We start from the raw sequence: 72089 nt of genomic DNA on the forward strand, positions 1-72089 counted from the left end.
TTCCACATCTCGCATCGGCGCCGCATCTTTGGCACCACCGCACCCCGGCCCCTATGGGGAAAGGACAAAAGACATTACTGGGGAATTATAAAGACATTTAGAGGGGTTGCCCTCATAACTAACTCACCTGATTTTACCACCGGCAATTTAACCCCTCAACGCATCGCCTTTGTTCTGCACCTGAAATAAAGGACAGAACAAACAACATAAAAGGAGGCTCACACTTGAACTTTTGCATCTTCATACTTACGGTGTATCGCTCAGAAAAGTCAAGTGGATGTGCCAGCGCCATTCTGAAAACCAGTGAAGTAACTGGACGAACACGCGCCCCTGCACCAGAAGCAGGATGGAGAGTTCATCCTCCCAAACCATAAGGTGAGCTTAAACTGGGAGTTTTGGAGGAAGTCAGAGAAGAACGAAGGGGGAAAGGGGGGAGCAAGCACGCTATTCAGCAGACAGTTAATCCCCTTTCTCATCTGCAGAAGGATATTCCTACGGGCCAGACAAGCAAGATTTGGGGGTCCTCTTCAATCGGTGGTCCGAATTCAGCGCATCACGCTTGAAGAGGCCACAGCAACCCAGACCAGACCAGCGCCTCCGTGGGAGCCAGGTGAGCGTTACAATCTCCCACCCTCGTCCTCCAGATTCGGATGATGTTTCCTCAAACAATTTGATGCAATTTTTGTATTTCCTTCTTGTTCCCCCCCGCCAGCGCCTCCTCTGCCATTTTCCTCATTCTTGTTTCCACTTCCCCAGTTCCCATAGTCCCTCGTCGAACTTGGTAATTTCCCTATCTTCCTGAGGCGAAGCCTGTCTGAACCTTGCCATCTGTGAACGACAAAGGGCATCAGCTGTTGTTTAGTGGATGCCTGGCACATGTCTGGCCCTCAGATCTGTGTTTCACTGGAGCCCCACCCGCACTGTGTTTCACCAAGCCTAACGTATCTGTGCTGATTGATTATTGATTGCATGGACCACAGCCATGTTATCGGACCAAACCGTAATCCTTTTACAAGTCAGTTTATCCGACCAGGGGAGTAATGCGACCAGTACTGGGAATAATTCCAAAACACATATTCTTGCACCACCTCTTTCTCACCCACTTGTTCGGCCAAAATGCCCTACACCATGCCCGCCTTAAGTTTGCTCAGAAACCGTGACTGCCTGCTGCATCAGTAAATCATTTTTCTTGTTCGCAAGGAACCCAGGGCTCCTGCCACATTCGCACCCCATTGAAATTCTTCATAATATCTCCCCACATCCTTAAGTCTTCTTCTTTTACTCCTACCTTGAGCCGAATCATGTGCCTCCCTTCCGTTACCCCACTTGTGGCTGCCTCTAGACAGTGTGCAAAGGCCCTTCCCACCAGTATTACTCTGGCTGCAAAGTTCAACCTCCCCAGCAATGTCTGTATCTCCTTCAAGCTTGCTTTCTCCTTGCTTACCACAGCCATAATGCTCTCGTAGAATGTGGTGACTTTCTCCGGTGGAAGTCTGGTCACCCCTTTCACTGTATCTATTTACATACCAGGTATGTCAGTTGTGTGCAGGAGCCCTCTGTTTTTATCCCCTGCCAGTGGCTCTCCAGTTTCACGCACAATTCGGAGAAGCCCACCAGGAGCCTATTGCATGCATTCAACCCAGCTTCGCCTACGAATAGGAAGTCATTCAAGTAATGCATTCTTCCCCCCTCTTGTATCAACTGCGACAGTATCCATTCGACCATTCCAAGCAAGAGCTAAATGCCTCAAAGTAGGTGCATGAGATTGCGCAGCCCATGGGCATGCATCTATCAATAAAGATTTCCTCCCCATGCTGGAATCCCAATCAGTGAAAGCTTTCGGGATGAACCGGGAGGAGTCGGAATGCCGCTTCTGTCTACTTTTGCCAGCAGCACTCCCCCAGTCCTTTGTGCTAAATTGACTGCCTCATTGAAAAAGGCATAATGGACCAAGCAACCCTCTCCTTTCAACCAGTCTGTTAGAAGAACTCCTAGAAGCCTATGGAGACACTGGAAGTTACATCAACCACGATATACTCAGTGGAATCCAAGATGGCGGCTCCTTGATAACATCTCTATCCACTAACAATATAGGTCTAGTCTTTTTCTTTCACTTTGTCCGTCCTCTTTCTACCAGTTGTTCGTACTTATTCCCTGCGAACAAACTGGTAACTGCGTTGCTACTCTGTTGTCATTGCTCCCTTGTTGTTGCTCGCTCGTATCTTTTGGTACCGGCTCCCACTCAGACCTCCTTCTGAGTCCTCCCCCTTCCTCCTCCTTTTTCCCTTCCTTCGTTTTTTACTGTTTCTTCGTTTTTTTCCAATTTCCTTTCCTCCCGCTCCCGACTATCCCGCTCGGAGCTTGTCGCTTATTAGCCGTGCTCGGCATCCTTTCCCTCTGTTTCCTTTTTCGCCGTCGCTTGTGGCCTCTGTTTTTTCCAGCCGTTCGCGGCTATTTCTAGCGCTTACCTTTCCTGCCGCCCTCAGCATTTCTTTTCCTCAGCTTCGGTAGCCTCCGCTTGCAGCTTCTGTTTTCAGCCGCTCGTGGCTTTTTTCTGCACTTACCTTTCCTCTATCTCCGCTTTGACTTACCTAAACATTCTTCTTCATGACTCCAGCTGTCCTTCTCTCTCTCCTTTCATTTTTCTGTCTTTCCTCTGTCTCTTTATTCTGCTGCCTCATTCCTTTCCTTCTTGCTACAGCCGTCTAAGTGTTCTACTGCATTCAAGAATCTTCAGTCATTTTGCACCAATTGGATTGGAATCTTCATCCTTCTACCTGACACTACGGACATTGTGCATCTGATCCTCCTCTACATCTGCACAGTCTGGGTTTTCTTCCCCGCGAGGGTTTCCCGGGGGGCGGCCCCCTGGGGAGCACAGAGCACAGATTATCTGGCCTCTGGACCTCCGGTGGGACGCTTCTTACCTCTTCACGTCAGATCTTGGATTCCGAAGAGCCGTGAGTACCCCGTCTGAGTACCAAAGTTGTAAGAGGTTGTAAGACAGTCATTCACTGAGTTCCCCTTTGGAAAAGATAGGTTATGTATCAGGCAGAACTTCCTTAACTCTTTTTTAGGTACAACCCCAAGTGGTGAGATTGTTTTTTAGTGGAGGCTCTCTGAATGGGCCCGCCACCCTCCCCTTGACCAGTTGGTTCCTAGTGAGTTTTTCAAATGCAATATGTTCAAAATGCCATTTTGTCAACAAAAAAAAAATTCAAATGTTTTTTTTTTAAATGGGGCTTCCCCCTCAAACCCCCTTTTTTATATAAACACTTTTTTCTATACTTGCGAAACCCCCAAAAATTTTAAATTAAAAAATCATTCCAATTTTTTATTTTTTTATTTTATTTTTTCAGCAATTTGTTTTCGACAAAATGACATGTCGAAAATATTTTTGGGATAATTTAACTGGATACCGCCCAGTTCTTTCTTGATCTTCTAAGTCACAAGTGCTGTGTGTTTGTACTCTGACCTTAAGTTTCTTGCCCGTAATTCTTGCAGCGGCCCGCTGTACGGTATCTTAAAACCTTTTAGGAATTCTAATGACAACACGTCCCTCTCAGACACTCGGGGTTACTTAGCCAACCACCCTAGTAACTTTATCACCTAATAGAGGATGGGGCTTTGACAAACAGGTCAGATTGTGACAGACAGGCCATATTGTTCTCAATTCGCTCCTCCCTCGCCCCCTTGAATTTGCTACAAGTAATTTTACCATGCCCGTAGTTTGTCATCCCACCACTGATGCAGTGGTGGATGACTCAATGCAGCTGTCCTTCCAGCTAGCTATCCCCCCTAATGAAGGAAGAAAAATCTGTTCATCCACTGTTTATTTGTGGTGACATATTATGGATACAACCATTTTTTTTTATTTTTTATTGTTTATGGTTTAAAACAAACCTTTACAAAATCAAAACAAATTGCATATAAAAAATAATATAAAAAGTTTCAATAATTATAAATCGATTTTCAAATCACTTTCGAATTTACAAGTTCAAATACATCTAAAATTTCCCCTCACCCATCCCTCAAAAGGCATAACAATATCGCACACACAGAATACCATATAATACAATAACCTTATCAGATTAAAACTTCAGTGTCTCGAGATGGGCTAAACCGTAGTTTCTGTAAATAGTTTATACTGTGCCATTAAAATTGAATCCAAAGATCCTAGAAATCTTGTCAAACATAAGGTCAGCCGTTGACTGGAACCTTCCATACACCTTCTCCACAAGGATTCTTTCCATGTATCAGAATAATTGTACATATACAACCCAAAGGATAGATTTCTTTGGGAGTTGAAAAATGGACAAAACATGGTAAGGTGTTTCAAGGTTTCAAGCACTCTCCCTTGTTCACAAAAGTGACAGTAACCCATAGATTTACTGCAACTGGATTGATCCCACAGAAACAACCTTTCATTCGTGATAAATTGATTCAGTTTAAACCTCATATACAACTTTCTAGCAATGTTACACGGGAAAATGGCCAAGTAATGCGCACGGTCTCCAAGTTTTCTGGTGAATTTGGCATATTCATAATACATTTTGCTTTTACCAATTTGATCCACCATAACACACCAGAAGTATTTTTGAAATTTCTTTTTACATGCTGGAATTCCCATTATTAAGTCAGCCTTATCAATCATGGTTTCATTTAACATTTTGTCCATTTTATCTTTGTATTTTTCCATTGAAGGTACATTCTCTTCATTGAGTAATTGTGCTAAGTCCTCATAGAGGGATTTTTTTGGTGGAGCCAGTAGTTTGACATAGTTATTAAGTCGTCGCCAATGCCATTTAACAGATATGGGTAGAATCCCAACTTCGTGGCAAATCATCGTGTTCGGTATTGACATAGCCATCCCCAGCACTTGCTTCCATAATTTCCCCTGTATGCAATCCAAGAAAAACTCTATCTCAGATATGCAAATGTCCAGACTATACAAGAGTATTGGTTCAACCTTTAATAAGTAAAACTGTATCAAAGGGTCCAAGGAAAATTTACAATATCTGTAATATATGATTTTCATTTGGGAAGTAAGAGGTTTTACTTTATTCTTAATCATCTCTTTCCACATTCCTAGAGAATAGGAATCGGAAAGCTGATAGCCAAGATAGCGCATCATCCTAACTTTAGGAATCATACACTCATTGAGTGACCAGGTAAATTTTGTAATTTTCTTTTTCCCATCAGATATCACAATAATAAACGATTTCAGTGTGTTCACTTGAAGGTTGTTTTTATCAGCATACGTTTGAAAGGCTGTCAATTTGGCCTGTAGGCCAAACGGGGTGCGATCCATAAACAAAAGATCGTCCGCAAATGCAAGCCAGTTGATTGCCAGACTACCCAATTTCACTGGAAATGACACAACATCAGCCCAGGCTGTGTCAAGGTCAGCCAAATATAGGTTAAATAACACCGCAGCCAAATTACATCCCTGTTTAAGACCGATTTCTGTGGGTATTTTATCAGTTAGAGCTCCTTCTTTAGTTAGTCTTATTCGATAAGTGGTATTTTGGTGGAGAAGGGCTAATATGGCCACCAAGGACATCGGGAAGCCATAAGCGGCCATTTTTTCCCAAAGAACTGCGCGGATGATTGAATCAAACGCCGCCGTTAGATCCAAGGCTGCCATATAAATCGGACCAGTGTGTTTCCCCTTGGTTTGGGCGTATAGATGTGCTAGTATAAAGGCATTGAGCGAGCACCCCATTCGTTTGCGAAAGCCCACCTGATATTTAGGCAAGATGTCTAACCGATCTATAATCTGTAAAATGGATTCCAGCAGTAAGTAAGTAAAAATCTTCGCTGATGCATCCATAAGTGCAATGGGTCTAAAATTGTTCGGGTCATCCCAACTCCCTTTTTTATAAATGGGGATGATATTCGCCGAGCACCACGAAGGTGGAATACAAGCTGTCAAATAGACACTATCAAATTTGTTCTCAAGAATTTTTGCCCAAAACAGGGGGTCTTTCTTTATCAGACATGGTGGAATGCCATCAGGGCCAGGGGCCCGAGAGGGCTTGATCTTACCAATCGCTCGAATAATATCATCCAGAACCCAGGGGGATTTTTTTAGAATCATGGTATGATAGTTCATGGTGTCAGTATCAGCAAAGCGTGGTGGAAGGGCAAATTTAGCTTGTACATATGCAACCCAGGTAGTGGCAGTTACGGCTGCTTCTTTCACTGACGAAGAAACTCCTGTCAGCTGTCGTAAAGCAGACCAAACTTGCCGAGAATCATGTCTTAGGAGGCAGGATAGGATATTCTGATTGTCAGCTATCAACAACTCATATTTCATAATTTTAAGCCTATTACGATATCTCTGATTGATTTTCGCTTTTAGCTTCGCATAATTGTCCCCCATCAAATAAGGAGGGCCAAGGCTACGTATGTCCTTACGTTTCTCTTTGCGAAGATTAATTATTGCTGAATTAAATGTATGATGGTGAGATAATGAATGAGTATTTTGATTTATTGATGTTAAGTACTGAACATGAGTATGAATTCTCAGTCCATTATTCCTTTCGACAATGGGACAGTCACTACCAGCTCTAACCTCTGGGACATATATAGTAGTGTCTTGTTTCAGTCGGTCCATCATTCTCGAGCATAATCTGCCGTTCCAACGTAAACTGATTTTTGGCCGATCTAAAGCAATTGTAGTTAAAACCAGATCTTTATCATATTGTCGGGGCAAAGATTTCAAATTAAGGAGTAAAGCCATATGGTCACCCAAAAATGGGTCACATATGTCTAGTGAAGCAACATCAGACATGAGACAGGTAGAAACAAAGAAATAATCGATCATTGATGATGCCTTACCCCGAGCCCAGGTGTAACTGTAATGATCAAGGTTGGGGGTTACCAATTGAATGTCCCATGCAAGAAAATAATCAACCCACTGCTTCCCCATCTGCATAGAAATAGTCGAGGAACGAGAATGTATACAATTGGATGGTATAAAACACGAGGCATTGAAGTCCCCCCCAACTATAATTGGAATACCTGGATCATTGGATATAATGTCAACAAGGATTTTGTCTAAGACCTCCTGTAGATCGGACTGTGCTATGTGGACATAATTCCAATACAAACAAATAACCACCAATGTACCAGTACCACAACCTGTACCTCTTACTTTTAGTGCTATTATAGAGTAGTCAGCAAAAATCAATTCGGAGGAGATTCTGTAGGCCTTGTCAATAAGAACGGCAAGGCCACCAGATGGACGTCCCAATGGGCCCTTGATGGCGGGTTGAATGTGGGTACAATACCCTGGAACATCGAAGTGGGATAAATGCATAGATTCTTGAATCAGGATGATCATAGGGCGGGCTTCAGGTTCCACTCGGGATGCCCAGAGCCTAAAATTTTTCAGGCCGCAGGCATTCCAGGACATTAATGTAAGTCCCTTCTCCTTATTCTATTTATTGACTAGATTCCGAAAGGACGAGAACTGGTCTGAATGATCATTTGACTTAATACCAGAACAGGCCATCGCTAAAGTCATAAATTGCTTAAAGAGTTCTTCATTTAATGGGGCAGGGAATAGTCCCTCATTAGGCCCCATTTGCGTTATCTGCTTAGGGACTGTTTTATCAACAAAGAGTTTCGCTAAGTCTTCATTTTGAAATATCGATGGAGTTAAACCTATCAATTCGAAGTCAGATCTTTGAGCCCAAATCATCCTCATGATGATATGCGAGTGGTAGCCACAGATCATCCTATTGTTATTATTGGAAGACAGCCTGACCCAATCAATATCAGACGATCTGATAGTTCTCAATGCTGGTATATCCTGAAAAGCTTTGAGGATAGCAGATCGATTTAAGCACATTTTCTCATTAGATATTTCATTAGGTTCCCACCCCATAATAGATGGCATCTCTGGAGACAGCTGTAGATCAACCTCATCAGGGAGTACATTAATGGGGACACCAGCCCCGGTGATATCTCCACCATGATCTTCCAGGATCGGAGGGTCAGTTAAACCATTCACGTGCAAAGGAGCCCGAGGACCTTCCTGAGGTTCTTTAATGTCGATCTTAGTTACGTGTTTTTGAGCTGATTTTCTGTGCTCTTTCAACACTCTAGGACCATTACCTCCCTTCATTATGTGCGATGCTTTCTTAATTCTCATGTTTGGGAAGAATTTCAGCAGATTTGATTGCTTAAAATTAGTTGGTTCCAAATTAGTATTTTGTTGTGCAGCTTCTATTGCGTCACCTGGGATACCTGATTCCAAATTAGCGTGCATATTGCTATTATTAGCACGCAAGCTCTTAGTGTTTACACCGGAAGAGTCACGGGACCCAGGTAAGTTCAATAGTTCCTTGGATTCTGGATTAAGTTGCTCCAAGTCAATGACCTGGTCTTCAGATATCATAAGAGAACACGGCTTCTTGGTCGCCTCAATAAGGGCATATGTTGTCATGAGGTCATTTTTTGTTTTTTTGTTGGCAGCTTTAATATTTTTTTCTTGATGGAATTTCCTTTTTTGGGCTCTTGCAGCCATTTTTCTCTGCTTCCTGGTCATGACTTCGCGAATCGGGACTTGAGAAACTGAGGGGGGAGATAGGATAGCTATGGGTGGATCTTTGGGATATAGTTCGTCCCCAAGATCAATTAGATTGGTAAGATCAGACAGATTACTGGGGAGTACACTCCCCTCAATATGTAGCCCTTCCTCTGTTACCCCCGTTTCTCGAATGGTACGATCTGCAAAAGGCAGGTCACGCGGGAAATCACTAAAACGATTTGTCAGCTGCTGTATAGCTAGCACATTGGCTGAAATGGCCAATGACAGCTTCTGAATCATTGATTCTGTCCCATCTTTGGGATCGATTTTGGGGACAGCTGTTATAGCAGCAAAGGATGGTTTGCTGTCCCCTGCCATCCTTGGATCTACCAAGGTTTGCGAGGCCTGATGGATGCCCTCATTACGAGGTTGAGTTGCCTCTGATTTCAGTTCTTGGTGTATCAATTGGTTGGCAGACGAGTAAGCCACCTTTTTTATGTCCTTACTCGTAGCACCCACATCACAGGCAAATAGATAACCTTCTATCCTACTAATCTTTGACAAAACGTCAACTAGAACAGCTTTTAGGATACCCATTTCGCCATGCGTTTGTTCATGGCCTTTATCTAACAGGTTTAATAATCTTGTCATTACCGGAAAATCAGTACCCATAGACCCATTACATGATTTCTGTTGCTCCATTACATTAAGAGTACCAAAGTGTCTAACATCTGGATTCTGTGAGGCAGAGAACATCGCAATTTCATGTTCCGACAGAGAGAGTACATCTATAGGGTCATTATTGATTTTAGTATCGGTGGGGGAACTGGATTTAACTTTATTGTAGTCCCTTCCCATCAATATGTGAGGGCCCATAATGGCTGTCCCACTCATGCTTTGGGATGGAGCAACAACGTTATTAAATAAATGGACGTTTTCAATACCAAATCTTGCTTGAGTAACAGGTGTGGAGGGAGCCTTTGAGAACCTCATACGATTCCCCAATGCAGCCTCGATACCAGGTGGTATTATAGAAACATCCGCTAATTTGTTGTTACTTGACATAGCTCCAGCAAAAGCCGGAGCACCCATATTAATAGAAGACTTCGGAGACGTCGAGGGAGATTGGTTATACGCTATCTCCTCACATTCATTAAGATCATTAATTTTAAAGGTAGCAACATTCTCAGAAGGGTCAGTAGGACCCATATCACCAACTCCAGTCAAATGATGGATAGAGGGGGCGTTCTCTAACATACGCATCTTGGTCGTAACTCTGGGGCATGAATTGAGCATAGGACCAACACACAGAGAGACATCAGTCAAGGATAGCCCCATATTTGCAGTGGCAGATAGGGAAACCCCCTTAATGGACTCGTTAATGATATTACCTGAATCATTACTGAATTCAGGTTGGGTGTCACAGATTTTCCGCCCACTGCGTAGGCCATTGACCATGTTTTTAAATTTCCTATACTCTCGTGTAAGCGGTAGACGGGACCTTCCAACCTTCTAACTCACACGTCTAAGAAATTCTATGAATCAAATCGCTATATATCACCTCTAACCAGCCCAGCCCGTGTCCCGTCGAACAGTCCAACAGTCGGTGCACTTACGAATGCACTTCCGGGATGCGCGCGCGGATGCGCGTGCACTCGGGAAATAAGGGCTGCGGGAAACACGTTGGTGGGCGTGGGCTGGGAGGAACCAATAGGAGCACCTAAAACAAAAAGAAGAAGCCCTTTCACAATAGTGAAGAAGAGAACGAAGCAGACACAGTAGCTCCTGACCAAGACCAAGCACAACACAACACAACACCACACAGAGACACAGAGACTATGCACACGTCTCGTATAATTACTTGTGTGCGTGCAAGGCACCACGTCACAGCAGCAGCAGTCCAACGAGGCGTGTTTCGTGGCACATGAAAATTCCTCTTGCCGACGAGCACCTCGAAACAGTCCAGCAGGCTCAAGAAACCAAGGAGCACTCAGAAAAGGGCAGCCAGTCCAACAGTCGGTGCACTTACGAATGCACTTCCGGGATGCGCGCGCGGATGCGCGTGCACTCGGGGAAATAAGGGCTGCGGGAAACACGTTGGTGGGCGTGGGCTGGGAGGAACCAATAGGAGCACTTGTGTGCGTGCAAGGCACCACGTCACAGCAGCAGCAGTCCAACGAGGCGTGTTTCGTGGCACATGAAAATTCCTCTTGCCGACGAGCACCTCGAAACAGTCCAGCAGGCTCGAGAAACCAAGGAGCACTCAGAAAAGGGCAGCCAGTCCAACAGTCGGTGCACTTACGAATGCACTTCCGGGATGCGCGCGCGGATGCGCGTGCACTCGGGAAATAAGGGCTGCGGGAAACACGTTGGTGGGCGTGGGCTGGGAGGAACCAATAGGAGCACTTGTGTGCGTGCAAGGCACCACGTCACAGCAGCAGCAGTCCAACGAGGCGTGTTTCGTGGCACATGAAAATTCCTCTTGCCGACGAGCACCTCGAAACAGTCCAGCAGGCTCGAGAAACCAAGGAGCACTCAGAAAAGGGCAGCCAGTCCAACAGTCGGTGCACTTACGAATGCACTTCCGGGATGCGCGCGCGGATGCGCGTGCACTCGGGAAATAAGGGCTGCGGGAAACACGTTGGTGGGCGTGGGCTGGGAGGAACCAATAGGAGCACTTGTGTGCGTGCAAGGCACCACGTCACAGCAGCAGCAGTCCAACGAGGCGTGTTTCGTGGCACATGAAAATTCCTCTTGCCGACGAGCACCTCTAAACAGTCCAGCAGGCTCGAGAAACCAAGGAGCACTCAGAAAAGGGCAGCCAGTCCAACAGTCGGTGCACTTACGAATGCACTTCCGGGATGCAACTTACAATTTTTTGTTACTTTAATAAAAATAAAAAATTGTTTGGCTAATAAAATCAAACTTTCAAATTTACGTAGAAATCATAAAATCAAATCAATTCATTTTAAAACAGCAAGATATTTTGCATACATAGTATTCAAATTTGAATAATGACCTTTAAAATCATTAGTACATTCAGATTCAATGTGTGCATTCCGTTTTCATCACTTTGTAGCTTCAAATATTGACCATGTTTGCAACTATTACTTTTCACATGATCTAGATATTCATACCCAGTTGTAATGGATAGTTCTATCTTTTTTAAAGTCCATTTGAATTTTCTGGCTTGTGTTCTACTTGAACCTAAGTACCTGAGTATTTGTGTTTTCTCTATGTTGATTATTAAGTTGTTGTTTTGCACATATCTCTCCAAGCTCTATAACAAATTCTGCAAACCAGAAGGTGTTTTGGAAAAAAAAATGAGATCGTCAGCGTATAGCAACCAGGCCACACACTGGCCATTCAATTTAGGAGCGTTGTTCAAAACCGACATAAATGATTCCCCCATGTCTAACATGAATAAACTGAATAGAATTGAGGCTAATATGCAGCCTTTTTTCTTAAGCCTCGCCTTGTGGAAAATGAGGTGGAAAGTAAACCCTTCATTGTGAGACTCCCTTGCATTGATGTATTTGTATGCAGATGTTTTATTAAGGCTATTAACAAAGCTGGACAACCGTATCGTGAGAGTTTGTCATACAATAACCTTGGGTCAATGGAGTCAAAGGCCATCCGGAAATCCATAAAGGCCATATATAGTGGCTGTTTCCGGATGGCACTTTCTGACTTCAGCATATTCAAAATAATGATGTTGGGTATTGTACCTATACCTGCTACGAACCCAGATTGAAACGGGTCTCTTTTATGCATTGCCAAGGACCAGTCATTCAATTGTTTCAAGATGATGCAGGTAAATATTTTGCCTGTAGCTTCCTGAAGTGTTATTGGTCTATAGCTTGATGGCTTACAGCGGTCACCTTTTTTTATAGAGGGGTGTTACTATGGATTTCTTACATGATTGAGGAATAATCTGCGTTTGATTAATGTTTTCAAACATATTCCATAGAATATCAGCCCAGACCTGGGGGTGTTTTCTAAGTATTAGGTTGGATAGTCCATCTGGGCCGGCTGCTCTTGACCTGCTGATTTTGTTGATATAATACATTATGTCCTCTTTGTCAATTTTTAGATGGAAATGATCAATAGTATCATTGATCTGGGGGTCATTATAATCCACACCTAATGAATATATGTTTGAGTAGTATTCAATCCATTCCCTTTCTTTAATAGCATTTCATTGACCTGTTGTCCACTGTTAATTGATTGATTACTTTCCATATTTGAGAGGTGTTCTTATTATGTAGTTCTCTCAACATATGAATACATTATTATGCTATAGTGTTGATTTTTGCTGTCTACGCCAGTTCCTGTACCTGGTCTTGAGCCTGACTAATGTAGATGCTCTTTGTACCAGGGGTAGTCTCATCGCCTGTCGCTTTGAGGCTCGTACCATTGTCTTCATGGAATGTACATCATGACTATAGCAATGCAGTTTTGGTATTTGCTTTTTCCAATAAGTGTTGGATGCTACTTGAAAGCGTTGCATCAGTTCGGGTATACCAAGGTTCCTCCCTTACTGTCAACATTCTTTTCGCCTTATTTCTTTTACAAATTGTTCTTTAAATTTCAATAGTGTTGTATCAGACCAGTGTACCCTATTACCACAGGGGTTAACTGTGATTGTGCTACTGTGTCAAATGTTTCTTGATTAGCCATTGATTTTTCCATTTCCCATTGCATTATTAACATTGTGGTCGCTTAACGTGTTCTGTTTAACGTGAAAACCAGTTACTTGGGTCAATAGTACAATATCAACGTAGATGTAATCAATGATTGCAACACTATTTTGTCTATGCCAAGTAAACGCCGGTGGAGCATTTGTAGCAAAGGAGCCATTTAGTACATACAAGTTTCGAGTTGTAGCCATATGTAACCAACTAGCTAGTCGGCCGTGTTGCGGAGACTGTTTTTGGTCCAGACAATGTAAATTAAAGTCACCAGCTACTATTGTATATTGGATATTTGGATCTCCAGCAATTGCATCCAGTAAACAACCCATGCTGCTTATAAACCTTTTATTGGATAACCCTTCTGGGTTCCAGTACAGGTTAATTAGAACGTATGTTTTTTTGGTATCATATATTTTGATCAGTTGCATATATGGATTTGGGGAAAGCCAACTTTCTGATCATAGTGTAGAGCTTTGTTTAATTGGTATTAATAGGCCTGAGATGGGTCGTCCACGTGTTGCCTTACTTGCTGGGACCAAATGTATGTCATAATTATCCCACGTTGAGACAGCAGTTAACCACGTTTCAGGTAATACAACATCAAATGTTTCTAGACCCATGTTCCACTCTCTAGTTAGTTTTGCTTATGATCCTGATAGCATTGACATCCACTGTTTGGTGTCCTGTTATTGACTATTGGTTCAGACAATTTACACATGGTTCGCACTGTACTTTCAGTTGTTGCATCTGTTATTTCTGTAAATATATTGAAACCCAGTTCATATAGTTGAGACTAGGCTGCCGATAGTGCGTTTAAAACTACTTGCGAATTGATCCATAGATTTGCTGATGTTTTCTCTCTATTATGATCAAATTCAACCATTTCTATATCCAAAGAGGATATATCGTCTAAACCGGGAATCCCGGCAACTATGGTCAATACCGACTTACGATTCAGATTATATTGAATCGCTGGGGATGGACGACATGATGTAATCCGAGAATGCACAGCCGGTCGTTTTTTTGTTTTACATTAGACTGTGCTTTCACACTCGGGACTTGCAGTGGTGCTTTAATTGGAAGTCGAAATTCCTGATGTCTCAACTCTACCGCTTGATTTACAGCCGTGTTTATGATTCCTATGATGTCAGTGCTCAGAGGCATCTTTAAGTTGGGGCTACTTGGATTGACCGGTCCCATTCTAGTTTCCAATACCAATTTTGGTGGAGGTAGAATGTTCTGGTCCCCCAATAATGTGGTATCTTTATTGGCATTGCATTCATTGAAATCTGGTTAGAGCTTTCTCCAACTACTGATGTGGCTCTTGCTCCCAATTGAATTTCTGGGGTTTGGAGGCTCAGGGAGGGTTGTTTTAGTACAGATTGAGCAGCCATGTACTCATCAACTGCACGTCTAATTTCCTTCCAATGGGCATCTCTCATTTTTTGTTCTGTAACGTCCCAACTTAACAATGGTCTTTCAGAAACATTTCCTCTCAGTATTTTGTCATTGTCGTTGTTTAGTTGGTTTCTTACCATGGTCACCACTTCCACTAAATCATCCAACGGTTTATAGGCTTGAGCTACAGGATTTATTTTAAGAACTATTCTTTTTCTTATTCAAAGCTTGTTGGAAGTATTTTTTGGAAATTGCCTTAGAAGCCTGTAAAGTTTATGTACTTGTTCATTGCAATGTCTTTATAAATTGTTTTGTTTGTGAAGAAGAAACCCTTTACATTTTTTTTACATTTTTGTTTTTTTTTACTTTGTCATTTGTGATCGTTTGGGCTAACCTATTAGTCTTATCCATGTTTGCACCTGCAAATATGTATATACTGGATTTACTACTTCCTTACATGAGCTTACTGGAGGAGAAATATCACTCATCCCCATTCCCAAAGCTTCAGTCTGTGGATGCTGCTCAAATATCCCTTTATGAATGGTATTGGTGGAGAGAACTCTTCAATCACTTGAGTGACCACATCAATATACATTGTTTCCATATTTAAGTTTGGTACTTTCTGAGTTGCACACAAGACCATATTCCTTGGAGGTTTTTCAGGCACAGCACATTGATTTGATGTGGTGTGTCCGCCAAAGCTCCCATCTTTTTGACTAATAGTCTCAATAATACTAGTTTGCCATTTCAATACTTGGTCAATTTGGCATGTCTGTGTGTTCATTTTGGCATCAAGTGTCCCAAAGAGCCTGGCCATAGTTTGCATGGTAAGGTTCATTGAGCTTAGTGCTATTTCCAATAATGTATTGACAGGTTCCACACCATTAGAAATGTCAGCTTGACGACATATTGAAAGCTGTCTTCGTGGTGCTACGTAAGAGACATTTAATTCTGAAATTGCCCGTCTATGATCTGGGTAGAGGTCTGGCGAGCCTGATAGATTGTCAGATAGGTCATGTATGGAAAAACATGAGTCATTCAGGTTTATATCAATGACTACAGGTTCTGATGTTACATTGGGTGCAGACTTTAAATCATCAGAGGCAGAGGACCAGTTGGAGCATTGCACAATAAAACGCTGTCAGACAAGGATATGTTATTTACAGATGCAGCTTGTTTATCAATATTCAGATTTGACTCTCGTTTACCAGCCACTGGCAGTAACGAATCTTTGACCTTGTCCAAGGATGCCAAAGAAATACCTTGTGTAGCTGACACTTTTTCTGCAGTGGCGTCGGTGATCAAGGCCCTAGACATATGCAGGGGTACACACTACAGGCGTTCTAACACTTGACACTGGTGTCCCTGCATTGTTAGTTTCTTTGCAAAATGAACAGATGTTTCCATGTTTGGATGCAATAGAATTGTCCACCATCCTGCGTTTATTGCTTATGTTCGGCGTTGAGCAAGTCTGTTGTTTATTCTTATCCATATCGTATCCCTATCCAGGATGAACATTCCTCGTTGCAATTGATGGAAAACAATGTAAGTAAAATGAGAGAATGCTAAAAGCACGCCTTATTCTCAAGCTAACTATGTGAAAGAAAGGGGCAAGTACCAAGAAGCACCAGCCCGCTGCACGCTGCCGCATCAAACGTGGCAATGCGGTACTTGTTGGTACTTGCCTTGGTACGCGCACGCGCGGTCGCAATTTATGGTAATGCCTTCAAAGAGGGGCGTTTGGCTCAACGCGAACTTTGTAATTTAGCCTCCTGGATGCGGTAGTCCACAAAAATTATGATCCTTCAGTACTGTTTAGAAAGACCAAAGAGTCCAGCGACAAAGCAGTACTTGTTGGTACTTGCCTTTGTGTGCAATTCTTCGTTACTACCCTCCCTATATGTGATATATGATATGGCATTTATAACGCGACTATACACAAGTGTTTCAAGACACGACAATGCAAGTTTTGAGGATGTTTGTGTGCTTCCTTACACTATTTGCGACATGCCCTGTTCCCTCACTTGTGCTGCCTCGGTCCATTATTGGGAGGCCGCCCTCAGTTCCTAGAACCGCCTGGCATCTGCTCCTTTTTATCATTGCCAACACCTCTGCCACACAGTTTCCTATTGTGTCCTTCATCTCCACAATTGGCACATACGTGCATGAAGCGGCAAGAATACCAAAATGTTAATTGGCCATGATAGAAATGTCCAAACCAATTCGTAGACCTCCAGTTTCCCTGCGCTCCTCTCCCCTCTGATCCCAACTTTACTACTCAGCCCCCCCCAACTTGTGCACTCCCTGCCACTGGTATACCATATCCTGCCGTTCCTCCCATAACCCAACTGCCTTGCCCCGTGGAGCCTTGCCTCATGTGACCTCCCTGTGTTTGAGGAAGCAGAGGACTGTTACCCCAGAACTTACCTGTTATGCCCTCTCCCTTCCATCATGCTTTCGCCCTTCTTGGCCGTCCTCTCGCTTCCCCCTGGTGTTATTCTTCGGCTCTATACCCACTGTTCCTACCCTTGAGTTGACCCACTCCTCCACTAGCTTGTGTTCCCACTGGAGGCTAGTCTCACTGGCCATGCACATCCTGAATCACTGGTCCCTTAATAGCAACCTGAGACCCCAAACACGCTGTACTCCTATAAGATATAGTTCCTGTACCCATAGAGAGCTGGCCCTTGTTTCGGAAATATTTCGATCATGATGTGCGCTAGTATCTTGAATGCCTCTAACCAGTTCCCTATGCTCTCTGTGGGTCTGACCCGTTTTCTCGCTTTTACCACCTCGCTCCCTCTGCTTGTCTGTAAGTGTTGCACCGTTTCGTCTCGTGTTCCAGTAGCGAAAATATGTCAATAAATTACCTGTTCCAGATCTGTTCTTTCGCCACCAAGGGTATATGCCACCCACGAAGTTGGTATCAGCCTAGGACGGCGGCAGTCCCACCTGATCCCCCTCGCCCCCAGCTAATGGCCTGGTGGTCTCTTTTGTCCCATTGAACTGTCCCACAGTGCTAGTGCCCCCTCTTGTGTTGCTGTTCCTCCCATCCACTTTTTTCGGTACCTCAATGTGACCTTGGACAGCTCCCACCTTCAGGCCCTCCATTCCCACTGTGTTGCCACTTGCCGGTGGAGAAGCTTTTCTCTCCTGACTAGAGTCTTTATTTCCTGCCTGGCCCCAATCTAGTACTAAATTTAGCCTTTCTTTCAAGCCCGGCACGCACTCACCCAATAACTCTTTGCTCAGTAACAACTTGTGGCCTTGGATGCAGTACTGGCTCCCCCGTGAGTAGCGTATGATTCGTTTCTGCTTGTCCCAGGAAGAACCTCACTTGAAGTAGATGTGTGGCTCTAAAATTCTGCACGACCAATGTCCGCTGTTGCTACAGTGCGTTCCTTCTCCAAGTCTTTCTTAGTTTTCCACCCTTTCTGGCCATTGTTAGTTTTGCACAGCCTTTTCTTAGAGCCCTGTGACTCCTTGCTGCCCACCGATTCCTGCGATCCTGTGCTCAAACTTGATCTATCCCTTTTTAGATCGCTGAGCGGCCCCTGTAGCATTTTCCCCCGCCCCATCTGGGACATCGCCGCCTCCCATCCCTTAATTATGGGACATCGCCGCCTCCCATCCCTTAATTATGGGACATCGCCGCCTCCCATCCCTTAATTATGGCAAATGCTGAATATTTCTGCCAAAACATTTTATCCTGCCCCATGGGCGATGCACTCGTTGATGGTTCAATTGATACATCCTCTATTTGGGTCTCCTCGATAATTTCCATTTGTGGACTTCCTTCATCATGCATATCAGCCATAATTGCTCCCTTGCCCTTAATCCCGTCTCTGCTTTGGTATTCTGAAATAAAATGTGTACAGTTTAGTTATGCCCTCCTCAAGATATAACCATCCCCTCCTCTCTGCATCCTAACTTCAGGTTCTCTGCCCCCATTTTTGTGAACCGTATCTTTCTGCGCCTTGAAACTCCTTTGTCCTGCCTGCCACCCTTATGCTGCTAACCCAACACTTTGCCACACGTTGCTCTTCATGTGCGATTCAAATCTGTAATACACAACTCATATGTTAACACCCTAACAGTATTTCCCATTCCCGTCCCCCGGATAGTAGCCCCCCGGGTGAGCTACTGCATGCTGGTACCAGATTTATTTCCACTTGTTGCCATGCGTGGACGGGGGCTCCGGGTTCCACCTGCAGCTCCATCTGTTTATTTCTGCGACCACCTAACGTGGTCTGTACCCATTATTTTTTTTTCCTTTACCCCTTCCCCTTGTGGTGAAAAAGGGGCAAGGGTACCATGAAATATTTGCCAGCTGCTTAGCTGGCCCTCCTCCCTTTTTCACTCCTTGACCAGGTGTGTGATCCTGGGCAAAATATTTAACCTCAGTGACCTATTGCTAATCTTAAAACATTGTGTGACTGAGGCACATTATTCCTTACAGGTGTTTTCCTAGTGTCCCTGTCAGTTATCAATTCCTGCCCGCCATTTTTAATCCCTTGTGTTAAGAGCTGCTGTAAATTAAACCGTGCCCGTTTGCTTACTGTATAGCTGCTATCCACAATAAAGCAATTGTGCCATCAGTGCATTTCGCTCCTCAAAGTTAATTTCCTCGCACTCATGGTAACTTGTAGGTCACTTCCTTTTGGTCTTGAATTAGCAACAATTGGCAGGCTGAAGCAAGCTCAAAACAAGAGGTGATGGCTGGAAGGTTGAGAATTAATCTTAACCTCTGGCATCGCTCTGGGCAACCCTCCAGACCATCGTTCTTCGCCTGCCAAGCCATTACAGAAGGGGAAAGACCATATGCAAATCAGACTTGGTCCCACCCCAAACTGCTAAATCACATCCCTTCTGCACGAGACCACAAGCATCTCCAGACATGTTTCAGCCTTGTTGGGCGTCATCAGTGAGGAGTAGCTTGGGTCTCTATGCCTAGCAGGCACGGGACCCACGTCTGGGCATACCCGTCCCACTCGGGGTGACAATAGCAAAACAAAAGAGGTGAAGCAAGCTACTGCCCATCTGATAATAGCCATTGCATTTTTGCATTATTTTGCTGATTCCACTTGTTTTGCTAATTGCCCGCGCATGTGCGTATTCTCAGGGTCTGGTGTTCCAAGAATATTCCATCAGATATCCAACGGACCACCACTCACCGGCTCAATGCCGACTGAGGCGAGTCATTACGTGATCTATATAGCACGGTTGCATTTGGGGGTAACACCTAACTTGCTACTTCTATGATTGTCTTGAAAGGGATCCGCTAATGTTACGATACTTTTTGACGGTATGCTTTCTTAATTGTAGTGCATGACCCTGTAACAGATATCCCCCCCACCCCCAATTCACTTCCTACAGGGGGGGTTGTATTGCTACCCCAATTACGCAAGACGAAAATTGACACACAAGCGAAACCGAGCGAGGATATTTTCTTGTAATAGTGCCTTTTGAAAGAGCGTTAAAGGTGTGCATGTTTAACTCCAGGACCAATACAGCTGATTCACTGTGACTTGTAGTACTGGACCGAGACAGTTCACCCTGAATTTGTTATCTTAAATCTGGTTATATCGAGCTGTGGTGAAGTGTCAGATTGTGTGGGCGACCGTGGCCAGGTTTTGCTATGGCACCCGGGGTGGGGTTATGGGGGGGTAAGGTTCAAGGGCCGTTTCAGGGGGCGGGGGCATTCATGCTCAGTGAATGCATCGTTGGGTGTGACATGCCATATCATAACCTCATTTTTCCTAATCCTGTGGAGCAACTCGTGATTCTACAACTCTGTCCACTTTCCTCATGCCTGCCATACCTCCTGCTGCCCCCACTGCCTACTGTCGTATTTAGGCAGTACATCCCCCTGCCCCGGTGAAGTGTAAATACGATCAACATCCGCTAAGCCACCCTGCTGGAACCAGGGTTCACGGACGCACCGACCCCTTTAATAATGCAGAGGGAGGCACCTGCTGAGGATAAGGATCTCCCACCAAATCTCTGCTTGGAGAACTGTCTCACTCTCAGAAGGTTGGAGGTAGAGGAGCGGAGGGCTCGTGAGGGACAGTATTTAGGTAGGCAGAGTTCCAAGCAGGTAAGTCCCAAGGTAGTGTGTACGATAAACTGCGGGGAGTGCTTGGTGAGAAAGTGCAGGGAGTGTGTGTCAAAAGGGCCAAGTGTGTAGCAAGAGAGAATAGAGGAAAGCTGCAATGAGTTTTGACATATGCATCCCCTTGCATCGTAGCACACACCCACAGTTCTGCAATTGATGCCTGTATTTTAGTTTTCACGTTTTACTTGTTTAAAGCTGAAACATACTTGCAAATTTAATGACATCTGGGAATCAAAAGAAACGTGGTCCATATGCAAATGACAACTGTTAGGCATATGATTTCTTTTCTGCTTGGTTTACTTACATCAGCTTAAGAAACGTAAATTATTTAAGAGTACCATGCATAGTTTTTATTTTTTGGGGGTATAGACAGTAGGCTATTCAGGCATGGTTTGCTGCCAATGATCCGAATGTCACAAGGCCTAGCCGGACTGTTACCTTTCTCCCTTGTCCCCCTGCCCACCTTTAATTTGTCTTGAGGTGCCTGAAACACCATTGGTTGTGTAGAGGACTTACAAAGTATCCAATAAATATAATAAAGAAATAAAATTGTAATTGCGGGTACATTTTTTGCAATTACATTTTTAATATTGCCGGAGGTGTGCAAGCATTGGACAGTTGTGGACTGAGGAAGAGGGTGATTTGGTTGATGCTGTGCCAATGAGTGCCATAACTAATGCCTGCAACCCGGAGCAAGTAGAGAGTGACACATATATCATTGCACCGTCAAATCGATGTGACCGAGATTAAGAAGCAGTGTCTTCTTTTAATTGGCTAAGGAAAGTCACACTGCTTGCAAAGACAAAGTGTGGTCTCCATCATTTCAATCTTCATTCCCCTACTGACAGCTTTTTAAATTAAAGTGGGGAGTCAAAAAACAGCTTTAAGAAGAACTATTCTATTAATGGATGATAAGTAAAAGAAATGTTAACTTCTGCCAAATATGGTTTATGAAAGGAAAATTCCAAATATTAAATAAAAAGAACTGTACCTGTTATGAGATTTGTATAGTCGTCTTTTTTAAAATAAAACATCCTCTCAAATGTAATGCATACCAATTTTGTTTGAAAAGAATGCAGTCCGACTACATCTTATTTGATTATTATTGAATTTATTAAGGGTGGACCGAGCATTGAGAAACAGCAGAGGGCTTTACAGAGGTATACAGCAACACAGATGCATAAAGGAGCACTTTTCAGAGGTAACAGAACAGATAGGAAGCCGGGGTGGTATACAGAAGGGCACATAGGAGGAGTACAGCTGTACTGGGTGGCGGGCAGGAGACGGGCGGGCACCGTCCAGCAAGACAGGTGGCGTGATGGGAGTTGGGGTGGACCAGGTGTTAGCCATTTCTTCTACCCATTGCTGCAAATTGATATACCCTGAACGTTAGCGACTAGGCATCATTTACTGGAGAAATTTGTTAAGTTTAGTTGGACAATTTGCACCAATAAGTTGCAAAATAAATAAAACCAAAACTCTTGCGAAATGTTTTACCACATTAAAATGCTAAATAACTTCAACGTCGAAACTAGTTTGACATTATTTTTCTAACATTTAAATGCAGTAGAAATGTGTGCCCAGTGTTACTGGATTGTTTTTACCGTGAGACAAGTTGGCAGAAATCCAAAATAAATGCAGTAAAAATGTGTGGTGTTGCTGGATTGGGTTTACTAATAAAGAAGTTGAAGAAAAAATCCTCCACTTGCAGACCAAACAATCCAAAATAAATCCTGTAAACATGTGTGCCTGCCAATTTGTGCTAGTAGATTGTTTTTACTGAGAAACAAGTCGATAAAAATCCAAAATAAATCCTCCAACCCAAGACAAATAAATCCTTGCTTGGAAAAAATCCCCCAAAAATACAAAATAAATGCAAAAAAAAATCTGCAGCTTGAAAAGACAGAAGCAATCCCTAAACAATTCAAAAAAGTTGATTTATTTTTTACTAAGGGATCATCAGTTCTGTTCCACCATTCAGCTCCTTCCCGCTGGAATACAATACCCCTTTTACTACTGAAGCCCTAATGCTTGCATCTCTGTTCCACATTCCCTGCACTACTGTACCCACCCATCACATCCCCACACGCATGCCACCAAGCCAACCCTTGTGTTTTTCAACATGCGCCTATGGAGTGGAGCGCTGCACTGCCGGCTCCCCCCGCTTGCCCCCCAGCGCTACGCCTCAGCAATAAACCCTTGCATCTGGAATTTGATGCTCTGGTCAGAATTTTTGTTCAAAAGGTGGTAACTGAATGTACAAATATTAGCTGGGTAGTGTTGGTGAGGAGTGGGGCTGTGAGGGGGAAAGGTGGGGAGAATGCCGGCCATGAGAGAAGGGGGAGGCTGGGCATATGGGGCCCAACCTGTTGGGCGTTAAGGCCATTGCACGTACATGTGGAGAGGTGCCAAAAGCTGGGAAAAGTTGTTAACCTTTACCATAGGAATTTAACAATCCTAAAATGAATGCATGTGTAATTGCCACTCGTCTTATGCTGCATGAAATGCCTGCACTCCCTTATTTGTTAGAGCAAATACATGTCTTATCACTCGTAACATCTCTTCCCCCTCCCCCAACACGAGCAACGAAGCCCATTCCATAGCCTTCAGAAAGTTGATCTGGCAGGGATACAATGCCGTGGCCTGGGTTGCACACAGACCTAGGTAGCATGTGCACAACCCACTGAGATCACCACACACCGGCTATTTTAGTTTTTTTCATTTTTTAAGTGCTATTGGGACACCGACTTCTCCTGTGAAACTTCCCTGAAGAGCGAGCGACTCGGAGAGTCTAATCTGCGCCAGTCTAGCGGTTGCCCGAAAACAATGGGTTAACAGGAATGCGCGCTGGGCAATCAGTGGTGTTTTGCTTGGGAGACAGCTGCAGTGACTGACTCAGCTGGAAGCAAGGTACGTTGGAGATGGTTACTGGCCTTTCACTGCAGTGACTGACTAACTCACTTTCATGCATACATTTAACCAAAAGATAAGATCACGATATTTATATAGCGCTTGATGCTGGGTTCTGCATATTTCCAAGTGCTTTAAAATAGATCTTACCCAACAAATACAGCTGTGCATGGTGCCAATATGCCCTGTGATGCTGCAACATTTGAAGATCTGGAAGTGACCACGGTCTGCGCTTGCTGAATTTGTGTGTTTAAATTCACACGCAGTAAAGTCACTATCACATAGCAAAGCCCAAATGTGCAGTATGCAGAGGGAGGGTGGTTGTTAAACAGAGGGGGCCTTATGAGCCAACACTACAGCCTTTGCCCTACGATGGACAAACTACCGTCCCACTTTCAACCCCCCCCCCCCACCGGTCAAATGCACCATGGAAGCCAGCAGCATTAGCTGAGGCACACCTCAATAAACCTCCAGAGTGACCAAGCCACCCACACCAGACAAAGCATGCTGCACCCGAACTACATTAAAGCATACGGGACGTATACCTTAGAACACGTCTGTGGACACAGCCCGCATGCACAGCCAAACATCCATGCATCGTAGTGTACAGCTATGTCTATGCCAATCCAGTCTAGTAGTGCACATAACCGTCCTCACTGAAACAACTTATGTACCTCAACAACTCTGCGACAAGCATACAGCGACTACCAACAAAAAGAAATTTGGTATAGCTGGGCACACAACGAAGCTTCAACAATAGCACTCTATCCCAACCCACCAACAGCGCCTGACCTTGGGCTGCTTAGTGCAGCCTAGCCAGCCACCTAAGTCTTATGCCAGTGAAAATGCACACACCCATCTCTTAAACTAAACGCTTAGAACCTCCACCACATTGATTGTGGTGACCGAGGGCATTCCAACCACAAATCTCATTGAGGCCGTACACATGGGGGAAAGTACACTATATAAATAACCAAATAAAATTTGATTGGGATGCCCCACCACCAGTTCTGAAAATGGCGTCCAAAATAAGGCATTAACCACACAGGGGAGACTACGAGGTTGGCCAGAGGCGGGGCCGGTTACGCACCCGCCACCCTGCCCAGAGCCCTCTCCTTATCAATTTTCTCCCTTAACACTTCAGGAAAGGCCTTGGCCGATTTCAGGTTCTCCGCTGTTCGCGGGGCAAGGGGATCTTTATATGGTATTACAAAACCCATGGTGAAGCCCTCCAATATCGTCCCTCGTGTGCTAGGGGGTCTTGTGCCAAACATGGCAGCAGCTTCTGAATCTTGATGGGGATGGTCCCTTGGCGGTGATCCCCCCCCCACACTCCCAGACCTGATCCCTCATCCTGTGCCAAAACTGCCCATGCTGTCCCCGGGGGGGAGGGGCTTTCCCCCACCCCATGGGCCCAACCTCCCCCCTCTCAGCCCCCTTGCCCCTCCCCGTTAAACCTTCTTTACCATTCTGCTGTGTGCCAATTGGCTTGTAGGTTAGGTACGCCTTCTGCCTTCTCGCGTTTACCCATGAACTGTGCCACCTTGAAGAAAGACAAAACTTAATTAGGACCGACAATGTCAAGTAATTACAATGGATATTACATCTTCATTCTTCTCCATCAGATTTTCAAATGTTTGGTTTTTCTCCCTCCCTCAGGGGGCCATGGGTTGCCCCCCCCCCCTGCAAAACTTTGCTTGGTGCACTGAGTTCCCACAGAGTGAACATGCATGACGATAGCGGCAATTGGGCCACCAATGGCAGTGCCCCTCATTAAAATGTCTGCATGAGAAGTGTTAGGCAGAATTATATGCAGTACCCTTTGGGAACACTACACAGAATTAGGACTAAAAGTGGCAGCATGAATTCACCTTTGGTACAAGCCCGTACTACACAGTAAAGTGGTAGCGATGGCTGAGCAGCCAGGCCTATCTCAAGAGCAAGTGGGCAGTATCAAATAGTTAAACAAAGGACAGCAGTTACTATGATTCAAGCAAACACTGACTCAAGGTTTTCAAGTAAAAGAATAAACTTTTATTTACTCTTCAGTTGTATAACATCTCACTAAAGTAAAGCACTCCCAATAGCTTCCAGCCAAGTTAAGCTCACAAAATGAAATGGGAGCAAAATGGCACTCTGTTACTTAAAAAGGGAGGGAAAGACAAAGTTTAGGCAGAAATGAAGCAGCACCAACAGGTAGGTAAGCAAGGCAATATAGAAAAAGTAACGTCAGTGATATGATCGAATCAAATAGGCTTGGGGCCAAAGTTAATAGGACAAAGTCTTTTGCTCAAGATCACACAGGTGAGGGTAGTTCGCGGTTAAGACTTTTCTGCGCGTTCCGGACGGAGTTGATCAGCAGAAATGTTAGTTCAAAGAGAAGAAAAGGACAAGCCCTCGGATTGGCAAAAGGTTTCACAAACTTTCACCACGGCTGGACGAAACGAACCACCGGATGTTTAACAGTAGCTTAAATGGAGAAGAATCTGTAGCTGAGGCGGAAATTCCTGGCAGATCCAGCAGGCTCACGATTCCTGAAGCAACTGTTGGAATGACACGAAGTACGAAGACTGGTCCTGCACTGCCCAGGGAAGAAAACGGCAGCAGAGCAAAGCGACAAATAAAAGGTGCACTCCTTAAAACCCAAGCAGGGTCTGACCTTCCTGGCTATCCGGCCCACTGGCCCACTGAATTCGACCAGAAGAGGGGGTCCTGGCTTGGAGTTTGGGTGAACTGGTTGGTCCCACCAGCTCAAGGGAAGAAGATTCTTGGAAGATCCCCTCTGTCGTTGGAGTCTGAAGATTCAGACCTGTATCAGGGCTTCACCGGGTGGTCCAGTCATTGTAGGGGTCGTCTTCTGTCAGCTCCTCTTCGGTTCTCTCATTCCAGTGGCGACTCTGCTCTTCCAAACCCAGAGACCTGCTTTTTATGCAGTTTTCTCCCCATTCACACAGCCTGTCTGTCAATCACACAGCAGGCTGGCTGTCCTGGCGGGGACAGTCACCCAGGAAACCAAACAGGAGTGCGACTTGGGTTACCAAGGGAACCCATGGCAGGGGTCCTAAAAGCCCTCCCTCTCATCCTGCCTACCCAGATTTTCAGGCGCCCAAAGGAGGGCTTCTGTGCATAAGCCCGCGAAAAGATGGTGAACAAAGGAACCAAACCTGGTTTGGCGCGTACAGACGGACACAAGAGACTTTTCCAAAAAGAAATGGAGACTAAACCCAGCCGGAACAATATTAAAACAAATATGATCAAGCGGGTTTAAGTTTGAGGCTGCCAAGATAGCCTAAAACAATATCATGGTTATTTAAGATAACCGCAGTAGTAAAAACAGCGTAGTTACCACTGCCACCAGCCAAGTCTTAATGGAAAGGGAGCAAAAGAAGGCTCCAAGAGAAACAGACAAAAAGGGATAAGTATTAACCCTTTCCAGTACTCCATGTAAAAGCGTCACTGTGGCTGAATTGCCGCCCATTTCAGAGAGTTGGATTTTGAATTGCTTTTAGAACAATAGTGATGACTTATTAGGTCTTAACAGTGAATTAGGTAAAATGTCCATGAAATTCAAGACCATGTAATGGTAAAAGAAGCAACACATTCCCCCCCCCACTGTATTTATTAAGAGGCACTCAGAGGTTCAATCGGACACTGTGTACATAGCACAAAAACATGACTGTAGCAATCCCAGAAATGGGTGCTTTACAATTAGTTGAATTGGAAGTTAAAAACAAACAACAAGAACACAATAACGGAAGGTTGGAGAGAGTGTGGGGTAGACCTATAACGACTAGAATGTAATGTGAATCCCACCCAGGAGTGGGAGGGTTGGGAAGAAAGTAAGCCCAGACCTTGCAGACTGATGGGAGGGTTATGGGAAAGAGAAGGCCAGGGCCAGTCCAGCGAGTGGGTGGGGGGGCAGAGCCAGCCCTGGGTGCAAGCAGGGGTGGGGGGGTCTACCTCCATGAAGCAAAAAGGGGGGCAGGACCTAGAACACACTACATGGGACAGGGGGGTTAGGGTGTCAGGTTGGGACCCAGAATCAGCAAGTAAGTGAGAGGATCCCCAGCCCAGAGAACAATTAATCAATTGGGGAGCGAGAATCAGCTAGGAAGACATCTGGGTACTCACCCCAGAGAGCAAGCGAGTCGGGTGAGCTCCAGCCCAGGGAACAAGGGTGAGAGCGGACACAACCAGTCCAGGGAGTCACACGAGTATCCAGGCCCCAGCCCAGGGACCAAGTGCGTCAGGTGGGGTCCAGCCCAGGGACCAAGTGCATCAGGTGGGGTCAGGTGGGGTCTAGCCCAGGGAGCAAGGATGAGAGGGGACACAGAACCAGTCCAGGGAGTCACACCAGTATCCAGGTCCAGCCCAGGGAGCAAGCGAGGCTGGTGGGGGCAAGCCCAGGGAGCAAGCTAGTCAGTTGGGGTATAGCCCAGGGAGCATGGGTGAGAGGGAACCTGGAATCGGTCCAGGGAGTCACACGAGTATCCAGGTCCAGCCCAGGGAGCAAGCCAGTCAGATGGGGTCCAGCCGAGGGAGCAAGGGCTAGAAGGGACCCGGAACTGGTCTAGGGAGTCACACTAGTATCCAGGCCCAGCCCAGGGAGCAAGGGTGAGAGGGGAGAAACGGAACCAATTCAGGGAGTCACAGAAGTATCCAGTCCAAGGACAAAAAGCAAGGGAGTCCCATGTACTCCCTTAATGCACAAATACACTTGTGTAGAATATACCAGGTTTGGCTCCTTCTTCATCTGGTAGTTGCCACTTTTATTTTGGGGGGCTTTTCTTTACTTAGATGCTTAGTCCTGGAAAGCCCATTTCCTTGGCTTTAACATGCATACATTCTGAAATGCAAAAAAGATTGTTTAAAAAGTTTGAAAAGAGCAAGCAAAGTACTTGTAATGAACAGGCAGATGTAAGGAGGTGTTCGGGATTATGGATTATTTGTAGAACATGTGCCTGCCACAGGTTAGAATTTAATATATATTAGCCCCACCTCCCCAGGAAAACTGTTCTTTGGCTCTCGTTTATCTTGTTTCCCATTTATTTGCATAATTGGTAAACTGCAGAAATAAATGGGCAATCTCATGTTTCCCATGTACAGTGCATTGGTACAGGAGCCATACAAGCAAAACAAAATATAGTACTGTAGGCAGTCGAGACTATTGGAAATAGTGCCCAACAGTATTTGTTTTGTTGTGACCACAGGGTTTGAAATTGAGGGGAGCTGGGGGCTATTTAGCCCTGCTTGTAGCTTGAAGTGCCTGGTTAGCTTCACACCATGCCTACCAGGAGCTACATTTGGCTCCCGGGCCAACTGATGCTGATCACCTATACCTATGGGAAGATCACGTACACCTATGGGAATTGTGCTTTTGTAACAATCTATAAATTAAATAAACCTTAGGACATCACTATGACATTTGAAGCATAACGGGTGATATGTCATAGGGGCACCAACTTAGAGGGCACTTACCTCTGACGCAGTTGATGGACCAGGGTTGGGATTTGGATCGGGACGAGATCAAACTGTTCCTGTGGCTCCCGTCCACCTCCTCTTTATCCACTGAAGGGCCAGTTGCAAGCAGTGCCCAACTGCTACCTGCTGATGGGAATCCATTGTGTCCCAGTGTGTTGAAATAATAACCCAATTATTAATATTACACATTTTAATACAGTGCACATTCTGATGACCATTACCAAGACTGCAATGCAGTTACTCAAATCACATAGCGGTTAAGCTTTCCATCATATTGTTTCCATTGTTGCTGGTCCATGAGATGATTCCATGCTCCCCCTCCAGACACTACTCATGTCTTCATGTTCAGCGTCTTGTTCACAATGGCTGTTCCTGCCCCATTTAAGTCCTGGTGTATTTCTAGTATGCGTGGCCTAAGATGTGACCCTATGCAATTTGACTGGTGGGCCAATAGTGGCCATGGAGCTTGAAGACTATATGGCGGCGGTGGCGGCATGGGCTTACTAGGTTCATCTGGCTGTAGACCCTTGGTCAGTGGCGTAGAGTGGATAAGGCTCTTGTATGGCTGCATAGTGTGGTATAAGTATGGTTCACACCCCTGGGTAGGTGTAGCCCATTGCCCTTTAGAAGCCGACATAGCCTGGAGCGGTAGAGGCAGTGGCCTTGTTGAGATGATGTACTTGGGAAAATCCTGAATTGTGGAGCTGCAAATAACTCAGCAATTTCAAGCCTCCCTATCAGTCCACTTTCATTTGGCAACTGTTCCACATTTTCCCTCCTTGGAACATCGTCTAATTTGCACCTCTGGTAACACTGGAGGAAGAGAAAGTGCCAGGAACGTAGACACCTCTGCAAGCTTGGAAGGATGCAAAGAAGGTCTTTTGGATATTGCTTGCATCTTCACTACTGTCACTCTTGTCTCTGTGAAGTACCTTCTTTACCAAAGCCCTTTTTTTTGTTTTGTTTTTTTTTTACTTGTTTCATTATTTTCATCCCTCATTTCTTGCAGTAGAGTGTTCAAAACTACACTAGCTCCTCTCTTTCCTCAAGATAGTTTTATTTTTCCATGTGCCTTTTCGTTCAGGTAGCACTGAACAGTCCTGGCACTGAACCTCCCCCCTATGGAACGACAATCCAGTGCCCACTTCCAAACCAAGCCAGTGAACAGTTTGTCCTGGTTCCACAAGCATCAACAGAAAAGCACAAACTCTATAATGATCCGCCTTCCCTTCCTCTATGTAGAGCCACGTGAGCACCTGGGGACTGTAATAATGGTGGCTGAGCGCTACACAAATCAACTTATCATAAACATTCTGACATGATTCTTAACAAGTACCCCTTGCATTATTGAAATACACCTTGGAAGCTACGAGAGATTCAGATGGCCGGCATAGTATCAACTAGTGACTCACAACAACTCACCACTGGACAATGAGATTGTTCCAGATTAATCCTTTTTCATAACATCTTTTCCATCGTGGTCCGGTTCAACAGTATTAAAAAAAAGCCATGAATTTGCCCTTTGTCATCGCAGTGCAAGTCGTCAGTAAAAAAACTCCAACTCTTCTTTTCCCAAGCACTGAACGGTATCGTCACATGATGGAGTTCGGGCAATAGTTTCCCAGAATGGATATTGATATTTTATTTATATTGCGCTGGTACACAAGTGTTTCAGAGCGCGACAAGACAAGTGTGGGGAACGGAGGGGGGAACAAACACAGTGATCTTACTAGGCCCAGTGATATTGAGAACTGGCAAGAGCATGGGAGAGGCGAAAGGGAAAAGTGCATGGAAGGGGGGAGTAGGAAGTCAGAGCAGAAGAGAAACAGATAAATAATAGAAAAAAGGCAACACACAGGGGTAGACAGTGGTAGTCCAGCCAGCAAGTTGCAAGTGCTGGGTTAAGGCAGCAAACAGGGTATGTCTGATAAGTGCATGAAGGGGTGGGGGTGCTGTATGGGTACAGATACAGACCCCAGTGCAAGGGGTGGCCCGGAGGCAGTGCGGGTGGGTGGCAGGGTGAGCAGGTAACAGGGCCCATAAGATGGAGGGTGAGCCAGGTGCACGGTGCCGAGAGAGAATAGATCAGTAGGGAAGAGAGGATGCGGGTGGCAAAGGCAGAAGCAAAGAGGAAGTTCTTGAGGTGTTTCCGGAACCGTAGGTGGTTCTCAAGTTGAGTGGCATGGAGGCCGTTCCACTGGGAGGCCCCAGCCGAAGACCGAGATCTACCGCCAGCTTGTTTCTTTGAAAAACGACTGACCCTGAGGGAGTTGGAGGTAGAGGAGCGAAGAGCTCGAGAGGGGAGGTATTTACGGAAGGATACCTGAAGGTATTTTGGACACAGGCCTCAGAAAGCCTTGTGGACAATGCAGAGGGTTTTGAATTTAATCCTTGCATCCGCTGGGAGCCAATGGAGAGATTTCAGAGCTGAAGAGATATGATCCCAGGGTTTGAGGCCAAGGACAAGTCTTGCAGTCCTGTTCTGGATTATTTGCAGAGGGCGGAGAGTAGATGCAGGTAGATTTAGAAAAAGGCTGTTACCATGAGCTTCATACATGCCAACATTCTGTGACCAAAAATCTGTAGGAATCTTAATGTTTCAAAAACAGTAAGTAGCATAATGATGACATCATTTATGTCACATCAATTTTATCCAATGAAATACATCTGGGGTTAACATCTGCTGATTATCATGAGATGTCCAGGCAGCAGGGAGCTGAAACAAGAAATACCCACTGAAAAGCTATAAATCCATCTATGTCAGCAGGTGCCTGCTTCGGGGGAACCGGTCTGAAAAGGCAACGAGATGATAACATATCTGTATACCCCAAGGGAAGTGACTGCCGCAAGGGCTCCTGCAAATGCAGCGTGTAAGGCAAGCCCCAGAATAAAAGCAATAAAGAGATAAATATATCTGGCAACATGGGTGAGTTGTTGGGGGGGGGGAGGGGCTGAGGTTCATGCATGGGCCATTTCAACTGAAAAGTTGGCAATGCCCTGTCCCCTGCCCTTGACACATCAGTTGTTAAATATTGCATGGGCTCCTACAAATGCAGCTCGTAAGGCGAGCATGCAAAGCGCACATTTAAAGCCCCAGAACTATCAAGAGAAATATATTACTGTGTTTAAGAGTACTGACTGGCAACATGGGGCCCCCTTGAGGCTCAAGCATGTCCCCTTTCAACTGAAAAGGTGGAAGGGCCCTGATGCCGTCTTTACCCCTTTAATCTATTTTTACACAGATTTGTAAACCTGACAGTTATCCTCAGTGCTTTATATGAGCAGGCTCTGCCATGCTATGGCTGAGTATCGGCCTGCTGCATCATATATTTTACAAGCACTGCTCTGGCAGAAAGCAATACTGAAATGGAAGCTTTTATGTCACATTCAGCCCTGCATGCAGCCCAAGCACGGTCTGTTATGCGTGAGATTAGAAAACACCCCACTGGAGGTAATTCAAGAAATGTTTCTTTCTAGACGTGACACAAACGCAATATTGCTGAAGCTAATTTTCAGTGAATGATGTAACTCTAGCTCCCTGTGCTCTGTAACCCTGCTATTTAATTATACTTATAACAAAAGGCACGCACATCAAGGAAACCCGGAACTACAACAAACTGCCACCGGACCTCGAAACACGTATTGGCTATTTCTGGAAACTGTCTCAGGGAAACACAAATAACTATAGCCGAATGCCCATTTGCATTGGTTTGCTTACTGGTTGCTAGCTGTGGCTGTAAATATAAAAGTTGGGGGAAAATCGCTCTGCGATGGATATCTGGTTTTGGAAACATGCATGGAATCCCTGGCTGCCAAGCTCCCCTGCTGCTCGGGGTCAATCCATTTTGTAATCTCCCCACAGTTTAGGATGGAGGGTGAGTGTGCATCAGGTTGTGGGAAAGAAAGCGTGAACTCAGCAAGGCGATTGGGCCAGAACTCCATCGGGGACATATCTGTGATCCTTTCAGAAAGGAAGTACCAATATTCTTGGATCCCATGGGGCAGTTGCTAGGGGCTCCCTTCTCATGGACGGGCCTTTTTTAACTGAAAAGGTGGAAAGGCCCTGATGCCACCACTGCACTGATGTCATTAAACAAACTTAATAAGTAACTAATTACTCAACCTGCATCAGAGATTATGATTGTAGACTCAGACTACGTTTTCATTTAGCCCCTGTATATATTTACAGCTGAACACAGAGAGTGACAGGCCCAAGCCTGAAGGGAGGAGAGCACGAGCACATGCACCACAGTGCACTTTCATTTCAGAAGAGTGACTCAAACACTATCGTTGCACAGCCATCTGTGCCAGCCTCTGCCTCTCCTCACCACTGCCTGCTAAGTATTTCACATTGCTGCTGAAAGGAGGGACAAAAAAATACTACTTAATGTACACAAAGTGACGCTGTGCAGACGATGGACTAGACAACAAAACGTACCTCGATGTACACCAAATTCAGTGATCTTTTTGGCGTTTTGAAAGTAAAGAGCTGTAAAATGCATCATGTTTGGAAAAAAATGACCCATAGTAAGAAGAAGTGGGTTGTGTGTGCCCATGACGTATTAGTGGGATATTGTTTGGCAATGATTGACAGTTTACAATATAAACATAAGCTCTTATTTTTGCCGCAGATATACTGCCTGACCATTGTCAGTGGAGAGCACAGCTCAAACGTGCGTCTTTTCGAAGGGACAGAGGACCTCAGAGCCACGAGTCTTGGATCCACGCATAAACCGACTAGCGGAGGATTCTTTTGCAGAAACGGTTGTGGGTTGAGCCAAACATTTTGGACAATGAAAACAGAGCAGTATCTCTAACTCATTCTATTGCAATTAATGAATTAGCTTTTTCCCCGTCATTTTCCTTTCGGAAGACTCCGATTAACGCATAGAGGCCGCTCTCTGGTATTGTCCAGGCTGCCCCCTTCCCACGATAGACTCTGCAATAGTCGCTTTGTGACACAAGTTCAGGGATTTTTTATTGCAGAAGAGACAGAAGTTATTTGTAACACGTTACCAAAAATAAATGCGGAACTTTTCTGGAGAGTTCATTCTGCATACAGCTTCATCACACCCCAAACCACAGACCCAGCTTCCGATCCTAGAGCGACCCTTTTATTGGCATCTCTTTGAGGCACTTTTTGTTATTGTTCAAAACAAGAAGGAGTCTACACATCTACGTAAAATGTACACGTTCACCTTTGAAGAGTGACACTCATCAACGTGGCTGTACTGCACGGGCAAGCTCCAGTAGATAAGACTCCATAAGTTCAGAAGAATTTCTAGTAAAACACCAGCTCGGAGCTCTGAACAAACATGTAGATGAGGCAGGCAGCTCAGAGGCACGGCATGGCTGGCGCAGGCGCGGTCACACTGACACTGAGACCTTAACCCCATGGAGCACAGGTAAGAGAGTGTCTGTTTCACTCCAGGCAGCGAGCATGTCATCATCAATCAAAATGAATGGGCCATTACGCCCACCTTCAATACACTGACTGGAGGATGCTGCTCTGGCCCTGGCAGCAAGGCCTAGTGGAGCCTTCATAAATCAGTAGGTTTAGACAGGAAAATCGGTAGGCGGTAGGACTGCTTAAATAGCGGTATCCTACCGCCTAAATCGGTAGGGTTGGCAAGTATGGAGCTTCTGGGGGAAGGAGAGGAAAGGCAGAGTATCTCTGAGGAGGTGCAGTAGGAAATTTGACTTTTTAGAGACCTCGATGTGGGCAGAGAAGGAAAGGGTGGAGTCAAAGATGACCCCAAGGTTCTTAGTCTCGCAGGTGGGGGTAGGAGGAGGGCCAAAGGAGGCCGGCCAGAGAGTAAGGGGAAAGGATGGTGAAGGTGTGCCGATGAGGAGGATCTCTGTCTTGCTGGCATTCAGCCTCAAAGTAGGCACATGAGATTGGGCATGCATCTGTCAATAAAGATTTCCTCCCCATGCTGGAATCCCAATAAGTGAAAGCTTTCGGGATTCACCGGGAGGAGTCGGAATGCCACCTCTGTCTACTTTTGCCAGCAGCACCCCCCTCCCAGTCCTTTGTGCTAAATTGACTGCCTCATGAAATGAAGCATAGTGGACCGAGCAACCCTCTCCTTTCAACCAGTCATTCACTGAGTTCCAACTTTGGAAGAGATATAGGTTATGTATGAGGCGGAAATTCCCCAACTATTTTTTTAGGGACGACCCGAAGTGGTGAGATTGTTTTTTAGTGGAGGCTCTCTGAATGGGCCCGCCAACCTCCCCATGACCAGTTCTTTCTTGATCTTCTCAGTCACAACTGCTGGGTGTTCATACTCTGACTTTAAATTTCTTGACCGTAATTCTTGGAGCGCCCCCCTGTATGGTATCTTAATACCTGTTAGGAATCCTAATGACAACACGTCCCTCTCAGACACCCGGGGGTTTTTAGCCAGCCACCATAGTAACTGTGTCACCTGTATAAAGGACAGGGCTTTGACAAGCAGGCCATATTGTTCTCAATTCGCTCCTCTCCCACCCCATTGAATTTGCTACAAGTAATTTTACTAATTGACTCGGTGCAGCTGTCCTTCCAGCTAGCTATCCCCCTAATGAAGGAAGACAAATCTGTTAATCCACTGTATATTCGTGGTGACATATGGATACCAACATTTTTATTTTTAATGCAACTCATTACTACCCTCCCTAAATGTGTGTCTGTAAAGACCGTAGGGGGTGTCTGTACTTCTGCTCTCTATGTGGTAGAGGAGAGGCACAGAGGACCCCAGCCAAGATTCTCTATAAGGTAGCAATGGACGAGCAATCAAGGCCTAGCTTCTCAGGAGGTGATGCAGGCTGGTTCCTAAGTACAGTGCAGTCCCCAAGCACCCACAAAGGAATGTCCGCAGACTGTATTAGTTAAAACAGTCTGTATATAATTAATATTCAAGGTTATGTACAATATCACGATAAAGCTCTTTGTACTTGGTTATCTATAATGGCAGATATACAGTTCTATGTGGTACCACAATTTCTATTAGATCTCTTTAAAGTGCATCAACTGTATGGTTAAATGTCACACAAATCAGTTCGTAAAGGAAACCAACAATAGATATAAGAGGAAAGCAATTGGTTAGAACAATTGGCAGAATACTGGCCCTGATACCTAGACACAGTTCTGTGTGGAGATCCCCCCCACCTGGGCAACCTGTGGAATAAAGATATATCACAAGCCCAGTACATATATTGTTCACAAGAGACTTTCCAATAATTCTGCAACCCCAAGGTACCTGGCGTTGTAGAGTTCCTTGTCAGGGAATCGACAGCCCTTCTTGAGTGCCCTCCCTTTAAGCAGAAGTCACAGATCGTCGAACGTCTGACGGAGAACATGGTGAACTACGACGGTGAAGTGGCAGCTTCGTTCGAAGCGGTGCAGCATAAATGTCCTGCAAGGAAGAGGCGTGCGGGGCACCTCGAGGTCGATAGATCAGGACCGCAAAGAGTTTGAAGAACTGTGGCCCAGCACGGGCATCGAGTCATCAGTGTCTCTGTAGTCTTTGGGTGACGAGAAACCAACTGGCAGATGCACCTTGGCGCATCGACGGCCTGGCCTCCTTCGTCGGGATAAGGTGGGTGGTGGTGCAGGTGAGAGAGTCCTTGGATCAAATGAAGTTCTTTGGCAATGGGAGCACGGCGGCTCCAGTCGGCGATGGCAGTCATCGACGGTGACGGACAACAGTCCGGGCGCTTCTCTTTGGGATTCCACGGCAGTCCCTGTCTCCGGTCGGCAGCCTTACCAGGTCCTCTCTGGGTCAGTCCTTGGAGACACAGCAGCTTTCAGATTGACAAAGTAGAGCAACAGCAATTCTTCTCTTCCAGCAGGGCTTCAGGGTCAAGCTTCAGTTTTACTCCAGTTACCCTTCGTAGTGGACTTCAGCTTCTGAACACGAATTGTAGCAGTGAGAGGCCCCCAGATATACTAGTTCTCCCATTCATTCTGCTGGGTCACACTCCGGCGACTAATCGGTCAGAAGGGCATTCATGCAGGCAGGCAGCCAGTCAGGTGCACAGTGCATTCAGGCCATTCTTCTCCATCCAGACACTCACAACACAGTGCATTCAGGCCATTCTTCTCCATCCAGACACTCACAACACAGAATGTAGATTTGGACAAGCACGCTGCCATTCAGCACTACACAGTGCATTCATACCGGTTTTGGGCAGGGCTGTCTTTCATTGTACAAAACACCAGATACTAGACATCCACATAACAGAATGCGTATTCGTCACACAATCCATTCACCAAGGTCCCACTCACAGGGTGTACCCACAACATGCAGTCGTTGGGAAGGCTCCAGCCAGTCTGGTCGACACTCCCCACAATACCATATGTGGAACTTCCACCCAACAGCCAGTCAGGGGAAAGGGACAGAGTCAGGGCTTCCCGGGACTTCGGGAAGATCAAGGTAACAGGCGATGGAAGGCAAGAGGCCACGGGGGCCATCTTGTCCCCATCAGGAATCTACCGATTCCCATGACAGGGCCTGGGCCTCCCAAAATGGATGACGCTCAGGGCACCCGTCAAGTCAGCACGGAGCTGCCACCAGCCCGTACCCTGCTCTGTAGGCCACCCACAGGTGCCCAAAAACATACACTAGGGGCACAGGGTTGTACCCCCACCCATGGGTGCCATAAGGGTATCCAATGGGTCTGTTAACCAAAACCAAAGGAGGGAGCTGTACCGCCAGGAGACCCACATGAACTCCTGCACGGAAAACACGACAGAACACACGATAAAAGGCAGTAAAGGACAAGGATAAGGAGGCCCTGTCTCTCTGATGCATTTCCAGCATCACAGTGTCCTTACACTATTTGCTACATGCCCTGTTCCCTCACTTGTGCTGCCTCGGCCTACTATTGGGAGGACACCCTCAGTTTCTAGAACCACCTGTCATCTGCTCCTTTTTATCGCTACGAACACCTGTGCTACACATTTTCTTATTGTGTTCATCTCCAAAATTTGCACATACGTGCATGAAGCAACATGAATGCCCGAATGTGCATTGGCCATCATTGAAATGTCTACACCAATTCGTAGACCTCCAATTTCCTTGCGCGCCTCTGCCCTCTGATCCCAACTTTCCTACTCTGCCCTCACACCCCCCTGTGCGCTCCCTGCCCCTGGTATACCGTATCCTCCTGTAACCCAACTACTTTGCCCCATGGAGCCTTGCCTCATGTGACCTCCCATGTTTGAGGGGGGGGCTGTTCCCCCTAGAACTTGCCTGTTATGCCCTCCCCTCCCATCATGCTTCCCCCCTTCTCGGCCGTCTTCTCCCTTCCCTCTGGTGTTATTACCCATTGTTCCTACCCTTGGGTCGAACCACTCCTCCACTAGCTTGTGTTCCCACTGGAGGATAGCCTCATTGGCCATGTGCATCCTGCATCTCTGGTCCCTTAATAACCAACCTGAGCCCCGAGTACTCTGTACTCCTGTAAGATATAGTTCCTGTACCCATAGAGCTGGCCCTTGTTTCGGAAATATTACAATCATGACGTGCACTAGTATCTTGAATGCCTCTAACCAGTTTCCTATGCTCTCTGTCGGTCTGACCCGTTTTCTCACTTTTACCACCTCGCTCCCTCTGCATGTCTGTAAAGTGTTGCACCCTTTCATCTCGTGTTCCAGTAGCGACAATATGTCAATAAATGGCCTGTTCCAGATCTGTTCTTTCACCGCCAAGGGTATATGTCACCTCATGAAGTTGGTACCAGCTCGGGACGGTGGCAGTCCCACCTGAACCCCCTGCCCCTAGCCCATTTAACGGTCCCAAAGTGCTAGTGCCCCCCCTCTTACATTACTGTTCCTCCCATCCACTTTCTTTGGTACCTCAATGTGACCAAAGACTGCTCCCGCCTTCAGACCCTCTGTTCCCACTGTGTTGCCACCTGCCAGTGGAGAAGCTTTGCTCTCCTGACTAGAGTCTGCATCCCTGTCTTTATTTCCTGCCTGGACGCAATCTAGTACTAAATCTAGCCTTTCTTTCAAGCCCTGAACGCACTTGCCCAATAACTCTTTGCTCGGTAACAACTTGTGGCCCCTGGCCTTGGATGCAGTACTGGCTCCCCTGTGAGTAGCGTACGATTCATTTCTGCTTGTTCCAGGAAACACCTCACTTGAAGTAGGTGTGTCGCTTGAAAATTCTGCATGACCAATGTCCGCTGTTACAGCGATTTCCTTCTCCAAGTCTTTCTTAGTTTTCTGCCCTTTCTGGCCATTGTTAGTTTTGCACAGCTTTTTCTTGGAGCCCTGTGACTCCATGCTGCCCACTGATTCCTGCGATCCTGTGCTCAGACTTGATCTATCCCTTTTTTGATCGTTGAACTGCCCCTCGCTTGGTATAGCAGGCTGGGGGCCCCCCATCTGGGCCATTGCACCCCCAAACCTTAATTTTGGCCAATGCTGAACATTTCTGACAAAATGTTTTGTCCTGTCCCATGGGCGATGGACTCATTGATGGTTGGACCTCAATTGATATGTCCTCTATTTGCGTGTCCTCGATAATTTCCATACGTGGGCTTCCTTCATCATACATATCGGCCATAATTGCTCCCTTGCCCTTAATCCTGTCTCCGCTTTGTTATTCTGAAATAAAATATGTTCAGGTTAGTTATGCCCTTCTCAAGATGTAGCCCCCCCCTCCTCCCTGTGCTTCCCAACTTCAGGATCTCTGCCCCCATTTATGTGAACTGTATCTTTCTGCGCCTTGAAACTCCTTTGTCTTGGTGCATTATTAATGCCATATCATATCATCTTTATGTATTGCCTGCCACCCTTATGCTGCTAACCCTTCCCCTGACTGGGCAGCACTCTTTCATCATACTTACCCTGTACCAATCTTCTTTCTTCGGACACTTTGCCACTCATTGCGCTTCTTGTGCGATCCAAATCTGTAATACACAACTCATATGTTAACACCCTAACAGTATTTCCCATTCGTCCACCACCCCCTGGATAATAGCCCCCCAGGTGAGCTAGTGCATTCTGGTCCTGGACCTTTTCCACTGTTGGTGTGCGTGGACTGGGGCTACAGGTTCCACCTGCAGCGCCATCTGTTTATACCTGCCGCCACCTAGCGTGGTTTGTACCTATTTTTTTTTCCTTTACCCCCGCCCCCTTGGGGGGGGGAAAGGGGGCCATGGAATTGTGTTCAACCTCCCATACCCCCCTACCCTGAGCCATCCCATGAAATATTTTCCAGCTGCTTAACTGGCCCACCTCCCGTTTTTACTCCTTGACCAAGAGTGTGATCCTGGGCAAAATATTTAACCTCAGTCACCTATTGCATATCTTAACACATTTTGTGACTGAGAGGGGGCTGAAGGGGGCGTTTCAGGGGAGTAGGGGCATGCATGCACAGTGAATGCATCATTGGGTGTGAACTGCCATATCATAACCTCATTTTTCCTAATATTGTGGAGCAACTTGTTGTTCTACATCTGTGCCCCCTTTTGTGACACCCACTGTACCTTCTACTGCCCCTGCTGCCTACTGTCGTATTTAAGTAGCATGCCCCTTGCCCCGGTGCAGTGTAACTATGATCAACATCGGCTAAGCCCCTGGCTGCAAACAGGGTTCACGGACGCAACAACCCCTTTAATATCTTTATTACCCCAATCACTAATCGGTCTGCGTTAGGCTCAACGAAATGCTGTGAGCAAGCTAGCCCTCGCACCTACATGTCGTCCCCCCCCTTTCCTCCTCCCCGGGTACCCATTTGCCGAACCGCTCCTGACCCCCCCCCTCCACCCCCAGTGCGGTGATGTGCGAAGTATTGAGCCGCAGCCTCCTTCGCCATTGTACCCTGATACCACTCCTTAATCCTAATGTTGCACCCCCCAATCTCATATTCTACTGCATAGCTGGCCAAAGGAAGCAGGCGTTTCGGACAAAGTGCTGCCCTTCCCACCGCAGCGCAACCAACTTCGCCTTACTTATTGCTATGCCTACTTACGTCCTACTCTAAGAACAGGACCCCAATCAAGCCCTGCTGCCATGCCGACCTCCTACCTTTTATCCCTGCTCTTTAACAATATTGTTTAGCGTGCTTTTCACAAGAACGTAGCACAAAATGGTCAATCAGTGCGAATGCAGAACACATGGATAGGTGACTATACCATGCAAAGGTTTGCACCACCCTGGTAGCTCGATTTTTCTCTACACCGAGCAGTGCGGACCTGTCCCATTGCACCATCATCGCCCTTAACCCTGCGGCTGCACACCCTCCTCTCACCCGTGAATCGTTTCATGTTTGCCTGGTTGATGGACAGCAAACAAAACAGACCGCAAACACCTTAAGGGGGAAGTTTGGTTCCCGGGTCAAGTTTTTGAGAGATCGTGGCGCTGCCCACACTCACCGCAGACTAAACGTCTGGCTCACGTTTGACGTTCACCAGAACCATCACAGAATTGCATTCCTTGCATGTTAACATGACCATTGGAGACGAACCACGCTTCGTGTGAATTGCTGTTTGGATCTATAGTCCATGCGGTATCGTTTCTCACTTTCATTAGTCACTATATCGTTCTTATTTATTCATGATTATGAAAGGAAAAACCCTGGCACTGCACAATATGTTTATGCTGAAAAGAGCCCATTCCAACCTTCCTGTAGCTATACATCCCTGTGTCTTTGGCCCACCCCTAGTCTGCGGGCCACTGCATGCCACCCTCCACCCCACCCCACCTCCATCCCACGACCGCCCTAGGCCCCCACCAGCGCCAAAGCCGAGCTGTGTCCCCATTCCATGCTCAGCATGCAGACAAAACAAGGCACCCCGGCACTACAATCCACACCATGTTGCCCCACCCCACTGCAATTGCCTGTACTCCCATTATGATCCAGGGTATCCCTTCTAGCCTCCCCGCCATTGCCCGCTATCTCACTATGTCCCATTGAAGTGCCGCGGCACCATGCGGACATGTACGTTCATTCCTTGAAACCTGAAATAACATTTTAATTCTGCGCAACACAGCGTAACATAATTTCCAACTTAATTTCATGGAACATAACTTCACAACGCACGTGTTACGTAAACAGTGTACACTTAACATAATTTGTTATTACAGCCCGTATTGGTTTAAACCAACATCATTTTGTGACCCATGCAGCATACAACCCTCCTGTGTAGTTAAACCTATACCATCCAATCACCCAACACCATGTGTATCTTTGCTACTAAGCGACTGCCTCACACCACAGAAAACACAATGCTGTTTACCTTTACACGTGCCACGCTTCGACCCTAGACCCCCTACTCACTATTCGGCCTACTCCACTGCCTGTCGCTGAACACTGCGTGGTACCTTAAATTAAGTTTGCATCTAACTTCCTGCACCCTATCATTACCAGCAACCCATCCTGAGATCGTTGTGCGCCCTTCTCATTCCCATGCACATTATCGCATTATTCATTAATTATTCCACCATAGGGGCACCATTCCCATCGTACCTGACTCTTTCCCCGTATCCCGGCCCCCATTTGCCATGCGGCTTGTCGCTGATCCACCCACTACCTATCTTGGTCCCCAGTATACCTTACACGTTTGCGATAATTCGGCATCACACGGCAATCGCGCTAGTGCCATTGCTACAGGCCTTCCCACAATGTGCCCGCTCCGCACAAACCATCTACACCGGCACACTCCATCTACTACGGCACACCCTTTCAAACCCGTACAGGTTAAGTTTGTTTCCCACCATAATGTGCTGTGATAAACCAACTCCAGAGGCCCTCACCTCACTCCCAGGCCCAAACTCCTTGGCGCGTGCACTAGCTCACAAGCACCTCTGCATGTGTTGTGCCTGTTGCCAATGGCTGACCACTGCATGCTCCCTAGTGACCTAATGTTCCTGCCATATACACACACGCACAGATTAACAATGGCCCTTCTTATACCTCAGTCTGTGCACTCCCCCCCGTTCATTATGTTATGGTTCCTAGTGAACTGCCATGCACCCACCTTTCCCACCACCACCTTTGCCTTCTAATCATCCCGCCCACCATTAGCCCTGAGCTTTGCGCACCCACACCCCTGGGTTGTTGATGCTTTGCCCATCGCTGTACCGCTACCACATTACTCATACCCCATTAAATCATGCGCGAAACCTGAACTGCGGATCACCCAACAAATGCGCTACCCCCAATACTGCAACCTTACCTGTAACTCGCCCGCAGCGTACCGTCCTCCAACACCAACCTCAAAACCCATACAATTATACAACATACTGTTATGCCTCATACACTTCGTCTCGTCATGCTTTTCATTAACTACACAGGAGCCCCATTTCCTCCAACCTTCACTTTATTACTCTCTTGAACTGTCCCCCTTCCTCCCTTGGCCCTCCCCTTCCTCCTCCCTGGCCTTCCTCTTCCTCTTTCTCCCAGTTCCTTTCTTTCTTTCAATTATCGGAGGTGTGGGTGGACCACCGCAGGCGCTTCCCCATCCTAAAGGATGATGTGCACCAGACCCACCAATCATTAATTAGCTTACATAAACTCACAACTCCTCCCACCGCCCCGTCTGCCTCACAAAATCCAACATCACACTGCTCCTCCTCCTGCCTCTCACCCCGTCACCCCCCAGCAAAGTCCTCCCACTCAGCTCAGCCACACCTAGCGCAGTCAACCGAACCCTCATCAATTCTCTCTCTTCAACATGTCTCTCACACCTAAGCAAAAAATGTCCCACAGTCTCAGGCACCCCACACACCTCACAGTCCCTCGACTCACGCTTCCCCACTCCAAAGTCATTCAGCCCCACATGCCCTATCCTCAACCGATTCAGCATCACCTCCTCCCCCCTCCTCCATTCCAGACTCCCCGCATCCACCTTCACCGACACTTTTCCACGAACACCAAACATCCACCTGCCCTTCACCCCACTCACCCACCTCTCCTGCCACTCATCCATGACCCGTCTCACCATCACAGCCTTCACCTCATCCACACTCAAAGGCAACCTCACATCAACCGCTCCCATCCTCATACCCTCACCCGCCACCAGATCCACCAACTCATTACCCAAAATGCCACTGTGACTGGGGACCCACGCCAACTCCAAAACCATTCCCCCACGCACACACTGATCAATCTTCCTCCTGATATCCAAAATCACATCCTTCCTATCACCATCCCCTGCCACAATCGCCTGCAACCCACTCAATGAATCCGAGAACACCACCACCTTCTCATACCCCAACTCGCACACCCTATCAATCGCCAATGCAATCGCCACCAACTCAGCCGTACAAATAGACACATCATTCATCAGTCGCCCCACTTTATACTCCCCAGTGTTTTCCAAATAATACGCCATACCCACTCTTCCAGACACAGGATCTTTCGAACCGTCCGTGAACACCTTGCATCCTTCCTTCCCTGCCACATACGCCTGACCCAAAGCCTTGATCTCACCCCGCAAACCTTGCTTCTTCGACACCGCACTCGCCAACTCTAAACACACCTTTGGAGACCCCATCATCCACATGGGCCGTCTCACCAAATACATACCTGCCACAGCAAACAACTCGCCTACACCCCACTTCACCTCTTTCTCCCACATATGAAATCCCAAAGTGCCCCCCCTTCCTCCTCCACCGGTTCCTATAGTAGTCAAACCTCCAATTATACTTCAAAGATTCACGCACCGAATGAGCCACACTCTTCTCACTGCACTTCACCCACCACCTCATATTCAACGCATCCCTCCTCAACCCCAACAGCATCTCACCCACAAGCACCTGCATCGCATTCACTGGCGAGGACCTCATCACACCCAAACACACCCTCAATGCTCTCGCCTGCACCCTATCCAACCGCAACTTCTGACTCGCTGTGAAACCCACTGCCACCTGACATCCAAAATCCATCACACTCAAAATCAACCCCTTATACAACATTTGTAAACACTTCTGCTGCGCACCCCACTCTTTCCCAGACACCGCCCGCAACAAATTCAACCTATGTTTACACTTAACCACCACACCATCCACCTGCAAATTCCAGTTCAACTTCCTATCCAGAATCACCCCCAAGTACCGAAACTCTTCTACGCTCTTCACCCTCACACCTTTCAAAACCAATTCTAACTCCTGCTGCACCCTTTTCCTCGGGAAAACCATACTTACACTTTTATCCACAGACACCGAAAAGCCCCATTTCCCACACCACTCCTCCATACGCACTATCGCAGCTTGCAGCCGACTCTGCACCAACAACAAACTCCGCCCTCTTACCCATACCACGCCATCATCTGCAAAGAAATCCACCTGACATCCGATTCCCGCCAAAGCCCGAATCAACCCATCCACCATCACAATAAACAGCATTGCACTAATCACACTCCCCTGCGGCGTCCCATTCTCCATCTTCCAAACCTCAGACATCACCCCCCTCACTCTCACCTGAAAGGTCCTATCAGCCCAAAACGCCCTAATCCACCGAAACATCCTCCCTTTCACCCCCATCTCCAACAGTCTTATCAACAACCCGCTCTTCCATACCATATCATACGCTTTCTCCAAATCCAAAAAGAACGCCCCCACCATCTCCCCATCACACAACGCCTCCTCCACACCAGCCACCGACTGATTCCTCCTAAACCCACTCTGGAAATCACTCAATCGCCCATTCAACTCCAAATAAAACCCCAATCGCTCAACCACCATCCGTTCCATAACCTTACACATCACAACAGTCAGCGCAATCGGCCTATACAACTTACATTCCGTCGGAACCTTGCCACCCTTCAGAATCACCCCCACAATCGCTCTCTTCCACATCTTCGGCAAAACTCCACTCTTCCAGATCTCATTGAACAGCGCCAATACCTCCAACTTACATTCCACAGGCAACTTCTCCAAAAATACATACATGACCCCATCCACCCCTGGGCTAGACCACTTCCCCTTCCGAATCGCCCCATCCAACTCCACCATAGAAAACGGAACCTCGTACTGTTCCTCCCAAGGCCCAACATCCTCCAACAACTCCCGCATCTCCTCCTCAACCACACCCATACCTAGCCTCACCGCTACTGGAAAATTCCCTGAACTGTGCAGCTCTGCAAAATACTCCCCCAACAAATTCGCCTTCTCCCCTTCCCCACTGACCACCTCTTCCCCTTTTAACAACACAGACATACCACCATGTGGCCTCATCAATCTGGACATCCGTTTGAACTGTTTCCAAACCTCACCCACACCAGAATCACTCCCCAGGGACCCATAATAGCCCCTCCAATGTCTTCGCTTTCTTTCCCTAATCACCCTCTGCAACACCGCCTTAGCCTTCTTATATGCCACCAGATCCACCAACATTCCCGTTCTCACCGCCCTAGCCTTCTTCCGTGCTGCCACTGCTCTTGAACATTCCACCGACCACCAAGGAACCTCGATCTTTCCACCCTTCCCCTTCTCAATCTCCGGAATTGCTGCCACAGACGCTGCTCTCATTCCCTGCACCAGATGCTCATTCCATTCATCCACCCCCATCCCTTCCCCATGGAACATTCAAATCCCGACACACTCCCTTATACACCTCCCAATCAACCTTCCTAAAATTCAACCGACTCCCAGACATACGTGGCCTGATCCCTACCTCACCCCTCACAGTCACCAAAATAGCAGAATGATCGCGCCCCATGTCCCCATCCTCACGCACCTCCCGATCACATTCACCCGCAATTGCAGCAGTCAACCAGGTCAAATCCAAGCACAACAACTTCCCAGTCCTCACATCCAACCGCATACCTGAACCATCATTCAGCATTACCAGACTCAATTCATCCACTATGTCCTCCAACAGTACCCCATTCGTATCTGTCCGATCACTACCCCACAACGTGTTGGCACTGTTAAAATCGCCACACAAAACACAAGGTCCAACATGTCCCCTTATCACTCCAGACAGCACACCCACTTCCACCACCTCACACGGATTATAATAATTCAGCACCAATACTTCCGATCCTCCTACCCTAATCCCCACCCCAATCGCCTCTACTGCTCCATCCACCACAATCTCCCTTGCAACCAACCCCTTTCGAACTGCTAGAGCCACACCCCCTCCTCTCCCCTCCATCCTATCTTTACGAAACAACTCAAAACCCGGAATCACAAACCTCAGATCACCCCTTAACCACGTCTCCTGAATACAAACCACGTGAACATTCAATTCCCCACACACCGCTTTCAACTCCTGACCTTTCCTCAACAAACTCTGCGCGTTCCACTGCTAAATCCTCATGCCGGCACCCCACTCTGCTTCTGCACTTTAGCAACCATCCTAAACACATCCTGTTCTGCCACATCCACAACACTCAAAAACCTCCTCCCCGCTTCCACCACTCCTTTCGTAAGATCTGACACAATGATAGACACATTCCCCTGGACCAGCTCCAGCACACTCACTATGAAGCACATAAACTCAGTTTTCGGGACAATCACCATTTCTACGCCTTTCACCTCACCCACCACTTTCTTCCTTCCCACAGCCTCATCCACCACCGGCTCTTTCGCACTCACCTCACTCACTACCCGTGCCGGTTTCACCCTTGCTACAGCCTCCGCATAAGACAAACCTTCCGCCGCCCTCACCTGCACTACCTCTCTCGCCACCCTGTGACTCTCACACCCCATATATGCGGTAGAATGCCCCCCCCCATAATTCACACACTTCTCCGGGGTCTCCACCTTGCATTCCTTAATATCATGATCTCCACCACACTTCCCAGAGCGTCTCTCATTCCTGCATACTCTCGCCACATGTCCAAACTGTTGACATTTATAACATCTCAAGGGCAACGCTACATAAACTTTCACACGGAACCTCTGATATCCCAACTCCACCACTTCCGGACACTCCGTTCTCGCAAACCTCACTGCCACAGTCGTAGATACCACATCCCCATGTGCATCTCTCCTCCCCAACCTCCATGCTTCCACCACCCCCACATCCGCCAATTCCTTTTCCACCTCAGACATATTCAGACACTGGCACTCCATACAGCACCCCCTTACACGACACACCACTTTGATCAATCACTTGCACCGCATGCCTACCCAGACAACGCACCTCCAGAATCTTAGCCTTGCTACCAGCATCCGTCCCCTCCACCAACAACCGGCCCCCAGCCACCACTAACACCCGAGTAACATCCCCCACAGCCGCCTCCACCCATCTAGCAATTTCCAATGGATTCACCCTCAGAAACGTCTTCTCTCGACCCTCAGGCTTCAACACCACCTTCCACACACTGTCACCCTGCATCTTCTCCTCCCCAGACCCACCGCTCTCTGAGGCTTCCAGCCCTTTCAAAACGCGCTTTTCCTGGATTACCGACCCAGTGTTGTTCTGGGCCAGCCCCCCTTCATCATCCCTCGGGGATCTGCTGCGATCCTGTCCCCCACTCTCCTCCATACCTCTTTCCACAGATGTAGATTTTATAGTCATCGTCCTCCCCCCTCTTCACCCCCTCCTCCACCTCCTTTTTCTTTCCTTTCTCCTTACCCATCCTTACCTCCTCCTTAGAGCTCATTCACCCCCAGCCCCAGTCTTGACAGTCCGCTCCACCTCCTCGAGCCCAGCACCCTCCACCCAGTCATCGCTACGCCCTGCCTGAGTCCGCCCACTGTTCTCATCTGCAGCCTGACTCTGTTCGCATGATGATGACACTTCTCCCAGTTCCCTCCCATTGTTCTGTATCCTCTCTCTTAAAGGGGCTCTGCCCTTTATTCACTCGTAACACCTCCACCCTTCTTAACATGAGACTTCCCGGGCTACATTTGCTCAACGAGCCGCTGGGGTCTCTTTGTGGTTCGATGGTCTGTTTGGTTGATCGCGGGTCTCTTCCGCAGTTTCAGCTTGCAGCATTTCATATGTCTCTTTGTTCTGTTTCTTCCTTCTTTATCACTACCTCTTTCGTTGGTTCATATTCTTCGAAGTATAACTTGTGGAAGAGGGAGGCGTGTGGTGACATTTCACTGTGGTCCTTTTTTGCTATGGGATCCGTACGGTATGTCCCTTCTTTGGGTTTCCTTGTTTCTCTCGTCTCATGTTTGGGCCCGTGGTCCTTCATCTGGGTTACCCCGAACGATCTATAGTGGGCGTTGGTGAGGGTGCCCTGGCTGAGGTGGCTGTGCCCTATGGTGGGGCTCGGTATCATGTGGATGGTGGCGGGCACTCTGCGGTCTATCTGGGTTGGGTTGCATCATGGCTGACCTTTTGGTTGTGCTGTCCCCCACTGGACATTGTGGGCTTGGTCCAGGGGTTGTGCTGCTGCTCTTGTCTGGTGCCGCTGCCCTGTACCGCCATTTATTGTGGTCTCCATACCTCCCCCCGGTGTGACATCTCAAAGGGTCCTGGGCGGTTTTCGTGGCTCGTGATCCTCCTGCATGACTGGTGGTGGTATGGGTCGGTATGCAGCGTTCACAGGTGGTTCCGTCCTACATACCGTCCGAAGGTCGCCTTCTTGGCCACAGCGCAGGCACCTTTGTCCGATGGCCCGGCATGGTCGTCTGTGTGGGACCTCAAGTCCAAATTTGCGGCATCGTGCGTTGCTCGGGATTGGGCGCCAGTGGCGTCTGAGTAGTCTTCTCCTCCATGGTCCTGTGGGCTTGGAGTATTTCATATGTCCTGTTGTGAGGGCCGCAATGGCGTTACATTTGTTTTTGTTTTCGATGGTGGCTATCTGTGCTTCTATTCGCTTGTGCGCTCTTGCCATATTGAGTACTTTAGTTAGGGGCATTGGCTGTTTAAGAAGTTGCTTCCTGAGTGTTGACGAGGTGCACCCTTCTATGATCCTCAGTGGTATTGCCTCTTCATCATTGAAGTTGTCAAAGTCGCAGCTGCTTATTTTCTGCTGGAGATGGATGACAAACTCATCAATGGATTCATGTGGAAGCTGCACGTGTTTATTGAATGCATAGCGTTCATAGTCCTTGTTGGAGCTTACTATCAGCCTTGCGTTGACTGCAGTGAGGAGGCATTTGTACGTGGTCCTTTCTTGTGCGGGAATCGTCTTGGCAATCCCCTTTATCTCTCTTCCGGCCAGGTTGTTGAAGATACACACTTTGTTGGGTACGTTTTGTCCACCAATTGCTCCTAGGAAGTCTTCGAACTCCTCGACCCATTCTACCCATCTTCGTCCATGGTTGTGACGCGGGTTTAATGCGAATGGTGCGGGCCGATGCATCAGGGTGGCGTATGGTGCAGGTTCTACACTGGCCAGGGTAGGTGCTCCCACGACTGTGGTCACCTGTGCTGGGTCACCCATGATGGTGTGGTTCTGCGGCAGGGGTTTGCTCTATTTGCCATGGCTCCTGCTGTGTTGCCACTCTTGCTGACTTCCGTGGTGTCACCCCTGTCCTGAGTTAGCTGTTGGGTTCTCGGTGAGCTGCTGGTTCGCAGCGCGTGGCGTGGTGCCACATGGTTGCTCTAGTGCTGGCTGGCCGTTTTATAGCTTTCACCTTTTTGGCCTCACTGTCTGGTCGTTGGGGAGTTGCTGTGTCCACCCACCTATTGGGTACCTCAGTTGTTTCATCGGGGCTATCATTAAGTGAGGACGTGGGGTGGCTCAGGTGCTGGCAGGATGTGGTTGTCTCCCGTCTTGTTTAATTGTTTGATTTGCTTTCTGGTCCTATTCTATTGTCCTTTTGGCACACTTTGTGAGCTGCCCTCTGCTGCTGTCTACTACTGTGTATGCTGCGGTGGGGGAGGAGGGTGGACTCCTTACCGGTGTCTGGCGCCTCTCATTTCAGGCCGCTGCGGTCGTCTTCTGCCGGGCAGGGCTCCTTCGTTTCATCTCCTCCTGTTGGGTTCTCGCGGCGGGGTCCTCCCTCACCCCTGTTCTTCCTTGCACTGCTGGTTGAGTTCCTCTTCTCTGTGGGCGTCTGTCTCACCGTGCTGTGACTCCCTCCGCTGTTGGGTGTGCTGTCACCTGTTGCGCACCCACGCGGTCTCGTGCTGGGTTCGTTACTCGGCTGGGCACGTACTGTGTGCACTAGCGTGGTTCTGCTGGAGGCCGTTTTTGCGTTCCTCAGCCAGGCGCTGGGCACCTCCTCAGTGACGCTCGTCCTTTTCCCTGCGCTGCTGGGCACTTGCCCTCCGTTCAATTGGTGCAACGTGCACCGGATGACACCGTACCTTTGCGGTGGGTGTCGGGTCCCTGCTGGGCGCGCGGCTCACCGTCTTGCTGCAGGGCACGTCCTGTCCTGCACCATTACTGCTGGGCTTTTTCCCGCTCACCCTAGCCTTGTTGCTGGGGCGTCCTTGCTCCCCCACCTCCCCCTTCCTCCGTAGGCTGCACGGTCGGTTTAGCTGGAGTGATCCTGCCTGTTGGGCGCCACACTTCTCCTGTCGTCATTCTGCTGGGTATACTTTACCCGGCGCACTGCTGGGCTTTCCAGTCCCATCTCCTGCACACTGTGGGTTCATATCGGCTTCGTCGCCAGTTGTTATGCCTCATACACTTCGTCTCGCCATGCTTTCCATTAAGTACACAGGAGCCCCATGTCCTCCAACCTTCACTTTATTACTCTCTCTTGAACTCTCCCCCTTCCTCTCTTGGCCCTCCCCTTCCTCCTCCCTGGCCTTCCTCTTCCTCTTCCTCCCAGTTCCCTCCCATTGTTCTGTGTCCTCTCTTAAAGGGGCTCTGCCCTTTATTCACTCTTAACACATACTGCATTCCTTCCAGCCGTTGCTCACGACAGGTCGCTGCTTCTGCTCTGTCCTCTTGCTTCTTAGACCTTCACCCGACTGTCATTCACTGAAACCTGGAAACTGGATACATGGACACCTATTTCTTCCTGTTCTCGCTGATCTGGGAATGAGGCTGCTTTGCTCACCTGGGAGGGGGATTATAAGAAGACAAGGGTTGGGCTCCCTCTATCCCCCCCTTTCACACCTTGGGGTTCCTTCCCTTCCACCCACTTCCTGAGGCTGACGTCTCCCAGTCTGGGGAGGGGTACCCCCTGCTGGTCCCTGCTGTAGGAGGGGAGTGGGGGACCTGGGGCCAGGGAGGCTTGCTGGGCGATGCGGCTATGTCAGCATCCGCCACAGACCTCCCTCCACTCTGTGCATCCCCTGGCTGTTTAGCAAGTGTATTTTTGTGGGAAATTGGCCATATATGTCCCCAAGACTTGAACCCCCCCTAGGTACATGTTCGGCAGAGAGGAAAGACTGGGTTGGGGAATGAAAGCAGGTACAAGATAGGCAGAGAAGAAAGACTGGGTTGGAAGGAAACCCATGTAAAAATGAAAAAATGTTTGTTGAAATATATCGTGCAAAACTAAAAAAAAATAGCCTGGCAAAGACAAAACTAAGCTGCAAGCATTAGAAAAGCACTGTCTTAATCTAGCATTAACAAACTCAATAACTGTAACACTAACCTTTGGCCCGAACAAAGACAAGGCATATATATTATGTTTAATGGAGTCCATTTTTGGATGTTGGTATAGCATATGTATGTATGTGTGTTTTTTTATTTGATAGAGCGCACCAAACCCTCAGGTAGCTGGGCTCAAAATGACAAGTATACTTGAAGCTTAGTTACAACATAAATAGGGTATATATATATAGAGGCAATATACAAAATTACTGTCACGTTAGGTTACCTAGCGACTAGTGGATGCATACAAGTATAACATGATTAGAGTCAGGTGATGCAGTGGTAACAGATACATTGAGAACGGTAAGGCCGGTCCAGCATTCGGTAACAGGTGCAGTCATGGTACAAGTTAGGAGTCATTAGTTTGATCCACATGAGGATTATCCTTCTAAATCTAAAATAGGGTTGATCAGTTCTCAGATCTAGGGGGATTGCATTCCAGGATTGCGCATCTATGACCGGGAAGCTAGAGGCGGCGGCTGTGGTGCATTTAAATCTAGGAATCTGGAAGGTGTTGGCATTGGCAGATCTCATGGGGCGAGATGTAAGTCATTTGTTTATACTTTCTACAAGATATGGTGGCGCTATATTGTTCAGGCATTTAGAAGTTAGTGAGAGTGTTTTCAGGAGGAGCCTATCGGTAATCTTGGGCCAGAGCACATCTCTTCAAAATGAGGAAATGTGATTTCTAATGGGGATATTCATGGCTGCTCTGAGGGCATTGTTTTGAAGTATTTGTAGTTTGGCGGTAAAGTACTTATTAGCTCCCATGTACAAGGCATTACAATAGTCCAATCTGGATATTACAAGTGCGATGGCCAGGGTGATGCACCTAGTTTTGGAGAGAAAAGGCCTGCAGGCCCGGAGCAGTTTGCAGGTGTAGGCTGTTGTGGATGCAAGTGAGTTGACTTGCTTCTTGAGGGTAAGTGCGGAATCAAGGTAGAATCCCAGTGTTTTAACTGCAGGCATCACCTTGATGATGTTGTCAATGTTAAATGAGGCGTAGCTGGGGTTGAGTTTTTTGAGGGCCATCTCCAAGACTAGGATTAGTAACTCCGTTTTGTCGTCGTTTAGACAGAGGCCATGTGATGCCATCATCCATGCCTGAACGAGGAGGTATATCTTATTTACTAATGCCGAGTCTTCCAGAAAGTTGCCCGAAAGAGGAATGAGGATCTGGGTGTCATCTGCGTAATTAGTGTAGATGACGCCCAGTCTGTCCAACTTGTCAAACAGGGACTTAGTAAAGATGTTGTACATGGTGGGTGAGACACCTGATCCCTGAGGTACGCCACAGGAGATTTGTATGGGCTCAGCTGAGGCTGAAGGGGAGAAGACTCTCATTGTACGGTTAGCTAGGAAGGACCGAACCCAGGTTATGGCATCAGTTGAGAAATGGGTTGCATAACACTGCATGATCCACCAGGTCAAAGGCTGCAGATAGATCAAGGAGGAGTAGAAAAGCTGATTTCCCGTTGTCCTTCAACTCATCAATGTGGGTCTTGAGGTCTATTAAGGCTGTTTCTGTGCCATGGAGAGGTCGGAAGCTAGATTCGCGAGATCCTAATAGGTGGTTAACTTCCAGGTAGTCCTGTATTTGAAGGTAAGCTACTCTATGATAATTTTAACTAAAAAGAGGTCTGTGGTGATGGGTCTTTAGTTGGTCGGGATGGCGGGATCTGATGTTTGTTTTTTGAGCAGTGGGAGCACCTATGATTCTTTGAGATTATTTTGCACTGAGTTAGTCTTGAAGGAGGCATTAATAAGCTTTGAGATAAAAGGGGCTAAGTCGCTAGCTGCATCCTTTATAATTTGGGCCGGACAATTGTCTCCTTTGCAGTTTGAAGGTTTTAGAGAGAATATGACTTTTTCTGTCTCAGAGATAGAAATGTTCTTAAAGCTGAAAGGTCGGATGGTACTGTATGAGGTGGCTGGTGGGTGTTGCGGCTCAGGAAGGAGCAAGGAGGCTTTCTTGTTGGCTATTTTGAGTTGGAGAGAGGCCATTTCATTAGACAGGGCATTTTGTATGTCAGTACACAAGGGCTTATCCTTAAGAGTATTGTCAACCTGAGGTATAGGTGATTCCATTTCCCGGAGGATGGAGAATAGTTCCTTGGTGTCGGATTTCGCATTTGAAATTCTGTCGTTAAATATATTATTTTACTACTGATTATTTCCTTCTAGTAGAGTTTGGAGACGTTCACTAGCTTGGCTTTATTCTCGTCAGTGGGAGAGTGACGCCAGATTGATTGGAGCTTTCTTTTTTGGATTCTTAATTATTTGAGTTGTGACGTGAACCAAGTATTAAGATGGGATTTCTGTCTACCTTTGCAAAGTTTGAGAGGTGCAATGGTAGCCAGGGCCTTGGTCACAGCTCTGTTGAGGACTTCCACTAGTGAGATGGGGTCTGTATTGCTGCCTAGGTTGTTAATGGCAGGGAGGAGGCGGTGTGGGAGTAACTTTTCCGCTGTCATTTCCTTTTTACTTCTAGCGGGGGAGTGGAGGTGCCATAACAATTTTTAATTTTAGGGCAGAGGAGGTCTAGTGTGGCTGAGAAGGTAATTAGATGGTGATCAGTCCAGGATTGAGGGGCATTCTTGGTAATGGTGATATTACAGTTCAGGGTGGCGACCCAGTCAACGGTCCTTCCTTTGGTGTGGGTAGGGGGTAACCGCTTTTTGTATCAGTCCATGATCCTTCAAAGGGGCTGCTACTGATTGGGCATGTTTATCATCAATGTCATTAAAGCCAAGATTGAAGTTGCCCAGCAGCAGTATTTATGCAGGTTCTTTGGTGGTGTTGGCTAAGAGGCAGGTTAGGTCTTCCTCGAAGGTTCCTAATGGACCTGGCGGTCTCTACACCAGGTAGATGGTGAGTGTGTGGTTGTTGGATAGAGGGAGTTTAGCTGCGAGTATCTCGCATGATTGGTAAAATGGAGAGGGGGTGAGTCTAATGGATAAGTCGGATTTGGAAATAATGGCTAGGCCGCCACCTCTAGCGTTTGGTCTTTCAACTCTAATGACTGTCTGGTACGGCTACCATAAGGGCTGGTCCTGCTGCATGGTGGAGCCAGGTCTCAGTTATGGCAAGCAGGTCTAGGTTCTCATTAGTTAGGGTATCTGCAATATAAGTGGTGTGGGCCAACAGTGATCTGTTATTGATAAGAAATACTGATGGGGATAGGGTACTTTTAGTTCAGGTGTTAGGGGGTTGTTTAGTCATGGGTGTCTTCCTTCTCGAGAGAGTCTTCATGCTAGTGGAGACATGTGCAGAGGTCAAGTTGTTGGTCCTATTTAGCTGTGCACGTCTTGTTGGAGAATCTGAAATTTGTCAATAAATCTAATATTGGACCAACGGAACAGGGAATAGCTAATCACAACATTTATTTATTTATCTATATCAATACATGTACTGTTTGTTGATTTCTAAAAACCTTTATTTTCATATCAAAATTTCATAAAATATAAAATCAAACATTTTATCAAAAACAACTATCTGCATCATACATTCATACTGATTTACTCCTACCACTCTTTCCACTTCCTACTTTGTTATCACAACACAAGTCTTGTTGTCTCATGGCCACCTTCCTGGATGGCCTCCAATTACTTATTTTTCACAGTAATCAACAAAAGTCCTCTATCAAATTCTGTGATGGTTCTGCCTGAAATTTGGGCAGCATTGCGTGTGGGTAGTCTTTTAGTACAGTTTATTTTAGGTTCATAGAAGCGGGGCAATCTTGATCTAAGTCTCATATTTCTGTCTTTAGGTGGGCATGCTGCCAACAGAGCAAAGGTCATTATGGAGAGGAGGCCGATTATAAGTAATGTCTGGAGCCTGGCATGCGCTAAAATTGCTTTGCAGGCATGGGCTAAAATTGGAGGTGTGTCAAATACATGTAACAATTGAGACACAACAAATAGGTCTGACAGAGATTCTGCAATTTTACCAGTGCAATTTAGGAGAGCAGACAGACTATCTTCAGGCATGTGCATTTAAATTGTGCAATTGCATAGAGGGCAACGGGGAGGGGGAGGTCCAAGTGCAACCAGTTGGTGGAGACTGGGGTAAGTGCAGACAGAGCCATTCTCTAGAGTTATTTCGAAGTGCCTTGAGGTTGGGTGGGTGTAGGGCCCTGAGGCAAGTGCGAAAGAGGACTGGCAGGCGTGCCCGGGACCTGAGGGACTCGGAGGTACACCAGGTGGGCAGTTAGCAAGCTGTAAGGAAGAGGGAGATATGGAGAGAGCAGAGAGCTGGGGTTTAGCAGGAACTTAAAAAGGTGAAGCGCAAGGCGGAGGGCGGCAGTGAGGCTATTCCAGAGGGAGGCACCTGCTGAGGATAAGGATCTCACTCCAAATATCTGCTTGGAGAACAGTCTCACTCGCAGATGGTTGGAGGTAGATGAGCGCTGGCCTCATGAGGGACAGTATTTAGGTAGGCAGCGTCGCAAGTAGGTAGGTCCCTAGGTAGTGTGTATCTGTAAACTGCGGGGAGTGCTTGGTGAGAGAGTGCAGGGAGTGTGCCAAAAAGAAGGCCAAGTGTGTAGCAAGAGAGATTAGAGGCAAGCTGCAATGGTTTTTCACATATCCATCCCGCTGCATCGTAGCACACACCCACAGTTCTGCAATTGCTGTATATATTTTAGTTTACAGTTTTACTACAAAAATCCAAAATAAATGCAAAAAAATCTGCAGCTTGAAAAGACAGAAGCAATCCCAAAACAATACAAAAAGTTTCTTTTTTGCTATCAGTTCTGTTCCACCATTCAGCTCCTTCCCGCTGGAATGCAATACCCCTTTTACTAGTGAAGCCCTAATGCTTGCGTCTCTGTGCCACATTCCCTGCACTACCGTACCCACCCAACACATCCCCACACTCATGCCACCAAGCCAACCCCTGTGTCTTTCAACATGCGCCCATTGAGTGGAGCACCGCTCCCTCCCTCACCCCCCAGCGCTACGCCTCAGCAATAATCCCTTGCATCAGGAATTTGATGCTCTGATCAGTATTTTCATTCTAAAGTATGTAACTGAATGTACACATATTAGCTGGGTAGTGTGGGTGAGGTGGGGGACTATAAGGGGGGAGGATGGGGGTGAATGCTGCCCATGGGAGAAGGAGGGAAGCTGGTCATATGGTACCCACCCTGTTGGGCGTGCAGGCCAATGCATGTATGCATGGAGAGGTGCCCCCCTGCTCAAAGGCTGGGAAACATTAACCTTACTGTAGGAATTTAAAAATCCTAAAATTAATGCATGTCTAATTGCCCTCGTGTTATGCTGCATGTAATGCCAGCATGCCCTTATTTGTTAGTGCAAATACAACATGTCCTATCACTGCTAACCTCTCTCCCCACAACCAGAGCAATGCGGCCCATTCCATAGCCCTCAGAAGGTTGATCTGGCAGGGATACGATGACATGGCCTGGGTTGCACGCAGACCTAGGTAGCAGGCGCACAACCCACTGAAATATCCTCACGGCTATTTTTGTTTTTTCTTTTTTTTAATTAAGCGCAATTGGGACAAAGACTCCCCCTGTGAAACTTCCCTGAAGAGCGAGAGACTCAGACAGTCTAATCTGCAGCAGTCTAGGGGTGCCCAGAAACAATGGGTTCTGATTGGGAGGCAGCTGCAGTGACTGACCCAGCTGGAAGCGAGGTACGTTGGAGATGGCTACTGGCCTTTCACTACAGTGACTAAAGCTCTATCGTGCATACATTTAACCAAAAGATAAGATCAAGATATTTATATAGCGCTTATGCTGGGCTCTGCATATATCCAAGCGCTTTAAAATAGATGTTACCCAAAAGATACAGCTGTGCACAGTTGCAATATGCCCTGTGTAGGTGCTACATTTAAAGATCTGGAAGTGAACACGGTCTGTTTTTGCCGAATTTTGGTGTTTAAATTTACACGCAGTAATGTCACTATCACATAACAAAGCCCAAATGTGTGGTAAGCGGATGGGAGTGGTTGTTAAACGGGGGGGCTTAATAGCCAACACTGCAGCCTTTGCCTCAATGCTTTGGCACACTCTGACAAACTACCACCCCACTTACAACAACACCCCTACCAGTCAAATGCGCCAAGGAAGCCAGCAGCATTCGCTGAGGCACACCACAATAAACCTCACTTGTGCTCGTGGCTCAGACTATCACTCCAGAGACCACGAATAAAGAGACCAGGCCACCCACATCGGACAAAGGACGCTGCACCCGAACTACATTAAAGCAAACGGTACGTATACCTTAGACAACGTCTGTGGACACACGCCGCAGGCACGGCCAAACATCCGTGCACCGTTGTACACAGCTATGGCTTATGCCAAACTGGTCTAGTAGCGCACATAAACATCCTCACTGAAACACCTGAGGTACCTAAACACCTCTGCCACTAGCATATAGCGACTACCAACAAAAATAAATTTGTTATAGCTAGGCACACTTCGAAGCATCAACAATAGCACTCCATCCCATCCCACCAACAGCACCCACCCATGTGCCTGACCCTGGGCTGCTTAGTGCAGCCTAGCCAGCCACCTAAGTCTTATGCCAGCAAAAATGCACACAAGCGTCTCTTAAACTAAACTCTTAGAACCTCCACCACATTGACTTCTGTCACCGACAGCATTCATCCATAAATCCCATTGAGGCCATACAAATGGATAAGACAAAACAATACAAGACAATTTGAGTGGGACCCCCCACCAGTTCTGAAAATGGCAGCCAAATGCTGTGAATAACCTGCTGTACACCTGCATAAGGCCGGAACATGCTAATTCACCATACAAAAATTGTTATTCGCGATGACCCCCGGGCTCAAATTCTTTACCCCTCTTCCTAGAACCCATAACCCCTTAGTTTCCCCTTTGGAAGCGTTCTAATACAGTTGAGCCTACTGTGCAAATCGAGGTAGTGACATCACTTTTCTGAGGAACGACAGGAAAACCCTGGTGGTACACACGTCTGGCAACCAGGGCTGGCAGAGTGGGTTTCTCTGTAGCCTCATTCACAGTTTACAACATGAACAGCCCTGACTGCAGCCTTTAACTGCTGATGCCCAGGCCGTCTTTGCTTCTTAGTGATCCGCCAATGGCTAAATGCAGAACCATGCGGCCGGAGTCCTATTCACAGGCTCACCACATGGCCAAGATTGCCTTACCCTGGTGAAATCACATTGTATTCTAATGGCTAAGTGAACTTGTGTGCTGACGTCGAGGGCATGTAGAAATAGGGTAGATTTAATTGCTAAGTGAGTGCTATGTACAACGCCCACCTACCTGAAGTAAGCCTGTCTGGTGGGATGCTCCACAATAGAATACACCAGGGCCTCGGCCGCCCCCCTTTTCCTTTCTTCTAGAGTGGGAGCTGTGCTTCCCTGTGATAAATATGTGCCTCCCATTATTAAAAAGTTGCACTACTTTGTGTTAACTTGCCCCTCTGCCCTGCAGTCTGAATGTGCAACATTCGCCACACCGCCTTAGTACTTAATGAGGTGGCACCCCCCCACCAGCTCTGGAGATGGAGGCTCAAATGCCGCAAATATCATGCTACACGCCCGCATAAGGCCGGACAATGCTTTTTGACCATGCTGTTTAGCTAACCCCCGACAAGCAACTGCCTCAGCCACGTGACCTGGGTAGCAACAAGCCACCTATCAAAGAGGAGTGTGGGGGACCATCGATTCACTCGCCCCACCCCAATATATGAACCTGCAAATCCAACAACCAGCCAATCACCTGCTATCCCCCTGGACCGCTGCTACTGACACTACATGGAAGGATGCTCTGCTCAGTCTGACGCTGCTTATACCATTGTTAATGGTATACAATGAGGCTCACCCAAGCCTGCTGCACCCAAACCGTGGGATGCGGGTACAGGTTTGAGTAGCGAGTTTATACTCTCCACTGTCCCTGTGTTCCCTTAAAAATTCACAAATCGGCTTAATGCCACCGATATGGGCTACTACCTTCGTATGCTGGTCCGAGGCTCCCGCCCTATCCGTTCAATTCTGATGCCCGTACTACTGCCAATTCTGAGTTGTGATGCTGCCTGATTGCGCCCACAAGGGGGCGGGGGCATAGGCGGCAGTCCTGTGGATCCATTGACAAGGGAGAGGTCCGGCTTACCAGGCCCAACCTGCTGTTGGCACTGTGGGCAAAGGCAGTGCTGCACAAGGAGCCCCTGCTCCTCACCCCCCTTCACACTTACCAACGTGCACCACAGACCTCCCCGCCTCCAATACAACTAACAGGACGCGTCACAATCGAGGAGCAGGACCCAAAGAGGCTGCCCCTAAGCACCGGCTACCCTTATATGGGGCCTCCTTGGCTGTGGCTCTGCCCAGCGTCGCCCCCTGATCACGCTAGCCTCCTCCCCGGGCAGTGAGTTTGGAGGTCCCTGCACCCAACCCACCCGTCTGCAACGGCGCTGGAGCCTGACATTTCCGTATGGGCTCTAGCAATAGATGCAACTACCCGGAAGGATGCAACTGCAACCCTGCCTTGTCAACTGGGCCCCTCATCATAATTACTTCCCTCCAGATACTTTTTACTTTAATCAATTTCTAATGCACATCCATGAAGCCTGAGGCATGAGGGCGCATACAAGACAAAGCAGACATAGTAAACATAAAGTAATCAGATCATCAAGAAGTAAAGAACCATGGTAAAAATGAGAGTAAGAGGTCAGTAAAAGAGCCGGGTCTTAAGGGCCTTCTTGAACAAGGTTGATAGGATACTGTCTGAGAATGTGTGGAAGAGAGTTCCAGAGTTTGGGTGCCGCAATGTAGAAGGCCCCATTCTCGAACCTCTTGAGTTTACAGCATGGGAGTACTAGCAGATTCTGGTTGATTGACCTTAGAGCCCTATAGTTGACCTTATCAAGGATGTGATCTTGCAGGTATTTGGGCATTATGCCAAGTCTATATTTATAGACTATCGTCCATAGTCTAAATTTAAAGTGGGCCTTGATAGGCAACCAATGTAGGGTGTATCGTGTAGCTGAGACATGGTCACGACGGGCTAAACTTATAGTTAAATGGACTGCACCCTTCTGGACTTTTGGCCTCAATTTTTCCCAGACCGACAAGGAGGCTAATGCAATACTCAAACTTTGCACCACCTATGGCTCTGGCAATTGTTTCGGCAATTGCTTATGAGATAAAAGGTCTCGGGTGGGCTAGCAGTTTCAAGTAATAAAAGGAAGCAGCGATAACGCTGCTCAGGTGATGTCAGGGTACCAGAGGTGCCAGGCAGATGTACAGACTAACCAGCGTGCGAGGGACTAGTGTTTTGCCCTACAGAAGTCTTCATCCTTTTCATAGGAAGAAACCTTCCAGGACCACATTTCCCAGCACACCCGGCGGCAAGAACTACACTTCACAGGCCACATGGGGTGTGGCGAGCCAGCGCGCATGCGCGAAGCTCCGAGCACGGGGCTTGTGCTCAGAACTTCATCGTGAGCGGTCGCATCTTTCAGAGCTCCAGCCTGAGGGGATTACGCGAGGGGCCACGCCCCACGGATCATTTAAACCGGCCCCTCGAGACACTCATATAAGTGGCGCATGCATGCCCAGCTGGGGGAGAGACGAGTTAAAGGGGAATCATGCGCAGGGGGTTAACGCCCACACTCTTAAGCCCCCCTGCACACGGCTAAGTTAAGTACTATGCACAGTTGCACTGGATGGTGTTTAATTCATGAGGCAACGTTAACTTTCGAGTTTCACATTAACACATGCGAGTGTGGCAAATTAACAGCGCTTGCGGTTAATCTTCGTAGGCCACGTGCGGCTCCCGCATGTCACGCCCAGAACCCAAAAACAATGCCGGAGCGTCTTTAACCTCGTGCGGTTCTTTTAAACGCACGGATTGACGATCAGGAAACACTGCCGGCTCAAAACAGTACTAGTTGAAGCGTGAGGACGTTTCAGCCTTATGAGCCCTATTCTGGTGTGAGGGTCGGGGGGACAAAGACACGGCAGGGGCCCCGCGTGTCTTACACACTAATCTCCATGTTCTGGAGAATGGGACAATGAGCATGCATGTGTGAATGATTGCTGTGTCACTGTACTTCAGAGCTTCAGGGAGCATTGCCTAATTTTTGCTCTTTTTGCAGCGATTGATCGCTTCTGATACAGACCGGACCTGGAGTGCGCAGGCAGGTGGCCAGCACTCAAACCCAGAGCTAAGTGCCCTATTCTTTTGTTTGGATTCACCCCCAAATGGGTGTGGCAATGCATGAGTGAATGTAATGTCATAATTTGGTTTTGAATGACTTTTTTCCTATTCTTCCCGTGTCCTATCCAATACTGTACCCTGCAACCTCAATCCGGTATTCCTACTTCCCCGTACCCATCCAACCAGCGTTCCCTAACCCTCTTTCCCCGCTGGGGTTGCGGATGTCTGCGTAAGCCCTCGCTTGCAGGTGCCAAAACCTCAGAGGGGGTGGTTGGTTCGTGCCACTCCTGCGCCTGGACTCCTGGAGCCCTGACAGGTGAGTTGAGTGAGTGGGTTGAGGGAAAATTTCCACTGAGCCTAGCCTGAATGATTAATAAATGGGGTCCAGTTTGGAGAGATGATTGGGGTTACCCACTATCATCAACTCTGTTTTGCTTTTGTTCAGAGCAAGGTTGTTCCCCATCATCCAATTTTCAATCAATGAAAAGATTCTATTTAGCTTGTGTTCGTCCTTGGAGTGCACTCCAGAGAATTGGACTAGATCCTGTGTATCATCAACGTAAGGTGACCCCTTCCTCCTCGCATCTTGAAAAAGGGAGCTGTATAAATATTATAAAGACAGGGAGAGGTACTGGCTCCCTGGGGTACCCCGAAGAGCACCGGAATTGGAGCAGCTTTGGAGTCCCCGAGGCAGACTCGACTCTGCCTATTCGCCAGAAAGGATTTAATCCACAATGCTGCAGAGGATGAGAAATTGGCGACCTCTATTCTGGATGTCATCATGGAGTGATCAACCAAGTCGAATGCCGTGGACAGATCCAACAAAACAAGAAGGGAGGCAAGACCTTTATCCATGCTTGTTAGAAGACGTGACTTGAGATCCAAAAGGGAGGTCTCAGTGCCATAGCCATGTCTAAAACCAGACTGGTAGATAGTCAAGATGGGATGCTGGTCCAGATGGAGACCAATTTGCGAGTAAGCTACGTGGTCCATGATATTAAGAAGAAATTGAGTGTTAGTGATTGGTTGATAAATTAAGCGGGTTTTCAAGGGCCAGCCCGGGCTTCTTAATACTGTTTTGAGATTGTCGGGAATGCAGCCCTCTAGTAAGGATGCATTTACAAAATTACAAATTGCTTTTAGCAATAGGGGGGACAAGATATTATAATAAAATAAGAGCAGGGAACAGCCTTAAATTTAGTAGCCTTAAGTTGTTCAATGATAATCTTCAACTCAGCCTCAGAGATTGGGTGGAAATTAAATTCAGTGACTACTGGGTTTCTAGAAAAAGGTTTGTTATGGACAGAGTCCGGTTGGCGGCCTGTTTCAGGACAATATCAGCTCTGATGCCCAAGAGTTTGCTATGCATTCCATTTTTGACTTGTTGGCACCAGTTATTGTCTGAGGTTGGCAATTGTCCCTGAGGTTCAGGGGTGGATTCTGAATCTTTCAAGATCTTAAAGTTCTTTTGTGTCTGATTTGGCATTATCAATCTGAAGATTGTGGTAAGTCTTCTTCGCTGCCGTTAGCTCCTTTCTTTAGGATTTTGCGGCTGATTTATACCCTTCGTGAGAGGGTATGTTAGGATTAGATTTCCAAAGGTGGAATAACTTGGAGGTAAGGGATTTGGACTTTTGCAATTCCTTTGTAAACCATAAATTGCTTCTATTTGGACCTAGAGATTTTTTGGATTTGGCAGGAGCCAAATAAGACAAATACTAACAAGGTTATCAATGAGGATGGATGACATATCTGTTAAAGAATGGTGGCTGGTGAAATTGATTGCAGGGTCTAGTAGAGTTCAATTTTATCCTGGGTGATGTGTTTGGAGTTGCACGTGGTGATAACATTAGACTGATGTTTTTACATTTTTTCGGGGAATGGTACCATGATGGAGAAGTGGACAAACGAATGGTCTGACCAGGGACATGGCATGACCTGGGTATTGTGAGAAGGGACATTGAACGAGGAGACCCAGTCCAAGGTATGGCCTGATTGGTGGGTGGAAGCGTGGATTTGTTGCTCGAAGACTAAATCTGAGAGGGTTGCCTCTAATTCAGCGGCTAGCGGGTCGTCACTGTGGCCTAGCCAGTAGTTAAAGTCTCCAAGGAGAATGAACCGGGTTTCAGGCTTTAAAAGTGATGACAGGTAATTAGAGAGGGTAGCGATAAAGTTGAATGAGAGTCAAGGCGGACGATAAATGTACCGTTTCCTAGTAGACCGCCCTAAAAGGACCACAGGGAAATGTGCATAGTTTGTTATAAACACTCGGACAGGACAGCTACTTTAGCGAAAACCGTATAAGGCCCCATGCCCACCCTCTAAACGACATCTGGTTTCTTCCAGGCATGATTTAAATGAACCCATCTTTGAAAATGTGGACTTAGAAGAGCATAAGGCAATGTACAGAGATGTAAGATGCCAATCCCTAGACTGGAGCGATGTATTGTCTGTCTCCTACCTCGTAGTGGCAACGAACTTGGCGCTTAAAGGCATGAAGTCCCCCGAGACATGCACTCCTCAGCCTCGCAGTAGGGTAGCCAGAGATTGATCCAGCCATGGCAGCCCCCCCAAGCAAGACCGAAGAACACATTCACTAACAATAGCCACTGGGCCAAAGAAAAGGCCCTAGGCAACACACCCTCAACCCCGCCACGAACTGTAGAATTGACCATGGGTGGCCATATGCCGCAGGCGCCCGCACCCTGCGAGTTCCCTGAAAAAACAACTTTGAAACAAAAAGGAAACCAAACCACTGTGCCTCCATGTTCTCGAGCAAATGCTCATTTGACATTGAGAAATACTGAGGCATATTAAAATGCATTGTTTATACAACAGTAATGTTCCTGCACGTTAGTGTGTTGTAAAGAGATAAAAATGTTAGCATAAAGTCTACTTTGACTGATGACCCGTACTACAACGTGATTGTAGGCCTAAGCACTTTAAACCCTTGAACGACATCCATTGGTCCCGAAATTATTCACCATTTCGCACCATACCTCTTCCCTCTTAAATGCTGTGCGGCCTTCAGTATACTTGGCGCCGTGCTTCAGAAAAACACACAAGCCCTACATATTGCATCTCTGTGCAAAACCCCCACTGCACTAATCCTATAACCCTACCACAGTCAATCATTAATCTTAGAAAAGCACAGAAAGCATCGGCCCAACTGCCGCCGCCATAACCATCCACCTGTCAACATTTTTGTGCAGTTCTCCAAAAAAGATCCTGTGAACTGGTGTTTCAAGGGGGTTTTGCCACATAATTGACCAATCTGACCGACAAAACAGCCCACATATGAAGCTGCAGTCCATGGATCACTGCCCCTTACATTTGGCTTGTTGGCCTTTCATTTTGCCATATCCGCGATGTGAATCCTTTCTGGCGTGATTATCTTAACTGTGTGCGCTAATTGCAGCTATTGCCCAGGCAAGGGATCTAATCTCAATGAATCCCTGAATCAAGTGCCTCAACCCACCGGCAACATAGCACAAAGCCACGTACCTTAATACAAATCACCACCTTTAACAGCAGCGAAATCTGGGTACAGCAGGGAAAAACCTGGCACCACGGAAGGTCTGAGGGGCGAAAGACCCGGGAAAGATGTGATATAGCAGGGTGATCCCCCATTTAACACCCCACCCCCTCTTGTGGACACAGCATGTCAAATATCACCTTACATAATAACCACAGACACCATTGCAAAGTGTTTGGAAACAGAAGGTCACAGTTTTATTTGGAGCAACATAAAATGAGACTCTCCTAGCCACATAGTAAAAGTAATACACATTTCCAGGATGACCCGTGTCAATGCCTGTCTGCCCTGGAGCATAAGCGGACATACCCTTCTGGTTCTGACTGCCAGTAAACTTTGTGGTTTCCTTGTGAATTCATCCAATTAAAGAACACATCAAGTTGAACCTCAGTGCCATTCCAACTCATGAGGACATCATTGATAGAACAATGCCAACTAGTGATGCTATGTCATAAATGGGTTATTGTCTGTGTAACCAGTAAGACACTCAAAGTTGTCCACGTGGAGGCCATGTCTGGGCCAAACGTGGCCCCCATGGATGGCCAGAAATTCCACAAAGTGAACAGACACGCCGATAGCAGCAATAGGGTCACTGTTAAAGTACCTGCATTGGAAAGAGGAACGCCCTATGACCTTGTTGCCAGGCACCCCCTCCCCCTAAAACCACCCTGTGGTCCTGCTTGAGGAACGCTTGTCCTGCTCGCTGTTAGGTTGGGCCCCCAGTTCCCAGCAGAAGGTGGAAGGCCATTGATGGCCCCCCGCCCCAATTTGCCAATGACAACCTGGCCTTACCTGCAAAAACGTCCTGATATTGTTTGGTGATCAGTGAGGGTGCTGCAAACATGGGTGTACCTTGGGACTGAACCCACTCCTGTTGTGACTTAACTGAGGTGCTTTTCTGTTGTGCCCATTCTAGGATCTACTCTCCGACACCTGCTTGTGGTCCCACTTCATGAGTGGATCATTCTCTTACCTCTTCTAAAACCACTGGTCCCTCAGAAGCCACACAAAACCCCTAACCTTCTCTGTTCCTCTTTTGTGCACTTGCTGTATTTGTATAGTGCAGGCCCCTGGTCGGTTAGCGTCTGAACTGTGCTTTCTACCATGATTTTGAAATTCTCCAGCCAATTCTCCAAGTTTTCTGTGTGCCTTACCCTCTTTTTGGCCTTCACCATTTCCCTACCTCCATTGCCCTGCAACGTGCCATGACCATGAAAATATCAAACCTCCTGTTCCAAATGTCGGCCTTTAGCTGCTCTGGAACATAACAACTCAGGTAGTTATCAGTGATGGTTGGGAGTCTATTGTTGGCTCTTTTGCCGTAAACTTACACCAGACAGGGAAGTTCACCTTTGGAGGACCCTGCTGGCCGTTCAGAGCAAACCTTCCACACCCCTGTGCTTGCGCCGTTGGTTGTGTCCCTGCCCTTGTCTGACCATAACCTGCAAGCACTAACGACAAGGCAAGAGGCAGACCATTCCCTCCTTGCAGTAAACTGATAATAATGTCAACTTGCTTAATTAGATACAACTCTCCCTCCAAGCTCAGGGCCTTGTCCGCGGATATTGCCTCCCCACCTGCTCAGGATTGTGTCATCCGAAATAGCACAGTTCAGGGATGAGTAAGCAGTTGTGGCCGCCAGCACCCCCTTAGACATCAGTGAAGGCCTGGCAATACGTGCGATTACAGCAGCAAATTCATCCTCCAATTTCTACTTTGTCCTCCGTTGCCAGGGACCACCACTCATCTTTGTTTGTCTCTTGCTATTCCACACTGGTGTTGGGGCTAGGGGATATCATGACTTTTGTGCTGTTCGCTTCCCCCTCCATGAAGAGGTGCTCCAATTTTTGCCATTGCTGCTTCCCAACCTATCGTTCTCTCCAAAGAGACAAATCTTGCCCATTGACAGGCTTGTTGCTGATGCTCCCCCCGACCTCCTCCTCGATTAGCCCTTCTAGCTTGGTGTCATCCACTATCTCGTGGCCCGGGATTCCTGGCTCAAAGATAATGACTCCTGTTGGGAATGCATAGAGGTCAAGGCCTGCTATCCAAACATTAACACTACCCCAGCAGTCCCTCCCTACCCTTATGGCTGCCAGAGGAGGGGCTTAGGTGGAGGGCAGTCATTGGCTCGGGGCAGTATGACCAAAAGATCAGTGATTAGTTTTTAGGAGAAAGACAGTTCAGACATGAAACTGAAACTGATTTTTTCTTTACTGAGGATTCCCAGCCCGACGACGGGGAATATTCATGAGCATGTGAATCCATGCCAGACCCCATGCTGGAGAATAGTTGTTTAGAGGTGAAGTCTTCTACCTTCTTATCCTATAACAAAAGGAGTGGCTATGTTTTATTCTCTATTGTTGGTTGTGATTTATTCAATTCATCTCACCATTCAGAAATGTTTACCTTGTGCTAATTACATAATCTCTTGGGATTCGTTTTGTTTAATTGAGGCTCCTCCAGGTCTATAAGCAGTGATGTTCCTATTGGGATAAAAACAGACCGAAGTAAACTCCATATAATAGTTAAACGGCTTATTTTTGACCAATAGCCGGCACAGTTTTCATGTTCTAAAAATGGCTATACACTCTTATATTCTATGTCTTTTGTACATATTCACTATTTATTAATGGTTTATATTGTCATTAGCGTATTTAAAAGAAGAGAAAAATCTTACTTGTCAGTTGTTAGGGTTTACTTTGGCAGGAGCTCTGTTGAGCACCCTCATACCCAGCTTGCATAAGAATCAAATATTGTTACGTCCTCTGGCCTTGTTTTTATCCAGCTCGAAAAGATTTTGCAAAATGTGCTGTTGCGCGTGGTTGTTGATTACGCGTTACATTAGAGAATTTCAAGTTAGTTTTACAATTTGTAATGGATTATCAACAATTATTGCGGACGGGACGTTTTCTTTTTGGAAACTTTTTTCTTTTTCTTTCGCATTGGTTGAAACCTTGCTTGTGAGGTCGGGTTTCCTTTGAATTCACGTTTACATAGCGGGGAGATACCCATTGGACACCCCACCTCCTTTGGCCAGTAGCATACATAAGAAAGAATGACACAGACAACGTTGTAAATCTAGGTGAGGGTTTGATTTTTAAGCTGTAAATTAAAAAATAACCCTGCCCTGGACCTATGCAGAATATTGCCTCTTAATAAAGATTTTGTTAAAACAGTGTGTAAGAGACCAATACATTAAAGAGTAGACACATGTTATAAAGGAGTAGAAAATAAAGTATCACCTTTTGTTGTGTGGATGATCTAGTGTCCATTTCCAAGGACTTCTCTTCTAATTCCGGGAATGAATTGGTCCTGGTCAGAGCCACCAGCGATGCCTGCAAATGATGTATTGCCAACTGATTGTGTCTCTGCGTGCCTTGCAACTGTTCTACAATTCAATAAAACAGGAGTTCAAGGCACCTACTCTATAGCCATCACATCTAAGATACATATAGAAACTGATCAGTGGGTGGGCCAACTTCAGCATTATTACTCAAAGTTATGCAGATGAATGAAATCTGGAATGGAAAGTGGAAGGTAGAGCTGCAATTTATCCCTATCCACTTTCCCTCCAACCTCATCGCTGCTCCAACTTCTCCGATCTACTCTTACAGGCGCCAGCCTTATAGATTGTTCACTAAATATTGGTCAATGACTGCACTGAAACGGTCTTTTAAACAGTGATTCTCTGCTCGTAAAGATGTTATTGCAATTGTGCTTTATCTATTTGTATGACAATCCTCTTCATACACTAAGCACAACGAATAATACATCCATTTATTTGGGGATAAAAAACACAATTAGGCATACAAAATTGTAGCACTGACAACTTATCTATTAAAATTAAAAAATAATGTAGGTGTTAACCCCAGTGTGAAAAGGTTACATTTCTCCGTTTCTAAAGTCCAATTCATCAGATTCATTGTGATGTTGCAGGTCCGCCAAATGTGAAGCCTGAAAAATAAAGCAGTAATGAACAGCTTCTAACAAACATTAGCTTTGATTCATGTAGTCATGGTATGACTTACTAATATAAATAGTATTTAAAAGTATTATTGTTTGAAGTAAGTCTTAATCATCCCAGCTTTTCGTGTATGTACTAGATAGAGATAAAGTGCCCCAGAGCCTACAATGAGGATCAGAATTAAAACAGGAATGCGTTTTAAGACATATGTAAAGTCGGTGCAGGGGCTGAGACACTCAAAAGTCACATTGCTAAGGTGTGGGGAGTTGTATAGGAGTTAACTATTGCATACTGTGAGGGTCTAGGAGTAAGGGACGGACACAAAGGTGGCATGTTAATTGACAAATACTTTTATTTACAAAATTAAAGTAAAAATTGGAGGAAATCCTAGAAAACCCCATCTCTAAGAGGGGTTTCCCTGCCTCACCAAAACTAGATTATGCAACTGTTGATGTCAGAATGTTCCAAAGTAAAGTTTGGCGTCCTGTGTCCAAATCCTACGCTATCCCTCACCAACTAAACTTAACAAAAGGTGATAAGGGAAATGTCTTTTGGCTATCCGCCTGCAGCCCTGTGTTGCAGTTCAAACATAAACAATCCAAAAAGGTGCAGAAGAAAAAACACAAAGTTCTCAAACTAAAGACCAAGAGATGCTTCTTTCCTGTTCTGGTGCTGTTCACAACTCGTAGGGGTAATGACTCCCTTGCCCTGGTGTTCGGCAGAATCCTGTGCAGTTCCCTTGGGGAGCACTACAGAAGATTAAGACTACAGGTATGAGCAATAAAATCCCCTTTGGTATCAGTCTGTACCACAAAGATTTAGTTGGTAGCTGTGGTTAAGCAGTCAGACTTATCTCAAGAGGGAGATGAGCAGTATTCAGGGTTACACAATAGGACTATAATACTATGGCACAAGGAAACACTGACCAAAGCTTTGTATTAAAAAGAATACATATTTATTTTACACACTTCTAGTTCAACACATTAATCACAGTTTTCAAAGCAAGTTAAAAAACAGTCAAGAAAAGTATACACAACTCCCAGGTTAAATTATAGACAAGTTTGAGTCAGAGTGAAAACTGAGCAAAACGGCACAGTGAAAACCAAACACAATGGCACTATATTAATTTTTCACAAGGGAGGGAAAGAGTAAGTTATACAGGAATATATTCTTAGGCACCCTAGCAACACTTCCCCCTAAGTGTGTGAACAAGTTTAGACACAGCAATACTTTAGCATGTAGAGTACTTAAATGAAAACCGAGCAAAAGGGCACTTCACAAGTTTTACAAGTGGGAAGAAAAGGGTGGTTATAAGAATAGGTGCACCAATACAGTTCTTGTTGAGAAACAATCTAAAGAAGGCAGTTCTAACAGATTCAGCCAGAGTCAATAGGCCTGTGCCGGAGTCAGTGGTACAGGGCAAAGAGCCCAGGAGTAAAATGTTCTTGTAGCTGCCGTCAAGTCTTTGTTAAACGATTCGTAACGGTGATGCAGAAGGTGAAAGACAATGTTAGAGGATAGGGGCGGCCAACCCAACAGGTAGGTAAAGGATTTAAAACAACTTTAGTGCTACCAAACGAAAAGGGAGGCCTGGTGGAACAAAGTACCTTAATATGAAGAAGAGGCTCCTGCGGTGGCGGTTGTTCCTGGCAGTTCCTGCAGTTCGGGAGATCCAGCAGAGGAAGAGAGACTCATCATGGAGGAAGGTTTGAGTTACTGCACTGCCAAGGGATGAAACCAGCCGCGGTGCTGCCAAACGGAAAAAAAGGTACGCTCCTTTAAGTCGCGGTCCGGGTGGACGGGTGCCTGGCTATCCGGTCTCCAAGTGCTGAGCACTGTCGATTTGACCAAGGCAAGTCGAGGAAGGCGA

This window comes from Ambystoma mexicanum, chromosome 3p (genome assembly GCF_040938575.1).
Source record: "Ambystoma mexicanum isolate Mex_15411 chromosome 3p, UKY_AmexF1_1, whole genome shotgun sequence".
In the NCBI taxonomy this organism is placed as follows: domain Eukaryota; kingdom Metazoa; phylum Chordata; class Amphibia; order Caudata; family Ambystomatidae; genus Ambystoma; species Ambystoma mexicanum.